The 72089-nt window shown below is 44.2% G+C and overlaps 1 protein-coding gene and 1 long non-coding RNA gene across 2 annotated transcripts; both read right to left on the bottom strand.

Moving 5' to 3' along the window:
• Window positions 1-34440: 34440 nt before the first annotated feature.
• Window positions 34441-35508, bottom strand: LOC135050807 (uncharacterized). The gene is made up of 5 exons (XR_010241834.1): window positions 35352-35508; window positions 35085-35275; window positions 34835-34996; window positions 34568-34758; window positions 34441-34479 (listed from the first exon to the last, which is right to left on the bottom strand). It is a non-coding gene; the product is annotated as an uncharacterized LOC135050807 (long non-coding RNA).
• Window positions 35509-35606: 98 nt separating this feature from the next.
• LOC134991989 (E3 SUMO-protein ligase KIAA1586-like) lies at window positions 35607-38393 on the bottom strand. The gene is made up of 2 exons (XM_063950757.1): window positions 36171-38393; window positions 35607-35788 (listed from the first exon to the last, which is right to left on the bottom strand). Exon 1 carries the CDS (start codon window positions 38391-38393, stop codon window positions 36171-36173), a length of 2223 nt encoding a protein of 740 aa, XP_063806827.1. The 3' UTR covers window positions 35607-35788.
• Window positions 38394-72089: the final 33696 nt, after the last annotated feature.

The following is a 72089-nucleotide window of genomic DNA, read 5'->3' as shown; positions in this document are numbered from 1 at the left end:
TATGGGGGCATATCAGGCATTGTGGGGACATACATATTTGTATCTGGCACTTTAGGAGCATTTCTGGTACTATCAGTACATATGTGTATCTGGCATGGTGGGGGCGTATCTGGCACTGTGGGAGCATATCTGTATCTGGCACTGTGGGGGCGTATGAGTGTGTTGCTTTAATCATAGGACTTTTGGGGGCCAATGGGTGAGTTTCTCAGACACTATGGTCCTACTATACTAAAAGACGCACTTCGGTTGGTTTAGAAAATATCAGACATTTTCTAGTCTATATACCGTGATAACTCAGATCCGATACACAGAAGCTGGAAAATAATAGTGATGTGCACCGGACATTTTTTGGGTTTTGGGTTTTGGTTTTGGATTAGCTTCCGCGGCCGTGTTTTGGATTCGGACGCGTTTTGGCAAAACCTCACCGAAGATTTTTTGTCGGATTCGGGTGTGTTTTGGATTCGGGTGTTTTTTTCAAAAAACCCTAAAAAACAGCTTAAATCATAGAATTTGGGGGTCATTTTGATCCCATAGTATTATTAACCTCAATTACCATAATTTCCACTCATTTCCAGTCTATTCTGTACACCTCACACCTCACAATATTATTTTTAGTCCTACAATTTGCACCGAGGTCACTGGATGGCTAAGCTAAGCGACACAAGTGGCCGACACAAACACCTGGCCCATCTAGGAGTGGCACTGCAGTGTCAGGCAGGATGGCACTTCAAAAAAATTGTCCCGAAAAAAAGAGGCGCACCAAGGTCGCTGTGTGACTAAGCTAAGCGACCCAAGTGGCCGACACAAACACCTGGCCCATCTAGGAGTGGCACTGCAGTGTCAAGACAGGATGGCACTTCAAAAAAATTGTCCCCAAACAGCACATGATGCAAAGAAAAAATAGAGGCGCACCAAGGTCGCTGTGTGACTAAGCTAAGCGACACAAGTGGCCGACACAAACACCTGGCCCATCTAGGAGTGGCACTGCAGTGTCAAGACAGGATGGCACTTCAAAAAAATTGTCCCCAAACAGCACATGATGCAAAGAAAAAAAGAGGCGCACCACAGGTATAGAATGTAGATGGATATTATACTTAATGACGACACAGAGGTAGGCACAGCAGTGGCCTTCTGTATCGTACTGCTATATATAGTATACTGGTGGTCACTGTGTCAGCAAACTGCAAAACTAAAATGCACCACAGGTATAGAATGTAGATGGATAGTATACTTAATGACGACACAGAGGTAGGCACAGCAGTGGCCTTCCGTATCGTACTGCTATATATAGTATACTGGTGGTCACTGTGTCAGCAAACTGCAAAACTAAAATGCACCACAGGTATAGAATGTAGATGGATAGTATACTTAATGACGACACAGAGGTAGGCACAGCAGTGGCCTTCCGTATCGTACTGCTATATATAGTATACTGGTGGTCACTGTGTCAGCAAACTGCAAAACTAAAATGCACCACAGGTATAGAATGTAGATGGATAGTATACTTAATGATGACACAGAGGTAGGCACAGCAGTGGCCTTCCGTATCGTACTGCTATATATAGTATACTGGTGGTCACTGGTCAGCAAAACTCTGCACTGTACTCCTCCTATATAATATTAATTATACTGGTGGTCCCCAGTCCCCACAATAAAGCAGCACACTGAGCACAGATATGGAGTGTTTTTCAGGCAGACAACGTATACTGGTGGTCACTGTCAGCAAAACTCTGCACTGTACTCCTGCTATATAATACAGCTGCTCCCCAGTCCCTACAATTAAGCAGTGTGAGCACAGATATATTATGCAGCACACTGTGAGCACAGATATGAAGCGTTTTTTTCAGGCAGAGAACGGATAAAACTGGTGGTCACTTATCAGCAAAACTCTGCACTGTACTCCTCCTAACAGCTGCTCCCCAGTCCTCCCCACAATTAAACAATAAAGCAATCAACTTCAACAATAAACGGAAGGACGCCAGCCACGTCCTCTCCCTATCTTCTCCAATGCACGAGTGAAAATGGCGGCGAGGCGCGGCTGCTTATATAGAATCCGAATCTCGCGAGAATCCGACAGCGGGATGATGACGTTCGGGTGCGCTCGGGTTAGCCGAACAAGGCAGGAAGGTTCGAACCTGCCTCGGACCCGTGTAAAATGGGTGAAGTTCGGGGGGGTTCGGTTTCCGAGAAACCGAACCCGCTCATCACTAGAAAATAAACGAATGCCATTACATTGGCCGAGTATCGGGAAATAGACGTACATTTGTAATGTCCGATGTGGTGCGATAATTTCCTGGGTGGCATTATCGGCTCACTTTACATCCCAGCCCATGTGTGCCTATGCCCACATACAAAAACATAAAATAAATATGAAATAAATAATAAATCAGTTTTCACTACTTTATTGAATGAAAAACTTTTTATGTACTTCCTTGATCCATTGTAGCTGAGAAAAAAAAGAACCTAAAAATCTTCATAAAATATGACCCATCCATACACTTTGAACTACATGCAGAATGATCTAAGCTGGAAATCCTTGTGACTAGTTTTCACAGCCTCAGAACCCAAACATTTGTTCACTCTGGGTGCTTTTTATTAAGATAAGGTGAAGGGGAATCCTGATTTTTCCTGTGTATAGTCATTATGCATTTGTTGTTCATAGCGAGTGGAAGATCTGTTTATTTACTGATTTTTTTTTCTTCAGATTTCCTCTTCCATTTGAACTACCACAGATCATATATTTTGTAATTTTATTTAATATAGTGGTATGTTTTGTTCCCTTTACTAAAATACAGTCTACTGTACATAAGGAGTCGCATAGTAGTTAGGATGCTGATCATAAATTAAAACTACAGATGTGCTTGTACCCTCTATTTTTGGTTTTGCCAAAAACACCATGGGGTATATGCAATTGCCGGCGAATCGCGGCAATTTTTCGCCCGTTTTTTAATTCGACACAATTCAACCATCGAATTCTGGCAGGTGGGTGCCAGAATTCAACATATTCAATAAAAAAACGGATTCGACAGTCCCGCTGTCGAAAAACGGCCGATTTGACGGATTTTGATTAGATTTTAAAAAATGTTAAAAAAACGGGGAAAAACTGTAAAAAACCCGAAAAAAAATTGCGTGGGCTCCCCCCTCCTAAGCATAACCAGCCTCGGGCTCTTCGAGCCGGTCCTGGTTCTAAAAATCCGGGGGAAAAACTGACAGGGGATCCCCCGTATTTTTAAAACCAGCACCGGGCTCTGCGCCTGGTGCTGGTGCAAAAAATACGGGGGACAAAAAGAGTATGGGTCCCCCGTATTTTTTACACCAACATCGTGCTCCACTAGCTGGGTAGATAATGCCACAGCCGGGGGTCACTTTTATACAGCGCCCTGCAGCCGTGGCATTTAATACGCAACTAGTCACCCCTGGCCGGGGTACCCTGGAGGAGTGGGGACCCCTTCAATCAAGGGTCCCCCCCTCCAGCCACCCAAGGGCCAGGGGTGAAGCCCGAGGCTGTCCCCCCCATCCAAGGGCTGCGGATGGGGGGCTGATAGCCTTTGGAAAAATGAAAGAATATTGTTTTTTCCAGTAGTACTAAAAGTCCCAGCAAGCCTCCCCCACAAGCTGGTACTTGGAGAACCACAAGTACCAGCATGCGGGAGAAAAACGGGCCCGCTGGTACCTGTAGTTCTACTGGGAAAAAAATACCCAAATTAAAACAGGACACAGACACCGTGAAAGTAAAAGTTTATTTCATACATGCACACCTACATTCACACATACTTACCTATGTTGACCCGCCGAATGCCACGTCTCCAATGTCGCCGACGATCCGGGGTACCTGTGAATAAAATTATACTCACCTGATCCAGTGTCCTATGGTCTTTTATTATAATCCACGTACTTGGCAAAAAAAAAAAACGAACACCCGGACCAGGCGGACTGAAAAGGGACCCATGTTTACACATGGGACCCCTTTCCCCGAATGCTGAGACCCCCCGTGACTCCTGTCACAGAAAGGTCCCTTCAGCCAATCAGGAAGCGCCACTTCGTGGCACTCACCTGATTGGCTCTGCGCGTCTAAGCTCAGACGCGCATTGCACAGCCCCCTCCATTACTTTCAATGGTGGGAACTTTGCGGTCAGCGGTGAGGTCACCCGCGGTCAGCGGCTGACCACGGGTAACCCCACCGCTGACCGCAAAGTTCCCACCATTGAAACTAATGGAGGGAGCTGTGCGATGCGCTGTCTGCCAGCTCAGACGCGCATACAGCCAATCAGGAGAGTGCCAAGAAGTGGCGCTTCCTGATTGGCTGAAGGGACCTTTCTGTGACAGGAGTCACGGGGGGTCTCTGCATTCGGGGAAAGGGGTCCCATGTGTAAACATGGGACCCCTTTCAGTCTGTGTGGTCCGGGTATTCGTTTTTTTGTTTTACCAAGTACGTGGATTACAAATCACAGGAAACTGGATTGAGGTGAGTATAATTTTATTTTCAGGTACATCGTGGATTCTACTTGGACAAGTGGACAGAGGTCGGCGTGTGAACATAGGTAAGTATGTGTGTGTCGACATGTGTGAAATAAAGTTTTACTCTCACGGTGTGCGTGTCCTGTTTTTATTTGGGTATTTTTTTCCCAGTAGAACTACAGGTACCAGCGGGTCCGTTTTTCTCCCGCATGCTGGTACTTGTGGTTCTCCAAGTACAAGCTTGCAGGGGAGGCTTGCTGGGACTTGTAGTACTACTGGAAAAAACAATATTCTTTCATTTTTCCAAAGACTATCAGCCCCCCATCCGCAGCCCTTGGATGGGGGGGACAGCCTCGGGCTTCACCCCTGGCCCTTGGGTGGCTGGAGGGGGGGGTCCCCTTGATTGAAGGGGTCCCCACTCCTCCAGGGTACCCCGGCCAGGGGTGACTAGTTGCGTATTTAATGCCACGGCCGCAGGGCGCTGTATAAAAGTGACCCCCGGCTGTGGCATTATCTACCCAGCTAGTGGAGCCCGATGTTGGTGTAAAAAATACGGGGGACCCATACGCTTTTTGTCCCCCACATTTTTAGCACCAGCACCAGGTGCAGAGCCCGGTGCTGGTTTTAAAAATACGGGGGATCCCATGTCAGTTTTTCCCCCAGATTTTTAGAACCAGGACCGGCTCGAAGAACCCGAGGATGGTTATGCTTAGGAGGGGGGACCCCACGCATTTTTCCCCCCAGATTTTTACCATTCCATAAAAAAAAAAATATTTTTAAAAATATATAAATAATACTTGTGCCTCCAAAATAGACAAACCAAGTACCTAATCCCTTCTAATATAAATAGATATGCTATTACCAATTAAAAAAACATAAAAAAAAACATGTTTTTAAATTTTTTTATTAGATTCCGCCAGCAAAGTGTGGCGGATTGAAAATGACGAATTTACTGTCTAAAAGCACTGTTGTCGAATTTACAATCTTCAATTGAATATACTATTGTCGAATTGCCGCATTTGTACCATTGCAGAAATGTCGAATTTGACAAATGTCGAATTTCAAAAAGTCGAATTTGGAAAGTCCGTTTTTTTTGGCGAAAAGTACTGAATTGCATTGTCGGGAAAATTGGCGAAAATGTCCCGTTTTTCGACATTTTCGGGAATTCGACCGCAATTGCATATACCCCCATGTGTTTTGTTTTTGTTTTTCAGTTTTGGCAAACTAATCTCAAAAGATACGGATTTGGTTTTGTATTTCTTGAATATTTATAAAAACAGCTAAAATAATGTAATTTGGACCTATTTTTGTTCATACAGTATCAATAACATTAATTTCCAGTAATTTCCAGTCAATTTTAACCACACTCTCCTGTGGGAAGTGGCACCTGAAATCATGAGGGAGGGACTTAAAACAATCCAAAACCCATGATTTGGTTCTTAAATACTGTACCAGGTCCGAATGAGGAAAGCTCCATATCGGGATTCAGTTTAACTCGGATCCCCTAATTTCGGTTGAGTTCGGATTTCTAAAAAAACTTGGGAGTCTTGCTGAAGACCCCAACATTACTGTAGACACTAACAACTACTGTACATTGCAAGGCTAACTGAGCAGGGACTGTGCTTGCACAATTCTGTATAGAGGGGGTCATTCCGAGTTGATTGCTCGCTAGCTATTTATTGCAGTGCTGCGACCAGATAGTCACCGCCTATAGGGGAGTGTATTTTTGCTTTGCAAGTGTGCGATCACATGTGCAGCCGAGCACTATCAAAAAGTTTTGTGCAGTTTCTGCAAAGTTTTGTGCAGTTTTCATTTTTCGGGTTTTGTGTTTTGGTTTTGGATTCGGTTCCGCGGCCGTGTTTTGGATTCGGACGCGCTTTGGCAAAACCTCCCTGAAAATTTTTTGTCGGATTCGGGTGTGTTTTGGATTCGTTTCTTTTTTTTACAAAAAACCCTCAAAAACAGCTTAAATCATCGAATTTGGGGGTCATTTTGATCCCATAGTTTTATTAACCTCAATAACCATAATTTCCACTCATTTTCAGTCTATTCTGAACACCTCACAGCTCACAATATTATTTTTAGTCCTAAAATTTGCACCGAGGTCGCTGGATGGCTAAGCTAAGCGACCCAAGTGGCACTGCAGTGTCAGGCAGGATGGCACTTCAAAAAAATTGTCCCCAAACAGCACATGATGCAAAGAAAAAAATAGGCGCACCAAGGTCGCTGTGTGACTAAGCTAAGCGACACAAGTGGCCGACACAAACACCTGGCCCATCTAGGAGTGGCACTGCAGAGTCAGGCAGGATGGCACTTCAAAAAAATTGTCCCCAAACAGCACATGATGCAAAGAAAAAAATAGGCGCACCAAGGTCGCTGTGTGACTAAGCTAAGCGACCCAAGTGGCCGACACAAACACCTGGCCCATCTAGGAGTGGAACTGCAGTGTCAGGCAGGATGGCACTTCAAAAAAATTGTCCCCAAACAGCACATGATGCAAAGAAAAAAAGTGGCGCACCAAGGTCGCTGTGTGACTAAGCTAAGCGACCCAAGTGGCCGACACAAACACCTGGCCCATCTAGGAGTGGCACTGCAGTGTCAGGCAGGATGGTACTTCAAAAAAATTGTCCCCAAACAGCACATGATGCAAAGAAAAAAAGAGGCGCACCAAGGTCGCTGTGTGACTAAGCTAAGCGACACAAGTGGCCGACACAAACACCTGGCCCATCTAGGAGTGGCACTGCAGTGTCAGGCAGGATGGCACTTCAAAAAAATTGTCCCCAAACAGCACATGATGCAAAGAAAAATGAAAGAAAAAAGAGGTGCAAGATGGAATTGTCCTTGGGCCCTCCCACCCACCCTTATGTTGTATAAACAGGACATGCACACTTTAACGAACCCATCATTTCAGCGACAGGGTCTGCCACACGACTGTGACTGAAATGACTGGTTGGTTTGGGCCCCCACCAAAAAAAGAAGCAATAAATCTCTCCTTGCACAAACTGGCTCTACAGAGGCAAGATGTCCACCTCATCATCATCCTCCGATTCCTCACCCCTTTCACTGTGTACATCCCCCTCCTCACAGATTATTAATTCATCCCCACTGGAACCCACCATCTGAGGTCCCTGTGTACTTTCTGGAGGCAATTGCTGCTGGTGAATGTCTCCACGGAGGAATTGATTATAATTCATTTTGATGAACATCATCTTCTCCACATTTTCTGGAAGTAACCTTGTACGCCGATTGCTGACAAGGTGAGCGGCTGCACTAAACACTCTTTCGGAGTACACACTGGAGGGAGGGCAACTTAGGTAGAATAAAGCCAGTTTGTGCAAGGGCCTCCAAATTGCCTCTTTTTCCTGCCAGTATACGTACGGACTGTCTGACGTGCCTACTTGGATGTGGTCACTCATATAATCCTCCACCATTCTTTCAATGGTGAGAGAATCATATGCAGTGACAGTAGACGACATGTCAGTAATCGTTGGCAGGTCCTTCAGTCCGGACCAGATGTCAGCACTCGCTCCAGACTGCCCTGCATCACCGCCAGCGGGTGGGCTCGGAATTCTTAGCCTTTTCCTCGCACCCCCAGTTGCGGGAGAATGTGAAGGAGGAGATGTTGACGGGTCACGTTCCGCTTGACTTGACAATTTTCTCACCAGCAGGTCTTTGAACCTCTGCAGACTTGTGTCTGCCGGAAAGAGAGATACAACGTAGGTTTTAAATCTAGGATCGAGCATGGTGGCCAAAATGTAGTGCTCTGATTTCAACAGATTGACCACCCGTGAATCCTGATTAAGCGAATTAAGGGCTCCATCCACAAGTCCCACATGCCTAGCGGAATCGCTCTGTTTTAGCTTCTCCTTCAATGTCTCCAGATTCTTCTGCAAAAGCCAGATGAGGGTAATGACCTGACTCAGGCTGGCAGTGTCTGAACTGACTTCACGTGTGGCAAGTTCAAAGGGTTGCAGAACCTTGCACAACGTTGAAATCATTCTCCACTGCGCTTGAGTCAGGTGCATTCCCCCTCCTTTGCCTATATCGTGGGCAGATGTATAGGCTTGAATGGCCTTTTGCTGCTCCTCCATCCTCTGAATCATATAGAGGGTTGAATTCCACCTCGTTACCACCTCTTGCTTCAGATGATGGCAGGGCAGGTTCAGGAATGTTTGGTGGTGCTCCAGTCTTCGGCACGCGGTGGCTGAATGCCGAAAGTGGCCCGCAATTCTTCGGGCCACCGACAGCATCTCTTACACGCACCTGTCATTTTTTAAATAATTCTGCACCACCAAATTCAATGTATGTGCAAAACATGGGACGTGCTGGAATTTGCCCACATGTAATGCACGCACAATATTGCTGGCGTTGTCCGATGTCACAAATCCCCAGGAGAGTCCAATTGGGGTAAGCCATTCTGCGATGATCTTCCTCAGTTTCCGTAAGAGGTTGTCAGCTGTGTGCCTCTTCTGGAAAGCGGTGATACAAAGCGTAGCCTGCCTAGTAACGAGTTGGCGTTTGCGAGATGCTGCTACTGGTGGCGCCGCTGCTGTTCTTGCTGCAGGAGGCAATACATCTACCCAGTGGGCTGTCACAGTCATATAGTCCTGAGTCTGCCCTGCTCCACTTGTCTACATGTCCATGGTTAAGTGGACATTGGGTACAACTGCATTTTTTAGGACACTGGTGACTCTTTTTCTGAGGTCTGTGTACATTTTCGGTATCGCCTGCCTAGAGAAATGTAACCTAGATGGTATTTTGTACCGGGGACACAGTACCTCAATCAAGTCCCTAGTTGCCTCTGAATTAACGGTGGACACCGGAACCACGTTTCTCACCGCCCAGGCTGCCAAGGCCTGAGTTATCTGCTTTGCAGCAGGATGACTGCTGTGATATTTCATCTTTCTCGCAAAGCACTGTTGGACAGTCAATTGCTTACTGGAAGTAGTACAAGTGGTCTTCCGACTTCCCCTATGGGATGACGATCGACTCCCAGCAGCAACAACAGCAGCGCCAGCAGCAGTAGGCGTTAAACTCAAGGATGCATCGGAGGAATCCCAGGCAGGAGAGGACTCGTCAGACTTGACAGTGACATGGCCTGCAGGACTATTGGCTTTCCTGGGTAAGGAGGAAATTGACACTGAGGGAGTTGGTGGAGTGGTTTGCAGGAGCTTGGTTACAAGAGGAAGGGATTTAGTTGTCAGTGGACTCCTTCCGCTGTCACCCAAAGTTTTTGAACTTGTCACTGACTTCTGATGAATGCGGTCCAGGTGACGTATAAGGGAGGATGTTCCTAGGTGGTTAACGTCCTTGCCCCTACTTATTACAGCTTGACAAAGGCAACACATGGCTTGACACCTGTTGTCCGCATTTGTGTTGAAATAATTCCACACCGAAGAGCTGATTTTTTTTTGTATTTTGACCAGGCATGTCAATGGCCATATTCGTACCACGAACAACAGGTGTCTCCCCAGGTGCCTGACTTAAACAAACCACCTCACCATCAGAATCCTACTTGTCAATTTACTCCCCAGCGCCAGCAACACCCATATCCTCATCCTGGTGTACCTCAACAGTGACATCTTCAATTTGACTATCAGGAACTGGACTGCGGGTGCTCCTTCCAGCACTTGGGGGGGGCGTGCAAATGGTGGAAGGCGCAAGCTCTTCCCGTCCAGTGTTGGGAAGGTCAGGCATCGCAACCGACACAATTGGACTCTCCTTGGGGATTTGTGATTTAGAAGAGCGCACAGTTCTTTGCTGTGCTTTTGCCAGCTTAAGTCTTTTCATTTTTCTAGCGAGAGGATGAGTGCTTCCATCCTCATGTGAATCTGAGCCACTAGCCATGAACATAGGCCAGGGCCTCAGCCGTTCCTTGCCACTCCGTGTCGTAAATGGCATATTGGCAAGTTTACGCTTCTCATCAGACGCTTTCAATTTTGATTTTTGGGTCATTTTACTGAACTTTTGTTTTTGGGATTTTACATGCTTTCTACTATGACATTGGGCATCGGCCTTGGCATTTCATCGTCTCGGCCATGACTAGTGGCAGCAGCTTCAGCACGAGGTGGAAGTGGATCTTGATCTTTCCCTATTTTAACCTATTTTAACCTCCACATTTTTGTTCTCCATTTTTTAATGTGTGGAATTATATGCCAGTATCAATAGCAATGGCCTACTACTATATATACTGTGCACAACTGAAATGCACCACAGGTATGGATGGATAGTATACTTGACGACACAGAGGTAGGTAGAGCAGTGGCCTACTGTACCGTACTGCTATATATTATATACTGGTGGTCAGCAAACTGTGCAAAAATGAAATGCACCACAGGTATGGATGGATAGTATACTTGACGACACAGAGGTAGGTACAGCAGCGGCCTACTGTACCGTACTGCTATATATATTATATACTGGTGGTCAGCAAACTGTGCAAAAATGAAATGCACCACAGGTATGGATGGATAGTATACTTGACGACACAGAGGTAGGTACAGCAGTGGCCTACTGTACCGTACTGCTATATATATTATATACTGGTGGTCAGCAAACTGTGCAAAACTGAAATGCACCACAGGTATGGATGGATAGTATACTTGACAACACAGAGGTAGGTAGAGCAGTGGCCTACTGTACCGTACTGCTATATATTATATACTGGTGGTCAGCAAACTGTGCAAAACTGAAATGCACCACAGGTATGGATGGATAGTATACTTGACGACACAGAGGTAGGTACAGCAGTAGCCTACTGTACCATACTGCTATATATATTATATACTGGTGGTCAGCAAACTGTGCAAAACTGAAATCCACCACAGGTATGGATGGATAGTATACTTGACGACACAGAGGTAGGTACAGCAGTGGCATACTGTACCGTACTGCTATATATATTATATACTGGTGGTCAGCAAACTGTGCAAAACTGAAATGCACCACAGATATGGATGGATAGTATACTTGACGACACAGAGGTAGGTACAGCAGTGGCCTTCTGTACCGTACTCCTATTTATTATATACTGGTGGTCAGCAAAATTATGCACTGTACTCCTACTATATACTACAATGCAGCACAGATATGGAGTGTTTTTCAGGCATACAACGTATACTGGTGGTCACTGGTCAGCAAAACTCTGCACTGTACTCCTCCTATATAATATACTGGTTGTCCCCAGTGCCCACAATAAAGCAGTGTGAGCACAGATATATGCAGCACACTGAGCACAGATATGGAGTGTTTTTCAGGCAGACAACGTATACTGGTGGTCACTGTCAGCAAAACTCTGCACTGTACTCCTCCTATATAATACAGCTGCTCCCCAGTCCCCACAATTAAGCAGTGTGAGCACAGATACATGCAGCACACTGAGCACAGATAAGGAGCGTTTTTTTTCAGGCAGACAACGTATACTGGTGGTCACTGTCAGCAAAACTCTGCACTGTACTCCTCCTATATAATACAGCTGCTCCCCAGTCCCCACAATTAGGCAGTGTGAGCACAGATATATGCAGCACACTGAGCACAGATAAGGAGCGTTTTTTTCAGGCAGAGAACGGATAAAACTGGTGGTCACTGATCAGCAAAACTCTGCACTGTACTCCTCCTATATTATACAGCTGCTCCCCAGTCCTCCCCACAATTAAGCAATAAAGCACAATCAAGTTCAACAATAAACGGAGAGGACGCCAGCCACGTCCTCTCCCTAACATTTCCAATGCACGAGTGAAAATGGCGGCGACGCGCGGCTGCTTATATAGAATCCGAATCTCGCGAGAATCCGACAGCGGGATGATGACGTTCAGGCGCGCTCGGGTTAACCGAGCCATACGGGAGAATCCGAGTATGCCTCGGACCCGTGTAAAATGGGTGAAGTTCGGGGGGGTTCGGTTTCCGAGGAACCGAACCCACTCATCACTAGTTTCTGAGTAGCTCACAACTTACTCAGCCGCTGCGATCACTTCAGCCTGTCTGGTCCCGGAATTGACGTCAGACACCCGCCCTGCAAATGCTTGGACACTTCTGCGTTTTTCCAACCACTCCCAGAAAACGGTCAGTTGACATCCACTAATGCTCTCTTCCTGTCAATCTCCTTGCAATTGGATGTGTGAGTGGATTCTTTGTAAAATCCATCGCTCAGCAACGATCTGCTTTGTACCCGTATGACGCGCCTGTGCATTGCGGTGCATACGCATGTGCAGTTCTGACCTGATCGCAGCACAGCAAAAAATCCTAGCATGCGATCAGGTCGGAATGACCCCCAGAGTGCTGTACATTATCATATAGTCTATGATTTTTACAGGAAAAGACAGAATTCCATTCCATAAAACTACAGAAACATAAAAGTTGTTAAATTTCTTATGAGCAAAAGTAGATAAAATATAAGTAAGAACTAGCAGGTGTTCATGAGAGAGGAAAAGGCTATGGACTCTGGGCCTAATTTAGACCTGATTGCAGCAGCAAATTTGTTAGCTAATGGGCAAAACCATGGGGGTAATTCCAAGTTGATCGCAGCAGGAAATTTTTTAGCAGTTGGGCAAAACCATGTGCACTGCAGGGGAGGCAGATTTAACATGTGCAGAGAGAGTTAGATTTGGGTGTGGTGTGTTCAATCTGCAATCGAATTTGCAGTGTAAAAATAAAGCAGCCAGTATTTACCCTGCACAGAAATAAAATAACCCACCCAAATCTAACTCTCTCTGCACATGTTATATCTGCCTCCCCTGCAGTGCACATGGTTTTGCCCAACTGCTAAAAAATTTCCTGCTGCGATCAACTTGGAATTACCCCCCATGTGAATCGCAGGTGGAGCAGATATAACATTTGCAGAGAGAGATAGATTTGGGTGGGTTATATTGTTTCTGTACAGGGTTAATACTGGCTGCTTTATTTTTACCCTGCAATTTAGATTTCAGTTTGAACACACCCCACCAAATTCTAAAGGGCCATACACACTAGAAGACTAGACCAATGTGAAAGATGAACAATGTGGACGATTACCAATTTCCCTTGAACTTCCCAGAGCCCTGACAAACAAAATTGAGTGTACACACTAAGCAATTTTTCAAACAATTTAAAAAATGAAAGATATCTTTGGAATTGGCACCTTATTTACATATTTTAATGTTGGGGAGGCATTTCTGGGTGTGTGGGCAGGGCTGTAGAAGGGGGAACCAATTAAGTTTTTTTCACCCACTGCCCCACCAATTTCCACTGTGCCACCAACTTAATTAAAAAATCATTATAATGGGTTCAATATATATAAAATATATACAGACCAGAGTGCCCGGCCCTCCCATTAGTCTTACTGCGCCGGGTGCCTCCACAAATTATAATCACATAAAGTCCAAAGGTGCGGCACTCCTAGCGGCTTGAATAAAGGACAACAGCAGGGCATGCATGTAGACAATGTTTCAATGCCTTTATTGCGGCATAATAGACCTGATGACAATGCCGCAATAAAGGCATTGAAACGTTGTCTACACGCATGCCCTGCTGTTGTCCTTTATTCAAGCCGCTTGGAGTGCTGCACCTAGCTGAGCCGCTGACAGGAGCCGCTGACCGCTCAGCATCTCTGTCCACTGCCCCACCAATGAAGTTAAAAACCCACTGTGCCACCAACCCACTGTACCATCAACTTAATATAAAATTAATATATTACATATTTATAACTTCATTGGTGGGGCAGTGGATGGAGACGCTGAGCGGTCAGCGGCTCCTGTCAGCGACTCAGCTAGAATGAAGCCACTGGCTGGGAGGGAGCTGCTGGTGGGGAGGGAGCCGCTGCCGGGGAGGGAGCCACTGGAAGGTAGGTGAGCAATGTCACATTGTGCACATCGCTCATCGCGGCTCTGTACACACATGCCATGATGAGCGATGTCACAGGTGACATTGCTCATATTGAGCAGGCAACACAGCCAACCGCCGACTTCCAATCAATGAGCACGGCTGCTTGCATCGTTGATTGGAGGTCCATACACACTAGACGATGTGAACGATAGATCTTTGAAAAATATCTTCTAGTGTGTATGGCCCTTAACTCTCTCTGCACATGTTACATCTGCCCCCTGCAGTGCACATGGTTTTGCCCATTAGCTAACAAATTTGCTGCTGTGATCAGGTCTGAATTAGGTCCTCTGTTGCATGGACGCATACGTCATGAACATGTTTCCATTGTGGACAGATCTATACTTCCTCATTCCCTCATGTCTCATATGTAGAGTATCCGTACTGTGATGTGATAAGTGCATACTGTACTATTCCTAATCCTTCATGCTCAGAATAAATAAATCATTTTTAATTGTATGGTATACAAGTATGATACCTAATTTTGTTATTACAATACATTTTAAATAGAGATGTGTGTTGTGTTTGGTCTTGGATCTGGATCCCCGCTCTTGTTTTGGATCTGTATTGGCTTTGCTAATACCACCCTTTCGGGTTTTGGTTATGGATCTGGATGATTTTTGAAAAAAAAACCCACAAAAACAGCTAAAATCACAGAATTTGGGGGTAATTTTGAACCTACGGTATTATTAACCTCAATAACATTCATTTCCACTCATTTCCAGTCTATTCTAATCACCTCACAATATTGTTTCTAGGCCAAAAGGTTGCACCGAGGTAGCTGGATGACTAAGCTAAATGACACTAGTGGGTGGCACAAACATCTGGCCAATCTAGGAGTGGCACTGCAGTGGCAGACAGGATGGCAGTTTTCAAAACTAGGCACTAATTAGCACATAATGCAAAGAAAAAAAGAGGTGCAACAAGGTAGCTGGATGATTAAGCTAAGCAGCACAAGCGGGCGGCACAAACACCTGTCCCATCTAGGAGTGGCACTGCAGTGGCAGACATGATAGCAGTATTAAAAACTAGGCCCCAAAGAGCGCATAATGCAAAGAAAAAAAAAAGAAGTGCAAGATGGAATTGTCTTGGGTCCTCCCACCCACCCATATGTTGTTTAAACAGGACATGCACAGTTTAATAAACCAATCATTTCAGTGACAGGTGGTCCCCTGGAAAAAGCTTGCCAAGTTCTCCAAATCATAGCTAGCTACAAACATACAACCTCCATATTTGATGACTTTTCACATTATGAGACGAGGCAAGAGGAAGAGGACAGTGTCAAGAAGGTGATTAAAAATTAGAGAGGCACACGCAATCAGGAACAATACACAGGCTTTCACCCCCACTCCTATATTGGTGTGGAACAGAATGGACTTCAACCACACAAATATTTAACTATTAATTACCACATTACTGGACAAACTGAAAAACTAGGGGCCAAAGCCTCAAAAATTGTACCCTCTGCTCCATTTTCAGGGATTAAGATAATCTCTGATTTAATGCTGGGATGCAAATAAACAGGTATATACCACAGGATCTAGATTGGATATTTTCCCCTCCATGGATTCTGGAGACTTGTTTTGTGAAAATCTCATGGGTTTCTTTTTTTCCATTTTTGTTATTGCATTTTTATTTACATATTTTGTTGCAGATGCCTTATTTTTGTTTTTCACAGCTCCCAGTTACATGCATGTGAGCATACCTGTGTGTCTTGATTATTTTATTCATATTAAGTACTAAGCATGACTATGCAGTAAATAGTTTTGTTATTGAGCCCCTGCCCTAGTGGAGCTTATCACTCTACAGTCCAAACTCATTTCATACTATAAGTAGGACTGTGGGAGGAAGCAGTGCTAACCTCCGTGCCCACAGCATGCCTCAGCCTGGCAAGCTATCTTCCTGGCTGTAAACCACCATGAGACTCCATACTGGGCCTTATTCAGTAACTGCGCCTCACATGAGCTCCTGGCCCATCTAGTGCTGCAGTGCAATGGAAAGATGATGCAATGCAAGATCACTGAAACTCCGTTCTTCTTACACCGCAAGGTCTTGCAATAACCCTATGCAGCCCTTAGGAAAAGAAGATACCTGTACAACAAATGCGCATTTTTAAAATAAATAATCCCAAAATGTGGAACATCAATAATAAATCAAACTTAAGGTTGACTAATTGGAACCATTTATTTGAGTGAGTCCCTAACATGAAATAATTGAGAAGAACCTCTCTCTAATGCTCTGGCAGAAAACATCACGTTTACCTCTCCAGCAGTTGCTCTGGATTATGATTCAGTCTCTTGTGAGTCACACTGACTTTGGCTACAAATGTGGTCTCTCACCACTTTACTTAAAAACACTTTCCATTTCCATTTCCACCATTGCAGCTAGTTTTCACAAATCTGTTTGTGATGTTGAAGCTTGTTTCATATCTGCTCTAGGCTTTCATTTAAACCTAGGATCAAGTACAGCAGCACACCTGGATTTATACAGCATAGGCAGCACCCCTGGAATGATGTGATAGACCAAGAAAAGACATGCTAGATGGAATTATCCTTGGTTCCTCCCACCCACCCTTATGTTGTATAAACAGGACATGCTGTTATGGTTGTCAGTACCCAGATGACCAAAGTTACCTGTATGGAGAGAGACATGGGCAAAGTGATAATACAATAAGAAATGGTGACTTTATTGTCACAAAAGAACCTGGACACAAATAATAATTACTCAGAGTCCAAAGCAGGAGAGACGGCTGAATGCTGATGATGCGACTGATAGTCACTCAGAGTTCAAAGCAGGAGAGACGGCTGAACACAGATGATGCGGCTGAACGCCAGTGATGATAAATGAAACGTAGAGTGACTATTGAGCTGTGGAAGTGGTTAGTGAGTCTATATTATGGCTAGGGAGCCAGTATAATAGTTTGTAATCAAACAGTGTGGCAGTTCTGCCGATGTTGTGGCTAGTGAGCCGATCTAGTAGTAATTTTACGGATGGTGCGGCGATTGCACCGATGTTGTTCCTAGTGAGCCAGTATTGTAGTTTGTTGAAGATGCGGTGATTGCGCTGAAGTTGCAGCTAATGCCGATATTGTAATCCGTTAGTTGAAGGTGCGTCGATTGTGCCGATGTTGTGGCTAGTGAGCCAGTATTGTTGTTTGTTTGCAGGCGATGTAACGATTGCACCGCTGTTGTGACTAGTGAGCCGATATTGTAGTTTGCTTGTTGAAGGTGCAGTGATTGTGCCGATGTTGCGGCTAATGCCGATATTGTAATCAGTTAGTTGAAGTTTCGGCGATTGCGCCGATGTTGTGGCTAGTTAGCCAATATTGTTGTTTGTCTGCAGATGATGCGGCGATTGCGCCGTTGTTGTAGCTAGTGAGCTGATACTGTTGTTTGCTTGCTGAAGGTGCGACCGGAGGCCGGAATTGCAGGATCCAGATGACCGCCAGGCAGATCAGGAAGATGCAGGTACACAATCTGGAGAAAACGATGTGGAGCTCACTGCAGGTAAAGTCTATGGTTTTACCAACCTTCAGATGAAAAAGGTGGCACTCCAGCAGAGCTGACTACTGGAAGGATTCAGCAATAATCTCATTAAAACTTGCAAGCTGAAAAGCATCTGGAAAGTCTGTGTTTGGAGACAGTATAATCAGCTCTGAGCACAGGGCTGTCAGTGACTTAAATAAGGCAGGGCCCAATCAGACAGCTCCTGGAGAGTAATTCTAAATCAAAAGCATGTGTGTACCTGCTCTGTAGACAGACAGCTAATTACTTAGTGAACACATTATGTGAACACACAGGGAGGCAGGAAAGACCAGCTAATCTGTATGAAAACAGAACCATGTTCGAAGCTATAACCCATAGCACCAAATTACCGAGACCTGCCAGCAAACTGATCCGCTACCTGTGGATCCTAACACATGCACATTTAAACAATCCAATCATTTCAGCGACAGGGTTTGCCACATGACTGTGGCTGAAATGATTGGTTTGTTTGGGCCCCACCAAAAAAGAAGCAATTCATTTCTCCTTGCACAAACTGGCTCTACAGTGGCAAGATGTCATCCTCACCCTCAAATCCCCCCCCACCCACCTATTTTGCCCAGGCATGACAATGGGCTATTTCATCTCATTGCCAATAACTGTCTCCATTGGTGCCTTATTTAAACAAACCACATCACCATCAGAATCCTCATCATCAGCTTCCTCCGCAGCACCAGTTATACCCATATTCTTCTCATCCTGGTGTACTTCTACAGTGACATCCTCAATCTCAATATCAGCAACTGGACTGGCGGTGTTTCTCTCAGCACTTGCAGGGGGTGTGCAAATGGTGGTAGGGGCCTCCTCTTCCCATACAGTGTTGTGAAGGTCAGGCCTAGACATCGCAACCACAGACAGTGCCAGCACCCCTGTATTTTCACAACACCCCTGTAATTTTACAGCATACAAGACAAGGCCAGTGTGCATTGATTTTCACTGCACCCTAGAATTATTACAGCATACAAGACAGGGCCAGTGTCAGGGTCGGATTGGGCCACCAGGACACCATAACAGATTCTGATGGGCCGGGCCCATATCTTCCTCAGCCATGCCTATTCACACTCAGGCTGGGCTGGCTCACACTGCTTCCAGTACTTGTGGTTCATTAGAATGCAATACGGAAGTTAGGCTAGCAGGCACTTCCAGGTGCCGCTAGCCATGAAAAATGGTAAAGCAGTACTACCAATGGGGGACCTGGAGAAAGTTAACCAGCCCAGTAGCATCCTCTCTCAGGCCATGGCCAAAGGTCTCTTCAACTAACCCGGCCCAGAAGCAGCAGCATAGCGATGGTCGGAGTCGGGTTTACTATACCCGCCGCCACCCTAGCTTCTCATTGAACTGGCCAGAGTGGTTATTTTTAGTTATATTATTTGCATTATCATGATGTTATAAGGGTCAGGGCATCCCCGGACACAATGTATGGTTTGGGGACTGGAAAGGAGCAGGACGTACCCTGTTCTCAGGATGCCAGCTGATCAGGCAGCACTCACAGCCAGCCCTGGGACAATCTCTAATGCAAAGTCCTTCAGCCCTATAGCTGCCCAATGTCTGTCCATGATGATGGGCCTATTTATGTAATGCGGTGGCTACGAATGTAATGTGGTGGCTACCTAAATGTAATGGGGTGGCTACATATGTAATGTGGTGGCTATGTATTTAATGTGGTGCTATTTGTGTAATGAGGTGCTATACATGTAATGTGGTACTAGTCGTATAAAGTGGTGTTATAAGTGTAGTGTGGTGCTATAACTGTAATGTAGTGCTATTTGTGTTATGTGGTGCTATTTGTGTAATGCGATGAGCACTGTGCTATTCATGTAATGTGGTGCTATTTGTGTAATAATGTGGTGGCTATGTAGGTAATCAGGGGCGGATTGGCCACTGGGACAGATTCCACTGCGCTGGCTCCCTGTGTCTGTGTTTCACTACTTGTGTGTGCTCCCCCTCCCTGTACTGTACTGTGCTGTATGTAGTGTGTGCTCCCTCCCTGTACAGTGCTGTATGTAGTGTGTGCTCCCTCCCTGTACTGTGCTATATGTAGTGTGTGCTCCCCCTCCCTGTACTGTGCTGTATGTAGTGTATGCTCCCTCCCTGTACTGTGTTGTATGTAATGTGTGCTCCCTCCCTGTACTGTGCTGTATGTAGTGTGTGTGCTCCTCCTCCCTGTACTGTGCTGTATGTAGTGTGTGCTCCATCCCTGTACTGTGCTGTATGTAATGTGTGCTCCCTCCCTGTACTGTGCTGTATGTAGTGTGTGCTCCCCCTCCCTGTACTGTGCTGTATGTAGTGTGTGCTCCCTCCCTGTACTGTGCTGTATGTAGTGTGTGCTCCCCCTCCCTGTACTGTGCTGTATGTAGTGTGTGCTCCCCCTCCCTGTACTGTGCTGTATGTAGTGTGTGCTCGCTCCCTGTGCTGTGCTGTATGTTGTGTGTGCTCCCTCCCTGTACTGTGCTGTATGTAGTGTGTGCTCCCTCCCTGTACTGTACTGTATGTTGTGTGTGCTCCCTCCCTGTACCATGCTGTATGTAGTGTGTGCTCCCTCCCTGTACTGTGCTATATGTAGTGTATGCTCCCCCTCCCTGTACTGTGCTGTATGTAGTGGATGCACCCTCCCTGTTCTGTGTTGTATGTAATGTGTGCTGCCTCCCTGTACTGTGCTGTATGTAGTGTGTGCTCCCTCCCTGTACTGTGCTGTATGTAGTGTGTGCTCCCTCCCTGTACTGTGCTGTATGTAATGTGTGCTCCCTCCCTGTACTGTACTGTATGTTGTGTGTGCTCCCTCCCTGTACCATGCTGTATGTTGTGTGTGCTCCCTCCCTGTACTGTGCTATATGTAGTGTATGCTCCCCCTCCCTGTACTGTGCTGTATGTAGTGTATGCTACCTCCCTGTACTGTGTTGTATGTAATGTGTGCTCCCTCCCTGTACTGTGCTGTATGTAGTGTGTGCTCCCTCCCTGTACTGTGCTGTATGTAATGTGCACCCCCTCCCGGTTCTGTGCTGTATGTAGTGTGTGCTGCCCCTCCCTGTACTGTGCTGTATGTAGTGTGTGCTGCCCCTCCCTCTACTGTGCTGTATGTAGTGTGTGCTCCTTCCCGGTACTGTGCTGTATGTAGTGTGTACTCACCCTTCCTGTACTGTACTGTATGTAGTGTGTGCTCCCCCTCCCTGTACTGTGATGTATGCAGTGTGTGCACCCCCTCCCGGTACTGTGCTGTATGTAGTGTGTGCTCCCTTCCTGTACTGTGCTGTATATAGTGTGTGCTTCCTTCCTGTACTGTGCTGTATATAGTGTGTGCGCCCTTCCTGTAGTGTGCTGTATGTAGTGTGTACTTTGAAACATATAAGGTTAAAAAAGGGTTTGAGGAATGAAAAATCAATAAAACCAGAAGTAGATTAAAGCATGACAGCAGTGTCAGTAGATACTGAAAGTGGGCATATCAGTCACTGTATATTCATTGTAGCAGCATATGCATAAAGTCGCAGGTAAACATAAGCATAATGTAAAGCAAAGGAGGCCCCAACTGTGTGTATCTCAGAATTAGGACCTCTGAGGAGTGACCCCGCCCTCTTGACAGGTAACAGATTCCGTCCCAATTAGGGCTGCTTCCATACATTTCCCGGGCTGGTGTTCGATCCCAATCCGCCCCTGGCCAGTGTACATTGATTTTTACTTCACCCTAGAATAATTACAACATACAAGACAGGGCCAGTGCACATTGATTTTCACTGCACCCTAGAATTATTACAGCATACAAGACAGGGCCAGTGTACATTGATTTTCACTGCACAATAGAATAATTACAGGATACAAGACAGGGCCACCCCTGAATTTTTACAACATACAGGGCCAGTGTTATGTTATTTGAACAGCAACACTCCTATATTTTCCAGCATACAGCAGTGTGCTTTTATTTTTTAACAACTACACCCCTGAATTTTTACAACATGCAGGGTCAGCAGTACCCCTATATTTTAAAGCATACAGGAGCAGTGTGCTTTTAATTTTTAGCAACTGCACCCCTGAATTTTTATAGCATACAGGGACAGTGTAATATTATTTGAACAGCAACACCCCTATATTTTACAGCATACAGGACCAGTGTGCTTTTCATTTTTAACAACTGCATCCCTGAACTTTTTACAACATACAGGGGCAGTGTAATGTTATATGAACAGCAACACCCCTATATTTTACAGCATACAGGAGCAGTGTGCTTTTAATCTTTAACAACTGCACCCCTGAATTATTATAGCATACAGGGCCAGTGTAATGTTATTTGATCAGCAACACCCCAACATTTTACAGCATACAGGAGCAGTATGCTTTTAATTCTAAACAACTGCACCCCTGAATTTTTATAGCATACAGGGCCAGTGTAATGTTATTTGAACAGCAACACCGCTGTATTTTACAGCATACAGCAGTGTGCTCTTAATTTTTAACAACTGCACCCCTGAAGTTTTTCAACATACAGGGCCAGCAGCACCCCTATATTTTAAAGCATACAGAAGCAGTGTGTTTTTAATTTTTAACAACTGCACCCCTGAATTTTTTCAACATACAGGGCCAGCAGCACCCCTATATTTTCCAGCATACAGGAGGACAGTGCCTCTGCACCCTGTACAACACAATGACAGCCAGGACAGCAACACCCATGTACAGCTGCAGTACATGAAACACCAGTGGCAGCCAGGACAGCCAGGACAGCACCCCTAACACAGCACTGGTACACCACAGTGACTGCAGCAGCACCCCTACAGAGCACACACTAATCCCACCCGACACCACCACCAACAGAGAGAGACAGAGGTCTGTCTCCCTCACTCTCCAAGTCCGGAGTAAAAATGGCAGCGATGCGCGGCTCTTTATATGGGATCCAAAACCCACAAGAATCTGTCAGCGGGTTGATGACGTTTTGCCTTGTTCTGGTTTCTGGGTCTGGCAGGAAGTCCCAAACCGGACTCGGATCCGGGCTCAGTATGTGATGTTCGCGGAAACCGAACCTGCTCATCTCTACTTTTAAATTACTACTATGTGATTATTTTTTTCCAATTAGTTGTCTACAAAGATAACCAGTAACTTTATACGTTCAAAACTTAAAGATCCAACTGCCAATATGTACTGTACTAGATATATGACCCATCGTATGTGTCACTGTGTTCCTGGGAGCTACGGAACTTACAGACATGAACGTTTTCAGAGTCTATTAATCATTAGAGATAAATGTTCTACTCAGCATGATATTCAAATACCTTGCTGAGCAGGGGAAAATAATTACATTTGGAATTTCTCAACTACCAAATTTATTGTGTATTACTTCAAAAGAAATACAGGGACAGTATAATCTGGCCATACTTGCTATTGAGTATTGAATTGAAGTATGCACATGCACACACAAGCACAAACACACACACTCAGAAAAATGAAACCTAATTAATTATTTCAAAAAAAGCAGCTCTGGGTTTAACTCCTGGGTGGCTAGCACAGCATGCTTTCCCGTTTGAGATCGAGATGTAGCAGTGACCTTGTATCCTTTATTTCTTAAGCCTGCTGAGAGTTGGAGAGGATGTTCTCTACACAGAGAAGATAATAATTTCTTTCATTTGGGAAAGACATATTTAGGATTTTGGGAAAAAGCTAAATTGAAAAAGCAGATGCTGTGTAGTTCATAATATAATGTAGTTAGTTTTTCCCTAAGAATTTGATTGATAAAATTATTATAACTATTATTTATAAAGTTTTTAGCAGTTCCATCTCCAAAATAGCTGTACAAAGTGAATGTCCTGTACTGATGATCTGTTGATCAGTTTACTGTAAATTAACACATTATTATCTCTTATTTCTAAATTGCTGACATGTTATGTAACGCTGTATATAGAAATGATCATGTCTACATATATTTATGCTTTTTTATATATATATATATATATATATATATATATACACACACACTGTATATTTTATATATATATATATATATATATATATATAAATAACACGAATAGTCCTGCACTCGCATCAATGATGTTAGCAACAGTGCGGTGCTCCTAGTGGGGATCTCCCTAAACGGGTAGACCCACAGTATTTAGAAAGAGTACAACAATGTGGAGGTGCACTCGTCCAGTCAAAAAGTCTCCAGCAGCTTCAATTTTCACAATAACTTTATTTCAGTTGATATCAGGCTTATTGTGGTTGACGTTTCGATCCTCAATTTAGGATCTTTATCAAGACAAGCTTCCGTATACAAAATAATTTGAAAGCATCACATATTGATTACTACAAAAAACACAAACATAAAAATAAGTATACATACAGACAAAAACAAAAACATAAATTGACTACCAGGTCCCAAAAGCTTATAACAACAAAACTCAATTCACCCCCGTGAGGGTCAGATAGATCGGGACCACATCTCTGTCAGAGTTCACCGTGAATTGAAAACGACACCATGTGCGTGAAACACCATGGACTGAGTACGAATGTTCAAAACATGCAGTACAGTGCAACTACCTAACAACACCAGTGTGTCAATGAATAATAGTATCATGCACTTACTCAGAAAAAATCAATGTGTCGTTTTCAGACAATATAATGGCTGTATGGCTTAAAATTCAAATGCCAGGAGGAGATTCTGTAGTGATGAGTCAGAAAAAAAATAAAATATATATATATGTATATACATATATATACATACACATGCATATACATATAACCATATACATATGTATAGAAAGGCCACCAATGGGTATACCCAAACAGTAATACTCACATATGCAGTTACTTAAACTCTCAGTCATACAGCACATCAGACAACCGAGGTAATCACTGTTGAGACAGTACCATAAACTCATATAACAATCACATGAGAACCTGTGTGGATACTCTTCCAAGCCAGAAAGATCATTCAGTACTCACCTCAGAGAATCAAATCTAACCCACAAGACCTCTACAGCCACACCTCCAGAAAGCTAGTGTGATGACCTTATATACCCCATAGCCGGAAGTGTACTGTGTGCATAAAAAACGGGACCTACCCCATACTCAAAGGTGTTTCAATGAAGGTACCAAGCACACCCGAACATATGCAACATCCTAAATAGCCATATAAACCAGGGAGCGTATAGATTAGAGTGTCAAAAACACAACAAGCCAGTCAAACAGCTCGTCGCGGTATCCGTGGAACGCATTGCGTTCCAACTTCCGGAAACCGGAAGTTCAGTGCGCTCCAGTATCAACTCAAACGGAGGCTGTTTAGGCTCAAAAAAACTCACATACAGCGCTGACAAGCAGCGCAAAGCTAGCAACACTCACACCATAATAAGGTGAACATTCAAGACATGCGTGCCCCATAGACATGGGTGCATCATTCAGTATGCATTCCAGAGCCGGGATACCAAGGGTCACCAACATACCACTCGGCTACTAGAGAAAACTACACTCTGGGATAGTAATAAATGAAAAAATAATAAAAGAAATGAAAAGACGATCATGTGTAAAACGTGCTAATAGACTTATAGATGCTGCACATTGTCACATACAAACTAACAGTTGATACTGAGACCATATAAGATCTAATCATACTCAAGGTGACTGTGGTCAGAGATGGATACTACCAATTGATAATAAATATTTGGGACCTAGAAGTCAAAGAGTACAGACAAAAAAATTAATTAAGAAAAACACACAAAAAAATATATATAATTTATATAAAATATAAGGCAAAGCACAATATATTCAACATAAACTTCTAATGTTAATTGTACATAAGTGGGACACCTATCTGTCCTACTAATCTATCAGAAGATATATATGTGTTAGATACATAATCATTGGTTTTATTTAAATATAACCTGTGCTGTGCCACCAGTGGCTAAAAAATATATACATGGTCAGTATAATACACCAAATTATCTCCAGATACCAGAACATCACCCCTTAATTCAGTCATTACAAATGAATCACTCGTAGGGATATAATTCATAGGAAAGTGTTCATGGCCGAATGCTCATTTAAGCCTTTGGGAGAGACTGTATTCAGGTGCGAGATCCAGAAACTCTCATGTATATGCAAAGCTAGAGTGCGGTCCCCCCCATAAGGTAGAGGTGGAACCCAGTCAATTAACCTACATTTCAAGTTCGCAACTTGATGTCCTCTTTGTAGGTAATGTCGAGCTACAGGCTTATCAGTAGTACCTGTTTGGATTGCCGTTCTAATAGACAAACAATGGTTTGCCATTCGTTCTCTAAAACAACGGGTAGTGAGTCCTACATAACACAGTCCACAAGGACATATAAGGGTATAAACCACAAAATCGAGCTTGCAATGTAGATGAAACCTGATTTTTATGTTCCTACCAGAGTGTGGATGTGGAATTGTAGGACCAGTGAGTATCTACAGGTGGTGCACTTTCCACATGAAAAACATCCCGGTTTACTACTAATAATCTGGAGGAAGTACAATTTGGTCTCAGGTACCAACGTCGGCCTCATCAACATCTGTCTTAAATTGGGTCCTCACTTATACGCCATCATAGGTGGATCCATATGCGTAAAGGGTAACCCCTGGTCGGACTTTAGAATGGGCCAGTGTTTACGCAATGTTTTTCTCGTGAAATGTGCATAGTTATCAAACTTAGTCGTGAAAACCATGCGGTTATCTTTGGCGGCAACCCTCGGTACATTACTACTAAAAATATTTCTAGCTTTGCGTAAACAATTACTGATCACCTTAGATGAGTAACCCCTTTCTCTAAACCTCAGCTTCATTTCATCCAACTGTTATCCCTTATTAATCCATCATTGTTAATACGCATTACTCGCAAAAATTGCGAGATGGGTAAGTTGTCCTTTAACGAGGGAGGATGGAAGTTGCTAGTCAGTAAAGTGGTATTTCTATTGGTGGACTTTCTATATAATGATGTGACAAATACACCATCCTTGATGGATACCGTCACATCAAGAAAGTGAATCGAATGGTTCGAGCTTTCACACGTGAATTTAACAGGACTATTGAGTGTATTGATGTTACTAACCATCTCAATAAAGGATTCATGCGTGTCCTCCCAACTCAGGAAGACATCGTCTATGAATCATTTATAAAAATAAATTTTAGAGCCATATATGGGCAAGATGTGTGTCTCTTCAAAGCTGGACATATAAAGATTGGCATATGCGGGCGCCAGGTTCGAACCCATAGCAGTACCTGATTGTTGCAGGAAATACGAGTCTTTATATTTAAAATGGTTAAGGCCCAAAACGAGCTTGGTCAGTTCTAACACATATTCAGTGGGTACATTACCGACTGGATTTCTAGTAAGTACCTCCTTGATAGCTTCCAATCCATCACTGTGTGATATAATCATGTACAATGATTGTACATCCATGGTGGCCAGAAGGCAGTTACCACTGGGTACATCAATCGATCCCAATTGGTTAAGAAAATCACTAGTATCGCATATGTAGCTATGACATTTACTCACGTGTGGCTGTAATATAGAATCCACCCACCTGGCTATAGGTTGTAACAATGAGCCTTCGGCTGCGATTATTGGTCGCCCTGGTGGCTTGGTCAAAGTTTTGTGAATTTTTGGAAGTGTATAGATGGTAGAACATTTAGGCTCTTCTACACTCAAAAAATCAAAGGTGTCTTGATCAATCCAACAACAGTCCAATCCTCTCTTTAGACTCAGATAAATGGTCTTTTTAATCGAAGGAATAGGGTTGATCATGACCCTACAGTAAGTATTAGTGTCTACCAACTGGCGACAAATCTCCAAGTTGTAGTCCGTCCAATCTTGGACTACCATGGCACCCCCCTTGTCGGCAGGTCGTATTACAATAGAGGTGTCATCCCTCAATTTCTTAATTGCCGTTCTTTCACCAGGAGTAAGATTGTCGAAGAGGTGTGATGGCTTAAAGTGCTGCACATCGTTGTTGACTAGTCTGAGGAAAGTCTTCATGCTCGGATTGTGCGAAATAGGATCAAATTTGGAACTTTTTAAAAAAAGTTTCTTATCAGCAGGTTTGGACTGACCCGCAAAATGTTCCTTCAGTCTAAGGTTTCTCCCAAACCGATATTGATCGACGGTTCCCTGAAATGCTTGATGTGGAAACTTCGGAATAAAAGACAATCCTCTAGCAAGAAGACTTAATTCAGACTGGTCAAGTGTTCGTTTGGATAAATTAAATATTGAATCTAATTTTGCTTCCTGCGACCCCTTCTTTTTATAATGGCCGCCCCTCCTTGTGTGCGTTCGGTGTTTCGCGAGTCCCCGTGGGCCGGTGGAAGGCCTGTGGGTGCCGTGGCCGTATCTAAAAAATGAGAGGAATTGCCCCGATGTGTGTCAGATAAATCCGTATCTGAGGTGGATATGGATGAGGCAATCTCACGCGGAAAAAGGGCCTGTCTACGTTTCCTGTATATATATAACAGTTTTGGCACTATGCCAGTGTATATCACAGATAATATAAGATTATAGGTCGATGAGAATTATTTTACTCAGAAGGATGAGCCCAGGAAGATCCACTAGTAAGGACCGACCAAGCTCCTTGTTAAATTGATTTTAACCAATATAAAAACTGAATTTATATGTTAGCGCAGTTGGTATTTCTTGTTTTGTTCATATTTATGCCATTGGGGTGAACGACTATCGCCCCCTCCCTAACAGCAGCTTAGAAAACCAGCCCAGTTACAGCGCCTGTTGTTTTTGCCATTCATGGTAAAAATTACTTTTTCTAAGCTCCTTGTTAAAGTCCACACCAACTCCTCTTAATTCGCAATGTAATTAGAACAAAGAGCGCCTCCTAGTGCAATAATTGGAACAACACCACTTTTGTGCTACATAAAACTATGGGCCTAATTCAGAGCTGATAGCTGCAACGGCAGTGATCACTCCCTGAAGCCCATAGTGTTGTGTGCACGCGCACACAGTGAGATGCAAAAGCATCTCATTGGTGCTATCACCTCTGCCTGATTGACAGGCAGAAGCGGTCACTGGGTGGGAGGGGGCATGCCAGCAGCATTTAGACGCCATTGGGGAGGGTAACGTGTTCCGGACAATGCAGGTGTGTCTGGACCATTGCTGGGTACATCACATGTGGCCGCTGCACCCCAAAACATGTCGAGTAGCCGCCTGCCTCCTCAGCTAGGCTGTGTAGGCGGGGAGCTACTCGCCGGGTGCGAAAGCATTGCTGCCTTGCGATGAATTTGCACCTCTGCGGGGGAAGGGGGAGATAGGGCTTGGCATGCGGGGCGGTCTAGCCATGTGCTGGGCGTCCCCTCGCATGTCAGAGATTGTGATCGTAGATGTGCTATTTTCAGCACATCTATGATCAGCTCTGAATTTGGCCCTATGTGTGCACTCGTACCGTAGTGAAATTTTTCAAACACTTATCTCATATCTTTTGCTAGTCCACACAGGATCACCGACAGCATGAAGGGTTTTTCACAAGTTTTGAAAAATTTCTCTTTGGTATGCGTTCACACATAGGGCCTAATTTAGACCTGATAGCAGCAGCAAAATCTTTCTCTAATGGGCAAAACCATGTGCACTGCAGATGGGGCAGATATAACACAGTTCAATTTGGGTGGGCTATTTTGTTTCTGTGCAAAGTATATACTGGCTACTTTATTTTTATACTGCAATTTAGATTTCAGTTTGAACACACCCCACCCAAAACTCTCTCTGCACATGTTATATCTGCCCCACCTGCAAAGTTTGCGATCAGGTCTGAATTATGGCCATAGTTTTATTCAGCACAAAAGTGGTGTTGCTCCAATTATTGCACTAGGAGGCGCTCTTTGTACTTATTACATTGTGTATGTATGTATATATATATATATATATATATATATATATATATATATAGACAAACGATACTGGTGGCACTCAGAATGAAATAACAGACGACAACCAAACTGGTTCCAGTCGACGTTTCGGGGACTGCTCCCCTTTATCAAGACACAACCAGTACCAATGAAAACAACATGTATAAATACATAACAGTAACTCACCAAACACCAATTGCGCCATTGGTGTTTGGTGAGTTACTGTTATGTATTTATACATGTTGTTTTCATTGGTACTGGTTGTGTCTTGATAAAGGGGAGCAGTCCCTGAAACGTCGACTGGAACCAGTTTGGTTGTCGTCTGTTATTTCATTCTGAGTGCCACCAGTATCGTTTGTCTACATGCTCCATGGAGAGGTTGTGCACCAGACCAGCATACAGCTGATAAGCGTGAGTGCCGGACATTTGTTTGTTCTTTTATATATATATATATATATATATACCCCCTGATGGAGTCCTTTGATGAAACGCATTGGACATAGCTTGGAGGACGCTGGAAGTGGTGATGTCATCGTCCGTGTTCCGGGCGCGGGAGATCCGAGTACTCTAGCCACCGCTAATTGCTGAGACTGGCCCTGGATCGCGAGGCTGAACATTACTTTCTTTGAATGTACGTTAGCTTGTATGTTTTAGTAAAAATCATTAGACCTTTACTCATTGCGTGCGCCCGCCATGTGTATCTCTTACATATTGCAAATCTAAGCCCGTGGTTGGGCCGAATCAGAGGTGGTTGCAAGTACATTTAAAAACTGACATTGGAAACTGACTTTTATACTGCATCAGGACGTTTGCGCAATTAGATCTATTGTGTATATGTTATTGCCTATAAGTAATGTAGATCGGGCCTCTGGGCAAGGGAGCAAGACCACCAAACTGGGTACTTCCACTTTAAAGGAAGGTTTTCTGTTTTTGGTTTTAATTAATTTTTTAAATTATATTTCTTGGGAATATGTGTATGATCGAGGCAAGAGTCAACATAAGCCGAATGCATGTTTTTATTGTACAAAATAATTTTTGTTAACTTTTGTAAAAAAATATATACAGGCTGAGTATCCTATATCCAAATATTCCAAAACACTGAATTTTTTGAGTGAGACAGATAGTGAAACCTTTGTTTTCTGATGGCTCAATGTACACAAACTTTGTTTAATCCACAAAGTTATTAAAAATATTGTATTAAATAACCTTCAAACTGTGTGTATAAGGTGTATGTGAAACATAAAGGAATTGTGTGTATGTACACAAACTTAGTTTAATGCACAAAGTTATTAAAAATATTGGCTAAAATGACCTTCAGGCTGTGTGTTTAAGGTGTATATGAAACATAAATGAATTCTGTGCTTAGACTTGGGCCCCATCTCCATGATATCTCATTATGGTATGCAATTATTACAAAACATGGAAAAATCTGATATCCAAAATATTTCTGGTCCCAAGTATTTTGGAAATGGGATACTCAACCTGTATATATTTCTACTGCTAAAGTTAGAAACTGTTGATATCACTGCGAATACCGTATATGGTCAAGTAAAGTAATATGTTGTAACCCCACAAAAAAGTCCATCATTCTTCTCCATCCTTCAGATCCCTAGGTTTAAACTTTGAACTTGTGTAGCAAATTATTAAATTCTTCTGGGATGTAATTGTAAAAACATATTTAAAAAATACATGAAATGCACCCAGACTATTTGTAAAGCATTGTTAATGAGATGCCTTTTATTGAAACATTCTTTCTACACGGGTAACTACTGTAAACTGTTTCAAAAAGAACTTCTACATTTGGAAAGAAAAAGAAAACATACCAAAAATAGGCAGATAGGCTCCATAAAAGTGTTCACCACTTTAAGGGAAGAGGCTTCATTACAGAATAAATAAGAAATTATTATGACATTTTTCCCCCCATATTCTATGGGTTAAAGGGCCTAATACAGACCTGATTACAGCAGCAAATTTGTTGAAGTCAGAGGCGATTTCCCTTGAACACTCATGGGAGCTACCCGGGACTGGTTCCATACGATTCCATACATTTTGGTACATTTTGCATGCGATATATCTTATGTGATACCAGCCATGCCTGCGGGAACCGACATATCATAAGTGCAGCACTAGGGGAGCACTCTAGGGGAGCCAATCTGACCCTCACGGGAACGTGCATCAGATCGGATCGGAAACACATCCAAAATGACCGATTTCACCCGATTTATCAGCCCGAATGCCCTAAATTGGGTAAAATCGGGCATTATCGTTCTAGTGTATGGGGCCCTTTACATTTGGGTGGGGTGTGTTCAAACTGAAATCTAAATTGCAGTGTAAAAATCAAGCAGACAATATTTACCCTGCACAGAAATCTAACTCTCTCTGCACATGTTATATCCGCACATGGTTTTGCCCATAAGAGAACAAATTTTCTGCTGCGATCAAGTCTGAATTAGACCCAAAGTGCAGTAACACAGAAATTTACTAGAGATGCACGGCGGACACTTTTCGTGTTATGGGGTTCATTCCGACCCGTTCGCACACAGTGGTTCTTCGCTGTAGTGCGAACGGATCAGGACTGCGGCTGCATGGCGCCCACAATGCGCATGCGCATCATTGCCCAGCGACGGTCGTCACCGGGCAGCGACGCCGCAAGTGCAGAAATTGGTCGCAGCGGCAATTGCAGGAAGATTGACAGGCGGGAGGCGTCCCGGGGCATCAACTAACTGTTTCCAAGGCGTGGTGAGGTGAACGCTGGTGTGTCCAGGCGTTTGGAGGGCAGATGTCTGACGTCAATCCTGGGACCTTCTTCGCTGGATCCGTCGCACAGGGTAAGTAACTCTTGTGTGTGACTGCGGCTCTATCTGCATACGAAATGCATTACTAATGTGCGTCATTATGTGTATAAGGTGTACTACAGTACTTGGTGGCAAAACGTATAGAAAGGGCACTACTGTGTGGTCTAATGTGAATAAATAGCAATTTGGTGTGGTGTAATGTGAATAACGGGCACTACTGTGAGGAGTAACGTGGTACTACTGCGTGATGAATAAGAGACACTATTGCATGATATAATGTGAATAAAGTTGCAGTCAGTGCTTAAAGTGGTCCTAGAGAGGTGGTGGAACTCACCCCCCCTTGTCCTATCCTTGGTTGCCACACCCCCGACCCCTCCCACCTGGCAGATACCACACCCCCAACTCCTCCCACCTGTCAGATGCCACACACCCCTGCCCCTCCCCTTCAAGTATATCCATTGTTTTTGCATTTGATGTTGGACTTTAAATTATAAAGCCATACAGTATATGTTAATCAGCTGTTCTTTTATTTTTTAATTTTACAAATCACAAGATTTTTTTATCCTTAAAAGATATAATATAGAAAATCATTGTAATTTCACAAAATTTGTATTTACAAACACACCCATTGCAGCGTTACTAGAACATTTTTCTCATCAGTATATTTGATCCTGTGCTAAACAGGATCTTATGAACTTTTAATAGGTCACATTCTGGTGTTAGTGTATTTTTAATGTAATGATATAAAATAAAGGTTTAATGCAAATCACAATTAGTCTAATTACCAGGTGACAGAGTCCTCTTATGGTGGTCGTTGCCATTGCCAGTTGACAAAATCTTTTGATGGTGGTCGTTGCCATTGCCAGGTGATGGAGTCTTAATACAGTGGTCGTCTTTGGAAAGTTCACCCCGCAGAGGAAGTAGGGGATGAGTGGTCAGGCTGTTATGTTGGCACTGTGGATGGAGCTGAACATGAAGAGAATACTGTGTTTTATATAAACTTTTAAGGCTTGGTGGGGGAAGTTACACACAGAACACCACTAGTGATACTTACCACATTGAGTCTGTGATTCCCTGGTGACGAAGTCTTTTGATGGTGGTCATTGCCATTCCCAGGTGACTGAATCCTAACAAGGTGGTGGTCTTTGGAAGGTTCATCCTGCAGAGGAAGTAGGAGATGAGGGGTCAATTTGTTAAGTCTGGATTTTCCACAATTCTACGTAAGGAGTTTCAAAACCTTATGAGCTGAAAATGGAGAATATGGTATTTTAGAAAAACTTTTAAAGGAAGTTACACACAGAACACCACTAGTGATACTTACCACATTGAGTCTTTGATTCCCTGGAGACGAAGTCTTTTGATGGTGGTCGTTGCCATTGCCAGGTGACGGAGTCTTAATACAGTGGTCGTCTTTGGAAAGTTCACCCCACAGAGGAAGTAGGAGATGAGTGGTCAGGCTGTTATGTTGGCACTGTGGATGGAACTGAACATGAAGAGAATAGTGTGTTTTATATAAACTTTTAAAGCTTGGTGGGGGAAGTTACACACAGAACACCACTAGTGATACTTACCACATTGAGTCTGTGATTCCCTGGTGACGAAGTCTTTTGATGGTGGTCATTGCCATTCCCAGGTGACTGAATCCTAACAAGGTGGTGGTCTTTGGAAGGTTCATCCCGCAGAGGAAGTAGGAGATGAGGGGTCAATTTGTTAAGTCTGGATTTTCCACAATTCTACGTAAGGAGTTTCAAAACCTTATGAGCTGAAAATGGAGAATATGGTATTTTAGAAAAACTTTTAAAGGAAGTTACGCACAGAACACCACTAGTGATACTTACCACATTGAGTCTTTGATTCCCTGGAGACGAAGTCTTTTGATGGTGGTCGTTGCCATTGCCAGGTGACGGAGTCTTAATACAGTGGTCATCTTTGGAAAGTTCACCCCACAGAGGAAGTAGGAGATGAGTGGTCAGGCTGTTATGTTGGCACTGTGGATGGAGCTGAACATGAAGAGAATAGTGTGTTTTATATAAACTTTTAAAGCTTGGTGGGGGAAGTTACACACAGAACACCACTAGTGATACTTACCACATTGAGTCTGTGATTCCCTGGTGACGAAGTCTTTTGATGGTGGTCATTGCCATTCCCAGGTGACTGAATCCTAACAAGGTGGTGGTCTTTGGAAGGTTCATCCCGCAGAGGAAGTAGGAGATGAGGGGTCAATTTGTTAAGTCTGGATTTTCCACAATTCTACGTAAGGAGTTTCAAAACCTTATGAGCTGAAAATGGAGAATATGGTATTTTAGAAAAACTTTTAAAGGAAGTTACGCACAGAACACCACTAGTGATACTTACCACATTGAGTCTTTGATTCCCTGGAGACGAAGTCTTTTGATGGTGGTCGTTGCCATTGCCAGGTGACGGAGTCTTAATACAGTGGTCGTCTTTGGAAAGTTCACCCCGCAGAGGAAGTAGGAGATGAGTGGTCAGGCTGTTATGTTGGCACTGTGGATGGAGCTGAACATGAAGAGAATAGTGTGTTTTATATAAACTTTTAAAGCTTGGTGGGGGAAGTTACACACAGAACACCACTAGTGATACTTACCACATTGAGTCTGTGATTTCCTGGTGACGAAGTCTTTTGATGGTGGTCATTGCCATTCCCAGGTGACTGAATCCTAACAAGGTGGTGGTCTTTGGAAGGTTCATCCCGCAGAGGAAGTAGGAGATGAGGGGTCAATTTGTTAAGTCTGGATTTTCCACAATTCTACGTAAGGAGTTTCAAAACCTTATGAGCTGAAAATGGAGAATATGGTATTTTAGAAAAACTTTTAAAGGAAGTTACGCACAGAACACCACTAGTGATACTTACCACATTGAGTCTTTGATTCCCTGGAGACGAAGTCTTTTGATGGTGGTCGTTGCCATTGCCAGGTGACGGAGTCTTAATACAGTGGTCGTCTTTGGAAAGTTCACCCCACAGAGGAAGTAGGAGATGAGTGGTCAGGCTGTTATGTTGGCACTGTGGATGGAGCTGAACATGAAGAGAATAGTGTGTTTTATATAAACTTTAAAGCTTGGTGGGGGAAGTTACACACAGAACACCACTAGTGATACTTACCACATTGAGTCTGTGATTCCCTGGTGACGAAGTCTTTTGATGGTGGTCATTGCCATTCCCAGGTGACTGAGTCCTAACAAGGTGGTGGTCTTTGGAAGGTTCATCCCGCAGAGGAAGTAGGAGATGAGGTGTCAATTCGGGTTGCAGGGATTTGCCTGCCCCAGTGCTTTTATAACATTGTCCTGTTCCTAAAGGAGAGTAAACATTAGGGAGGATTGTACATGTCATACAATTACATATTATTTGAAAATAATAAAACCATGGCATCAGATCTACCCACAGAACCCTAAAATATTAATCTGATTCCCCTCATTAAATGCCCCTTAAATATGGATGGTATAAGAAAGGTGCCTTAGCCTCTTCTCTTAAACTGAGCAACCTGAAGACCAAGCCATTCTATATGAAGATACTGTATGGCAGCTATTGGTCCAGTCATTACACTGCCTAACCCTAATGGAAACAACCGCATTCAGGGGACCCTATAGCATGTAAAAGATGCACTTTAGTGAGTGAGATCAATGTATATAATGATTAGGACAAAGCAAGAATTAGCAATAATGTTTGACTCACCTATAACAAACGCCACAAGTGCTGGAAACTGGAGCTATCCTCTTTTCTCCGTCGTGTTAGGCAGACATCTTGAAGAGCACTTCGTCTGCCTTTTGCTAACCAAGATTTCACATAAGGCACTGGATTCCATAAGTGAAGTGGAGGACCACATATGCTAATCATCATAAGTTCTGCTAGGTGAGGAATGGAAAGAGAACTCCTTATCTTGGTAGCTATTATGTTCATCACACTGAAACCTCTTTCACATTCTGCATTGCTAACTGGCACCGTTTGTATGCAGTGGAGAAGTGGCAACAAATCTGATGGTACACTTTTGCCTCCGTTGTGTTTGAAGTCTCGGAAAGCCATCTTTGTTTTTCCAAAATTAATTTGGAAACGGTCACATAAGGTTTTCAACTCTTTTTCACCAAACTCCATTGGCAAGACATCAGGCCAGAAGTCTTTGTAAATAACTTTAACAACTTCGTAAAACTTTTTGTCTTCTGATGACAGACAGCGATTTTCAATATTAGATTTTAGGCTAGCATAAAACTGTCCACGTCTGATGGTTTTTACTTTCGAATTTTTAATAAGTTCTACTCCTTTGAAATGTCCTGTCGAGATAGATTCAGAAGCCTCATTTGAGAACATTCCTGTTACATTGTCAATGCGTGACTCAAAAACATGAACCTGCCTCACTAATAGCCTTTGAGCTTTTACTAAGTGAATATTTCGGTCTTGTAAAGCTAATGAAAGGTCACGAAGTTCTGACAGAGCATCACACATTAAGGCTAAATTCATAAGGAACTCCTCACTTTGCAATTGCCTACTCAATGAGTAAAACTTTGTGCTTTCTTTACCTTTGCATTGCACCTGTTCTTGAAAATGCTTGAACAACACAGGATATGAACGCCATATAGCATATACTGTTCTGAAACTTGAGGCAACCCATCTGGTATCAAGTACACGACCTATACTTAAAACAATGTCATGGAGTTCTGCTGAACACTTCTGTAACTCTCTCAAATTCTTTGGACAACGGCTGTATAGTGTATACAGACTATCTACAAAAGACTGAAAGTGAAATATCTCTGTGAGATCCTTCACTGTATCTGAAACAGCTAGCTCTAGGCGGTGGTTTAGGCAGTGCCAACTGATGAGGTTTGGAAACTCCTTACGTAGAATTGTGGCAACTCCAGACTTAGAACCAAGCATTACTGCTGCTCCGTCACTTCCAAAACCAATTAGAATTTCTGACAAAAGACTTTTTGATAAGCCATGTTTGCTCAGAGTGGCTAGTATGGAATCATAAATGCCCTGGGCTGTTGTACTTTCAAGCTCAACTAAATCAAGAAAAAAAGTTGTGGGTTGGCAATCTTCAGAACTTTCACCTGCCATTGCCACCATAATTGCTCGCACATATAAGATCAGTGTGGTTTTTTTAGAGACACTTGTGCTTTCATCAACTTGAATGCTGACTTTTGGTTTTAAGGTTACTATATTCTGAATGAGTCGCTTTCTCATTTCTGATGAAATATGAGTAACTATATCTGTGCATACAACGTTGCTCTGCAATATTTTTCCTAGATCACATCCATTGGCTTCCTGTAGGTCAATTAACTGTGGATGATCTGTGAATGGACGGTTATTTTTAGCAACATGGTAAGCAGTTCTGAAAACTCTTACAGTTGTTTGAATATGTTCGTTGTATTGTTGGGCAACTAACTGTGGTAAAACATTATTGTTTTTTTCCTGTAACATCTTAACTGCTGCCTCATGTGCTTTTGAATAACGGTGGTCATGAATTTTTTTACGCAGCGATAATTGCTGCTTTGATTTTGTGTCACCATACGGACCTACATTGCTTGTTGCCCATTCTACGGATAATGTTTTACTACATCCACGTAATGTTTCAGCCCCAGATCCTAGTGTCTGAACTCTAGCACAAATATCACACCCAATTTTTCCTTTGGATATTTTTAGCCAGGCATATTTATCTTTAAACTGGGATGCCTGTTCATCTGTCCAGCAGTCGGGTATGGAACTCTCATTTTCATCTCGTACTCTTTTCTTACGCTGTTCACAATCTGCATTTATCTGTTCAACACTTGGGTCTATGGTACTCCCACTCGCATCCTCTGAAGCACCATGATGGGACTCGTCACTGTCACTAATTTCAACACTTTCTATTTCGATGACTTCCTTATTTTTTGGCTTGAAATAACTTAGCAAATTTCTTTTCATTATGTATCTGTGAATTAGCTTGCGATTACTTATTATTCCAAAGACTGTCTTTATTGTACACAGGTCCTAGCCTGGGACAAAAATATATAGTTTTATTACCACTTTGTATATTACAATTACTTAAAAAAAAAAAAAAAAAAAACATTTCTTCAGGAGTGTGACTTACTGTGCTTCCATCCATAAACGGCAAGCAAATGGGCAGCGAGTTCCACTGTATGGAGATGCAAAGATCGGCAGGTGTGATGTCCTTTCTGTACACGGGTCCTATGAAAAAGAATAGACATTTTTACTACCACCTTGTACACTAATTGCACATTTAAAAAAAACAAAAAACAAAAAGGATCTTTAGGAGAGTGATTTACCGTGCTTCAGTCTGTGAACGGCAGGCAAATGGGTAGCGAGTTCCACTCTACGGTGACGCAAAGATCTGCTTCCATCCAACGGCAGGCAAATGGGCAGCGAGTTCCACTGTATGGAGATGCAAAGATCGGCAGGTGTGATGTCCTTTCTGTACACGGGTCCTATGAAAAAGAATAGACATTTTTACTACCACCTTGTACACTAATTGCACATTTAAAAAAAACAAAAAACAAAAAGGATCTTTAGGAGAGTGATTTACCGTGCTTCAGTCTGTGAACGGCAGGCAAATGGGTAGCGAGTTCCACTCTACGGTGACGCAAAGATCTGCTTCCATCCAACGGCAGGCAAATGGGCAGCGAGTTCCACTGTATGGAGATGCAAAGATCGGCAGGTGTGATGTCCTTTCTGTACACGGGTCCTATGAAAAAGAATAGACATTTTTACTACCACCTTGTACACTAATTGCACATTTAAAAAAAACAAAAAACAAAAAGGATCTTTAGGAGAGTGATTTACTGTGCTTCAGTCTGTGAACGGCAGGCAAATGGGTAGCGAGTTCCACTCTACGGTGACGCAAAGATCTGCTTCCATCCAACGGCAGGCAAATGGGCAGCGAGTTCCACTGTATGGAGATGCAAAGATCGGCAGGTGTGATGTCCTTTCTGTACACGGGTCCTATGAAAAAGAATAGACATTTTTACTACCACCTTGTACACTAATTGCACATTTAAAAAAAACAAAAAACAAAAAGGATCTTTAGGAGAGTGATTTACCGTGCTTCAGTCTGTGAACGGCAGGCAAATGGGTAGCGAGTTCCACTCTACGGTGACGCAAAGATCTGCTTCCATCCAACGGCAGGCAAATGGGCATCGAGTTCCACTGTATGGAGATGCAAAGATCGGCAGGTGTGATGTCCTTTCTGTACACGGGTCCTATGAAAAAGAATAGACATTTTTACTACCACCTTGTACACTAATTGCACATTTAAAAAAAACAAAAAACAAAAAGGATCTTTAGGAGAGTGATTTACCGTGCTTCAGTCTGTGAACGGCAGGCAAATGGGTAGCGAGTTCCACTCTACGGTGACGCAAAGATCTGCTTCCATCCAACGGCAGGCAAATGGGCAGCGAGTTCCACTGTATGGAGATGCAAAGATCGGCAGGTGTGATGTCCTTTCTGTACACGGGTCATATGAAAAAGAATATACATTTTTACTACCACCTTGTACACTAATTGCACATTTAAAAAAAACAAAAAACAAAAAGGATCTTTAGGAGAGTGATTTACCGTGCTTCAGTTTGTGAACGGCAGGCAAATGGGTAGCGAGTTCTACTCTACGGTGACGCAAAGATCTGCTTCCATCCAACGGCAGGCAAATGGGCAGCGAGTTCCACTGTATGGAGATGCAAAGATCGGCAGGTGTGATGTCCTTTCTGTACACGGGTCCTATGAAAAAGAATAGACATTTTTACTACCACCTTGTACACTAATTACACATTTAAAAAAAAAACAAAAAAAGGATCTTTAGGAGTGACTTACCGTGCTTAAGTCTGTGAACGGCAGGCAAATGGGTAGCGAGTTCCACTCTACGGTGACGCAAAGATCTGCTTCCATCCAACGGCAGGCAAATGGGCAGTCAGTTCCACTGTATGGAGAAGCAGAGATCACCTAATGTGATGTTTTTTATGGAAAAACTTACCTTTGTTATCTCTTTCTTCGAGGTCCATAAATATACAGTTTTATTACCACTTTGTACACTATAATTACAGATTTTAAAAAAATATCGAAGAGTGACATAAATCAAGAGTAAACAATTTGCTCATAGAAAAAACTAAGCCATAAGCACAAGAAAATATAGAGAAAATTGCATTTGCAATTCAGTGATAGTTAAATATAAAAAGCAGATATAAAATGAAAAAATAGAAAGTGGTCAATAATGCAAATTTGCTAAAGCAAATCTGCATTTTTTAATACATTGCAAAAATGCGTGCACCTAAAAACTGCAAGCTATTAGAATACATGTTTTGTGACACTGGCTGAGTACACATGACTTTTCTTCAATACACGACATAGAAGTGTATGAGAAAGTGGGTAAATTATACTGAACCCCTAAGAAGAAGCAATTGAGATACTGTTGCAGGACCATATGGTAGTATGTTAGTGGCCATAAAGAAAGTACTGGAGGTTATTAAAATGGTATTAAAAATGGTATTAAAAATATATTTTTTAATGTTGGAAATGACAACTAGAAAGTTTTTTATCAAGCAAATTAATAACCTTTTCAGCAATTTGCAGTACAGAAAAATGTTACTAAAGTGATTTTTCAGTGATTGCAGATTAATTCCATATCCCTTACACCAGGCATGCCCAAACTGCGGCTCTCCAGCTGTTGTGAAACTACATATCCCAGCATGCCCTGACACAGTTTTGCTGTCAGAGAATACTAAAGCTGTGTCAGGGCATGCTGGGATGTGTAGTTTCTTAACAGCTGGAGGGCCGCAGTTTGGACATGCCTGCCTTACACTATCCACGCTAGTATAAAATTCACCCCACATGCGCCTTAAACAAGACAAATGGAGGTGAGACAAGAGCTCTCTCTACCAGCAGGCAGCCTAAGCTTACACACACACACACACACACACACACACACACAGGGGTAAATTTACTAAGATGGAAGTTCTATTTAAGATGTGATGTTGCTCATAGCAACCAATCCGATTCTACTTCTCATTTATCTAGCACCTTCTAGAAGATAATATCTGAAATCTGATTGGTTGCTATGGGCAACATGCCATCTTAAATAGAACTCCCATCTTAGTAAATTTACCACATGCTCTGTTCCTGTGACCTCTCTACCAGCAGACAGCCCAATGCTTCTTTCACTCAGTGCCAGAAAGCCCCATTTATCAAACAATATTTATTTTTATTATTATCTTTTATTTATATGGCACAACAGGGGATCTGCAGCGCCCATTACAGGGTACATAAATGAGTAAAACAAGAAAAAAGCACTTTCAGTTTGAGACAATATAGGAAAACTACAAGGTATGGCCCTCATTCCGAGTTGTTCGCTCGGTATTTTTCATCGCATCGCAATGAAAATCCGCTTAGTACGCATGCGCAATGTTCGCACTGCGACTGCGCCAAGTAACTTTGCTATGTAGAAAGTAATTTTACTCACGGCTTTTTCATCGCTCCGGCGATCGTAATGTGATTGACAGGAAATGGGTGTTACTGGGCGGAAACACGGCGTTTCAGGGGCGTGTGGCTGAAAACGCTACCGTTTCCGGAAAAAACGCAGGAGTGGCCGGAGAAACGGTGGGAGTGCCTGGGCGAACGCTGGGTGTGTTTGTGACGTCAAACAGGAACGACAAGCACTGAACTGATCGCACAGGCAGAGTAAGTCTGGAGCTACTCTGAAACTGCTAAGTAGTTAGTAATCGCAATATTGCGAATACATCGGTCGCAATTTTAAGAAGCTAAGATTCACTCCCAGTAGGCGGCGGCTTAGCGTGTGTAACTCTGCTAAATTCGCCTTGCGACCGATCAACTCGGAATGAGGGCCTATATACAGAAAACCTGATGTTTGGTGCACTCAAAGGCAGTACTGAGTAAAAGATACTGTAGTGTATGGAAGAGAAGGAAAGGCACATGAGGGGAGAAGGCCCTGTTCTTATGAGCTTACAATCTAAAAAATATTTGCAGCTAAGCCCCCCAAAACACCCATTTTTGGGGATTAGCCGTAAATTTTAAGTATCCTCCGTATGTCAGACAGAGGAATTGCAGCAGGTATATCAGATCCCTGCTGCAATCTAATTTCCTGCCGGCATCCGCATCCCCCATAGGTTTCTATTGGAGATACGATGCTGCCAGATGTATAGATAACAGGAATGAGAAGCATTCCTGTTATTGATCTCTGCTGCTACTACAATCTTCAGACTGTGGTAGTCCATTGTAGCTTATGGCCTACACTTAGGGCATGTAGTTCCAGCAGGATTCCCCGATTACCACACATGCAGTAACCCCAGCAGCACACTCAGCACATTGCTGGCTCCCTTCGGAGCCCCTGTATCTGTGGGGGTCAATCAGAGTTGATCGCTAGCTGCTTTGGTTCGCTGTGCAGCGATCAGGCAAAAAAACGGCACTTTTGCGCATGCGGCGCAATGCACACGCGCATCTTACTGTTACAACGAACTATGTAGTTTCACACAAGGTCTAGCGAAGCATTTCAGTCGCACTGCTGACCGCAGAGTGATTGACAGGAAGAGGGCGTTTCTGGGTGTCAACTGACCGTTTTCAGGGAGTGTTCGTAAAAATGCAGGGCGTGCCAGGAAAAACACAGGGCGTGTTTGTGACATCAAAACAGGAACTGAACAGTCTGAAGTGATTGCAAGCGCTGAGTAGGTCTGAAGCTACTCTGAACCTGCACAAAAATATTTTGTATCCGCTCTGTGATCCTTTCATTCGCACTTCTGCTAAGCTAAAATACACTCCCATAGGGCGGCGGCATAGCGTTTGCACAGCTGCTAAAAACTGCTAGCGAGTGAACAACTCAGAATGACCCCCTGTATGCATTGGATGATACATTTGACCGATGTGATAGCATTCCACAGTGCGATCCTGGGTGCTATTGTCACACCCAGATTGCATTAAAAATGCAAACAGTGGTAAATGGGCCCCCCTTGAGCCATTTAACATTTATGTCCCCGTGAGCTCTCGAAGGTGGTCATTCCGAGTTGATCGCTCGTTGACGTTTTTCGCAGCGCATCGATTAGGTAAAAAAATCGGCATTTATGTGCATGGTACGCAGCGCGCATGCGCTAAGTACTTTCACACAAAAGTTTGTATTTTTACCCAAGCTCGAGCGATGTTTTTCAGTCGCTCAAGTGTATGATTGACAGGAAGTGGGTGTTTCTGGGCAGCAACACGGCGTTTTCAGGGAGTGTGCTGAAAAACGCAGGCTTGCCAGGGCAAAACGCAGGAGCGGCTGGAGAAACGGGGGAGTGTCTGGCCGAACGCAGGGCGTGTTTGTGACGTCAAACCAGGAACTAAACTGACTGCAGTGATCGCAAGGAAGGAGTAGGTCTGGAACGTTCACATTCACTAACTGGATACAGAGTGTACTGTCTGTCCACAATTCCCCTTATATACAAGTGGACACAGAGGCAGTGCAGCTGTTACAAGGAGTTCACTTATAAGGGGACAGCCTGAGGCAACAGAAGGGGGGGGGGGGGTACACTGGTAGCAGCAGAGCAATGTAATAATATAATACTCATAGGGGACAGAGTAGACTGAGGCAGCATAAGGTGGAGGGGAGATACACTGGAAGCAGAGCAGGGTAATTTAGTATAATAATATGCAGTGGAGGTGGGAAGGGGAACGTTATAATAAATTATTATAGCACATTCCTATTTTTTTTATATTTGGACTCCATGATATAGCTGAAATAGCTAGGAAGGAGAAAGTTACTCAGTTTTAACTTTTACCAGTCTCTCTCCCAGTCAGTCTCCCTTCTATCAGCATCCGCATGGGCACTCTGTCAGAGCGGTGGCTTTTCTCCCGCCTCACATCAGAAGACAAGGACACGTGAGGAGGAGGTGATGTGACGACATCACTCTTTCCCGCCGCCAGAAATGGGCGGGTTAATCTTTAGCACTGCCCACCCCCCTCTCACTACGTCCAGTGACACAGCACAGCCATAGCAGTAGAGAAGAAGCCAGTCTCAGCCTGACAGCCTGCACAAAGATAAACACTCTAAAACACTATATACAGCTAAGCTGCTGTGTCAGCCTGACACAGTGAGCTGAGTAGTCACAGTCACTCTGTCAGGGCTGCAGTGCTCACCATCACGAATGCGATTCACTGACCTGAGCCTCATTACCCAGGCGGCCGCCCCCCGTCTTACTGGCTGCCGAAGTGCCCGACTCTGCCCCCCTCCGTATTACTCCGCCCCCCATCCGCATTACTGGCTGCCGAAGTGCACGACTCTGCCCCCCTCCGTATTACTCCGCCCCCCATCCGCATTACTGGCTGCCGAAGTGCACGACTCTGCCCCCCTCCGTATTACTCCGCCCCCCATCCGCATTACTGGCTGCCGAAGTGACCGACTCCGCCCCCATATCTCTGTGCTTATGACCGAGACTCAGACTATACATCTGCGATCTGCTTATGGCTGCAGTGCTATCAGCGCCTCCAGCAACACAGTAAGCAGCGAGAGAAGGGGGCGGAGTCGAGCACGTTGTCAGCCAGTAAGACGGTGACAGGGGGCGGGTGCTAGACGCCGGGTCAGTGAATCGCTTCCGTGACTACGGTGACTTCAATGCTGTTCATTGCTCACTCTGTGTGGGCTGGGGGCGCGGCAGAACATTGACTCATTGACTGTACATGTACAGACAGACAATAGTGCTGTGCTGTAGATATCCTAACTAACAACTTGAAAAAAGTGGGCGGGACGGCGGCGGAACTGCGTTCCGCCTCCAATTGCAAGTGCCGGAACGCAGTTCCGCCCCGTTCCGGCCCACTTTAACCCCTGGTTGCAGTACTGTGTGGTGTAATTGCAACTGGGGTTATTATTATGTGGCCATGCCCCTTCCCAGCAAAAACACACACCATTTTGGGCTGTGCACTGAATGTGCGCACTGTTCCTATGTAAAATATAGGAGGTAGGAGCACCAAAATGAGGACTGCTATGGGTGAGGGGTAATGGTGCTGGGAAAGGGGTTCAGGGTGAGAGGCAGAACTAGCATCTTTACAAGGGGCACCAGCCAAAATCTTGCCTAGGGCATCATATTGGTTAGGGCCGGCTCTGGCCACCAGCATAGATGTGTATGAAAGCAGCACAGCGGAAGGCTTTCATAGCCCTCCCTGCACCGCATACTCTCTGAGCCCCGGAGCCTCCTCGGCGCATGATGTCACAGAAATGCCTCCCCGCCACAGCCGTTCCCACCACAGCCGAGGCCCTGACGCCACAACACAGCACCTGGGCTGCCGGCCTGGAAGCCCCGAGATGGCTAAAGTAATGGATAGAGTGGGTGATATCGCGGAGGGTAATGTTTGGACGCTGAATCAATGTAAAAGGTGACAGTGCTGTGCAGTGCAGTGGTTGTGCAGTGTCACTGACACTGCACAGCACTCTCACCTTTTACATTAATTCAGTGAGTCAGTCAGTTCTGCCAGCCAGTCACTATTGTTAGCGCTGGTGTCCCAACGTGCCACACTACAGGGAAGTAGACACACTAAATAAACTACAGCTCCCAGCAGCCCTTAGTGCCGAAGAATACTGGCACTAAGGCCTGCTGGGAGCTGTAATTTATTGAGTGCATCTTCTTCCCTGTAATGCAGCGCGTTGGGACACCGGCGCTAACAATAGTGACTGGCTGCTTGGCTGCTGTGCGAGTCTCCGGGAGTGCCACTGCCAAAGGGAGGACAGCAGTTTAGCTGCTTCCAGGAGGAGAAGCAGGAGAAGCATTACCCGCCTCTCCCCCACACGCAGTACCTCCGGGCCCCATCCACAGCACCCCCACACACCCTCCTCCACCACCTGTGGTGGCTACGGACCCCCTCCCCAACCCGCAGCACCCCAGCACCTGCCCCTCCACGACCCACTGCACCCCCGCAACCACTCCTCCCTCACCCGCAGTGGCTCCGGACCCCCACCCGCAGCACCCGCCCCTCCCCCACCAGCGGCACCACTGCACCAGCCTCTCCCCTACCCGCGGAACTCCCGTAACCACCCCTCCCCCACCCGCAGCACCCCGGACCCCCTCCCCCATCTGCGTATCCCCCGCACCCACCACTCCCCAAACCAAAGCTCCTACTAGGTTATTCATCAGGCCCTGCATGCACTGTTCACGCCGTAGCAAGGGGCTATGACCCCTTAACCATTGCACGCCCTTTGTCCGTGCAATATTTAACCACTTACACAATTATGATTGGAGGTAAAACTCCATATAATACAAATATTGCATGCCACAAGGGCGTGCATGGGCTAAGGGGGCGTAGAAGAGCGCCCGTAGGGCGCGATGAAACACCTAGTGCTATAATAATTTAAGGCATACAAGAGCTGGCAAAACTAGCCAAAAAAGTCACAATATTACACACTGTATATTATTATGTGTTTTAAAATCCTGATTTTTTTTAAGTTACTAACCAGGCGTACATTAAAAAAAAACACAATAAGGGCAATTTAGGATAGAATTTGAATTTGAAGAGGGACTGACACTTACCTTTCAACATCCTTGCATGCCAGGAGTGTGCAAGAAGGTTCAGTTATTGGTGAAGGGTTCCTGTGTCCCCTATTTCTGTGATATCATCTGGTCTCTGATATCTCTTGTGGAAGACCTGCACCTATATCAGGAGGATGGCGATCCACAGACTCAAACCATATGTTTCTCCTATTGCATTCTGTATTAGATCAATTCGGAAGGGTTAGAACGGAGGTAGTTATAGTTTTGCTACCAATGAGTCAGCTAAAGGTTTATACCACTGGCATGTGAAAAGGGTGCGCAGTGCTTTATATGCCGTACAAATGGTTCATTCTGCTTCATAAGACAAAAACTATATAAAGAAGTTAGTAATCATCCTCATATTTCAAATTACACAGTGACTGATACTGTGTGCTTTGAGTAATAGGCCTATGGCTTAATATAACTTCTTTGCATAGGTGTTGGAACATTATCGGCACAAGAGGCGGCTCCCCCCAAAAAAAAGAAAAAATTCTGAGAGGTGTCAAAGTACTGGGTCGAGGAAAGCAATGTGGTTGCCATCTATAGTTAATATGGGCAGTGTCAAGAGGGAAATAATCCTTTTTCCACCTGTTCCACCTCCTCCCTCCCCACAGCCCTTCTCTGCCTGCCTCCAGGGCCTTCTGTCCTTTTGCACCCAGCTCCAGTCCCTACTGTGTGTGGATAGTTACTGTGGGCTGGCCCCTCCTCTGTGACCATCCATGCACCCTTCTCACTTCCCACTTTATTGGTTCCTCACCTCTGCCACCTCCCCTTTGTCATTTCCTCTTTGTCCTCCCACCCCCTTCCCTCATGACACCCTCTGACCTTACCCCATTTCTGACTGGGTTCAGCTGAAAATGTACCTTGTAAAGTCTGCACAATGTACTCACCTGTGATCCATAGGATTGTATGGCTTTATAAACTCCTTTGAATGGGTCGCATGCGAGTGCAGCTAGTTACCATCACAATGTGACCACACATGCAACCTATCTGCAGGTAAACTTATGGTGGCCACATCTGTAGATAGACAGATATCTCTGTCATCAGGTAGGTGATAGGGTAGGTAAGTCCAGGTGCCCATAGGGGCAACATTCATCGATTTAGAGGCGCCAAAATGAAATTATATGTTTCAGACACAGTTATCTCTCTAGACGATATCATAGTCACCTCTTCTGCTCACCAACCAACATTAATCAATAGTATGCATGACTCTTATTGCCCCCCCATTGCTCTCATTGCCCCACCATAACTCTCTCATTACCCATTTACTTCATATATCTACCTGCCCCTACACACCAGTGCCTTTTCAATGACCCTCTCATTGCTTACTCTTAGGTCTCCCACTGCCCTTTCCTAGCTCTCTCACTGCCCCTCCACAGACTTCTCTATTGCTGCTGCTCCTCTGCACATTTCTGTAAGGCAGATCAGAGAAGTCACATTAGCAAACAGTATCTCGGTGCAACCGATGGCATACCTTATCCACCCACATACAGTGCCCACAATCTTCTCCAGCCCCAGACTAGCTGCATCCTTGGTGCAGGTGTAAAATATGCAGTGCATACAAGGCGAACTTACGTCTTTATTTAGATTTGCACATATTTTACACATGAGACACGTTTTAAGCTTATCAACATACACTTTCAGCACTTTATGATACTGCCGCATACTTGGGCCAATGGCATTAAAGTGTTAATCAAAGCTTTCACATAAGTTAACAACAGAGTTAGCCCCCCCACCCCCCCAGACAGGCCGGATTTAACAGCTAAAAATGGCTATAGCTAACCAAAGTGCTGGGTCACTTTTCACACATTTCAGCTCACCAGCACAGGGGGGCTATGAGTAGAAATGTGGCTCTCCGCTGCTCATCACGCCTGAACAGAGAAACCATTGAATTGCTCAGTTGGTGCCATCTAGTGGTGGCTGCAGGGAGAAACAATTGAATTACCTCCAAAGTGTCTTCAAAGCGCTAATGCGAGTTTCCATAGGGCTAATGCAAGGATCCATGTGGCTTCAAGCAGGAAACTGCTCTGCCCACTGTTTTTTGTCCACAGCTGTCACCTTCATCATTACAAATGGCACTTGCACGTGCCCCATGCTACGTTTAAGAGATCCATCTTAAAGAGGATTCCCTACTCCATATGCATGACTCAGAATTGCATGAAACTCAGGCTACCCTCCCATGACCCACCTATGACACTCCCACAAGACAAAACAGTTCTATTTATTAACATTGTTGCCACCCACTTTCCATCCTGAAATGCACATTTCAAAGAAAGAGAAATCCAGCAAATATCTTTCTGATAAACAAAAATGCATACATTTGCTTCTGCATAAGTACTGTATTCCAAAATTCACCATTTGTGTCCATGCAAAGAGATTTGTCTGACTCAAAACCATCTCCTAAAACAGCATTACCCTTGCTATAATGTGACAGCCTGAGCCTGTTCTGCATTTCAGAATTACTGTACCTAGGTGAATAGAGGGGATATGATCGATGCTGGCATACTGACCCCACTCAGGACACTGGCGCCGGAACACTCACAGCCGACATCCTAAATGTGAGTATCGGGGTATGGGTTAGCATTAGGGCCCGGGGAGAGGGGTTAGGGTTAGACACTAGGGGGGTTAGGCACTAGGGAGATGGTTAGCCATAGCCATAGCCGCCACCCCCCAAGGGTTAGCCGAAGCTGTCACCCCCGGAGGGTTAGCCATACCAGTCACACCCGGAGCATTATGGTTAGGGTAGGGGAGGTAAAAAAAACCCAATCCACAGTTGGGATCTTCAGTGTCGCGATGTATCCCGACCGCTGGAATTAAATACCGAACCCGAATAGACCCCCATAGGATAAAAACAGTATTAAAACCATGTAGATTAAACATACTGCTCACATTTTCTCTGATTGGTCAGGACATGAGAAAGCTGCTTTGATTGCACCATGTGCAATATGATAGCTGGAATGATCTACACTAATACAATACAGTTTACTAGTACATGTAGCTGATATTTTATTAATGAACTATAGTATATTGTCCTGAGCTCCTCATCGCTGCGGCGGTGGGCGGCTCCTCCTGTTCTTCAGTCACAGCGCACGGACGTCATGACATCGTGCGCTGTGCCCAAAAGGAAAAAAAAAACCTTTATTGTGCTGGTGACGGCGATGCCGGGAGAGCTGAGAGCATCCATCCCTCCTCCTCACGCAGCGCAGCGACAGAGCACTGATGCCAGTGGCAGCACAGTGTTAGCTGCTGGCGGGACTGCAGCGCCCTTGCTAAAGGCAGGCGCCTGGAGCATGAGCTCCACCGGCACCGCCCTTGCTCGCCTCTGCATCCGCACACATGCAGAGTGGATCCTGCGCATGCGCAAAGTACCAAACATTGGTACTTTGCGCATTAGGGCGTACATCCAACCACATCTGAATCAGGCACGCAGTGCATAATAGAACAAGAATGCAGAAAAAATATCTATACACATGTTTTACACAAAAATCTTTAAACTGCACTGTCTTGAAACATTAAATCTAAATAGCCCTGGAACCCATTAACAGGCATGCCATGCATAGTACATACAGGGATACCTTAACCCCCCCCATAAATACTGCATCCATTACTGTATAATTTAAAGATATGAATCTTTTAATATAATGATGGCACACCCCATGGCTGCAGAAATGGCAGCTCTGTAATGTTTGGAAGTGGTATTATGTAGTGTTTGAGCAGACCAGTATACATGTACACTGGGAAGAGAAGCAGCTGACACCGTCTTCCGCTTGCCAGGATGACAAAGTTGTCAAGACAACCAAAAGCCCTAAAGAGGATGTTACCAGTAGCATTACACTGAAGCTTTCAATTAATTCACCATAGCGTTTTCTACCCTCTATAGTTAATTTTAATAATAGGCATGCCCTTCTGTGTACATTCAGAGCACCTGCCTTATTAAAATAGTATGTGCTATTTACTTAAGTACACTTATCTGTCAGACAAACACAATGTGAAATGAGGGAAAAATGGAAGACACTTATTATTGCTGCTATTTAGTAGCTTCATGTTAAAACTCCAGGGTTATCTTCCTGGATATATGTTGCTGAAAAAAATGATTTTTATTATTATTAATTTGGACCTTAACATTTTGTATTGTAACAGAATCTGTATCACTTTAATATGAAGCAGTTGGGAGATTTTTCTACTTTGATGTTCTATGTAACACTGAGCGTTATCTTTGAAATAGACAGCAGACAGGACATGTTCAAGGCCATTTGTCTGTAACAATGTTGCCTATTATTTTGTTATACAGTAGACGTTGTACATGGCATGCTATTTGAGTTGTATTGTAAGTTGAAAAAAATAAACCAACACAAAATACTGTTAAGCAGTAAATTAAAAACATTAAATAATAATAATAATATTTATAATAATAATAATAATAATAATAATAATAATAATAATAATAATACCAATGCACTTCAGTTCTTCTGCAGTAAGATCAGAAATATGAAACAAAAGCCTGACCATTTTCTGGAGCATTTCCTATAAGCAGAGGGAATGACCTTGCTCTCATGTATGTGCAAGAGAAAACATTGTAGCATTTGCAAGTGATGATTTATATTTGGCATCAGCATTTGTGTACTTTAATTTATTACTTTTATACTCTTGTGTTTGTTTCTTATTGGCATCATATTTTTGCTCAAAAGTGTAGGCAACTTTGTAATAACATAGGTGTATAAATTAAGTTACTTTATTCGGGTGAGTTCTACAATTTGTACAAATTGTTCCCCCAAAACCAAGTAGTACCCATCTTTGTTATAAATTGAACCTCATTATCCTTGCATATAACAAGCAGGACTGTAACAACTGTCTAGACTGTCGCTTTCAGTTGCTACAAACTGACTCAGGGGTCTATTCAGACCAGTGATGTGCGGTTAGGTGAGACAGGTGAGACAGAGCCTTTCCTGTCATCCTAACGTTTGCGCCAAAGTTTTGACTATATAAAGTATATGAAAAATACAAAGAATATATAAGAAATATCTTCTTTGTATTATTGGCACATATATTGTGTGTAAATCTGGCTCTGCTACTACACAGTGCCTCCTGAGCCATTTAGCTCACCGCATGTCCCTGATTCAGACCCAGCTGCAGCCACGCATCTGTACTCAGCAGCTGCATCCAGAGGGTCTGCGCAAGCATACCGGCCACAGTGCATGTGTGCGACCATTCTCTATTATTATTATTATTGCATTTTATTTATAAGGCGCCACAAGTGTTTTGCAGTGCCATACAAAGGGCATACACAATAGAACAGCTCCATACACAATAGAATACACAACACAGCACCATACACAATAGAACAGTACAGGGAGACAGAACTTAACATTACAGTAAAAAATAACATAAATTGAGTACAGGTAACGAGCACCACAATTCTCAATACACAATACAGCTTAGATGTAAGTAGCAAGGAAATAATCGGTGTACTACTAGGGGCTGGTGGCCATAGATAGAGATGAGTCTTTACCAGCAGAAGAATATGCAGGCAAAGATGGTCACTGAGTAGGAGAGAGCTGTAAGTGAAATATGAGGAGAAGAGGGCTTTGACAACAAGAGGGAAGAGGGACCTGCGACCAGGGCCAAATTTAGGGATCAGGCCACCCCCTAGGCCAGGCATTCCCAACCACAGTCCTCAAGGCACACCAACAGTGCAGGTTTTAGTGATAGCCAGCTTTCAGCACAGATGGTTTAATCAAAATAACTGAGCTACTAATTAAGTCACCTGTGCTGAAGCCTGGATATCACTAAAACCTGCACTGTTAGTGTGCCTTGAGGACTGTGGTTGGGAATGCCTGCCATAGGCACATCATTGCCCCCTTAATTTTGGGTGCCAGTCTGGATGCCTTTCCACACCCTACTACCAACTCCTGGACCACAATTTGCTGTCCATTGTCTTACCCCCATCATTTGTTAAATAATTATATATATATATATATATATAAGAGATGGACACCGGAAATTTTTCGGGTTTTGGATTCGGTTCCGCGGCCGTGTTTCGGATTCGGGCGCGTTTTGGCAAAACCTCCCTGAAATTTTTTTGTCGGATTCGGGTGTGTTTTGGATTCAGGTGTTTTTTTTACAAAAAAACCCTCAAAAACAGCTTAAATCATAGAATTTGGGGGTCATTTTGATCCCATAGTATTATTAACCTCAATAACCATAATTTCCACTCATTTCCAGTCTATTCTGAACACCTCACATCTCACAATATTATTTTTAGTCCTAAAATTTGCACCGAGGTCGCTGGATGACTAAGCTAAGCGACCCAAGTGGCCAACACAAAAACCTGGCCCATCTAGGAGTGGCACTGCAGTGTCAGAAAGGATGGCAGATTTAAAAAATAGTCCCCAAACAGCACATGATGCAAAGAAAAAAAAGGGTGCAATGAGGTAGCTGTGTGACTAAGCTAAGCGACCCAAGTGGCCGACACAAACACCTGGCCCATCTAGGAGTGGCACTGCAGTGTCAGACAGGATGGCAGATTTAAAAAATAGTCCCCAAACAGCACATGATGCAAAGATAAATTAAAGAAAAAAGAGGTGCAAGATGGAATTTTTCTTGGGCCCTCCCACCCACCCTTATGTTGTATAAACAGGACATGCACACTTTAACAAATCCATCATTTCAGCGACAGGGTCTGCCACATGACTGTGACTGAAATGACTGGTTGGTTTGGGCCCCCACCAAAAAAGAAGCAATCAATCTCTCCTTGCACAAACTGGCTCTACAGAGGCAAGATGTCCACCTCCTCCTCATCGTCCGATTCCTCACCCCTTTCACTGTGTACATCCTCCTCTTCACAGATTATTAATTCGTCCCCACTGGAATCCACCATCTCAGGTCCCTGTGTACTTTCTGGAGGCAATTGCTGCTGGTGAATGTCTCCACGGAGGAATTGATTATAATTAATTTTGATGAACATCATCTTCTCCACATTTTGTGGTAGTAAGCTCGTACGCCGATTGCTGACAAGGTGAGCGGCTGCACTAAACACTCTTTCGGAGTACACACTGGAGGTGGGGGGGGGCAACTTAGGAAAAATAAAGCCAGTTTGTGCAAGGGCCTCCAAATTGCCTCTTTTTCCTTCCAGTATACGTACGGACTGTCTGACGTGCCTACTTGGATGCGGTCACTCATATAATACTCCACCATTCTTTCAATGGTGACAGAATCATATGCAGTGACAGTAGACGACATGTCAGTAATCGTTGGCAGGTCCTTCAGTCCGGACCAGATGTCAGCACTCGCTCCAGCCCTGCATCACCGCCAGCGGGTGGGCTCGGACTTCTTAGCCTTTTCCTCGCAGCCCCAGTTGCGGGAGAATGTGAAGGAGGAGCTGTTGACGGGTCACGTTCCGCTTGACTTGACAATTTTCTCACCAGCAGGTCTTTGAACCTCTGCAGACTTGTGTCTGCCGGAAAGAGAGATACAACGTAGGTTTTAAATCTAGAATCGAGCATGGTGGCTAAAATGTAGTGCTCTGATTTCAACAGATTGACCACCCGTGAATCCTGGTTAAGCAAATTAAGGGCTCCATCCACAAGTCCCACATGCCTAGCAGGTTCGCTCCATTTTAGCTCCTCCTTCAATCTTTCCAGCTTCTTCTGCAAAAGCCTGATGAGGGGAATGACCTGACTCAGGCTGGCAGTGTCTGAACTGACTTCACGTGTGGCAAGTTCAAAGGGTTGCAGAACCTTGCACAACGTTGAAATCATTCTCCACTGCGCTTGAGTCAGGTGCATTACCCCTCCTTTGCCTATATCGTAAGTAGCTGTATAGGCTTGAATGGCCTTTTGCTGCTCCTCCATCCTCTGAAACATATAGAGGGTTGAATTCCACCTCGTTACCACCTCTTGCTTCAGATGATGGCGGGGCAGGTTCAGGAGTGTTTGCTGGTGCTCCAGTCTTCAGCACACGGTGGCTGAATGCCGAAAGTGGCCCGCAATTCTTCGGGCCACTGACAGCATCTCTTGCATGCCCCTGTCGTTTTTTAAATAATTCTGCACCACCAAATTCAATGTATGTGCAAAACATGGGACGTGCTGGAATTTGCCCACATGTAATGCACGCACAATATTGGTGGCGTTGTCCGATGTCACAAATCCCCAGGAGAGTCCAATTGGGGTAAGCCATTCTGCGATGATGTTCCTCAGTTTCCGTAAGAAGTTGTCAGCTGTGTGCCTCTTCTGGAAAGCGGTGATACAAAGCGTAGCCTGCCTAGGAACGAGTTGGCGTTTGCGAGATGCTGCTACTGGTGCCGCCACTGCTGTTCTTGCTGCGGGAGGCAATACATCTACCCAGTGGGCTGTCACAGTCATATAGTCCTTAGTCTGCCATGCTCCACTTGTCCACATGTCCGTGGTTAAGTGGACATTGGGTAAAACTGCATTTTTTAGGTCACTGGTGACTCTTTTTCTGACATTTGTGTACATTCTCGGTATTGCCTGCCTAGAGAAATGGAACCTAGATGTTATTTGGTACCAGGGACACACTACCTCAAGCAATTCTCTAGTTCCCTGTGAATTAACGCTGGATACCGGAACCACGTTTAACACCACCGAAGCTGCCAAGACCTGAGGAATTTATTTGTCAGTGGACTGCTTCCGCTGTCACCCAAAGTTTTTGAACTTGTCAATGACTTCTGATGAATGCGCTGCAGGTGACGTATAAGGGAGGATGTTCCTAGGTGGTTAACGTCCTTACCCCTACTTATTACAGCTTGACAAAGGCAACACACGGCTTGACACCTGTTGTCCGCATTTCTGTTAAAATAATTCCACACCTAAGAGGTGATTTTTTTTGTAATATGACCAGGCATGTCAATAGCCATATTCGTCCCACGGACAACAGGTGTCACCCCGGGTGCCTGACTTAAACAAACCACCTCACCATCAGAATCCTCCTTGTCAATTTCCTCCTCAGCGCCAGCAACACCCATATCCTCATCCTGGTGTACTTCAACAGTGACATCTTCAATTTGACTATCAGGAACTAGACTGCAGGTGCTCCTTCCAGCACTTGCAGGGGGTGTGCAAATGGTGGAAGGTGCCTCCGCTTCCCGTCCAGTGTTGGGAAGGTCAGGCATTGCAACCAACACAATTGTACTCTCCTTGGGGATTTGTGATTTAGAAGGGTGGTCTTCTGTATGCCGAATGTCGGGATCCCGGCACACAGTATACCGGTGCCGGAATCCCGACACCCGGCATACCGACAACTATTCTCCCTCATGGGGGTCCACGACCCCCCTGGAGGGAGAATAAAATAGTGTGGCTCCTTTGTGCTCACCACGCTGTCGGTATGCTGGCGGTCGGGCTCCCGGCGCCAGTATGCTGGTCGCCGGGAGTCCGAGCGCCGACATACCGTACGACACCCATTTAGAAGAACGCACAGTTCTTTGCTGTGCTTTTGCCAGCTTAAGTCTTTTCATTTTTCTAGCGAGAGGATGAGTGCTTCCATCCTCATGTGAAGCTGAACCACTAGCCATGAACATAGGACAGGGCCTCAGCCGTTCCTTGCCACTCCGTGTCGTAAATGGCATATTGGCAAGTTTATGCTTCTCATCAGACGCTTTTAATTTTGATTTTTGGGTCATTTTACTGAACTTTTGTTTTTTGCATTTTACATGCTCTCTACTATGACATTGGGCATCGGCCTTGGCAGACGACGTTGATGTCATTTCATCATCTCGGCCGTGACTAGTGTCAGCAGCTTCAGCACGAGGTGGAAGTGGCTCTTGATCTTTCCCTATTTTACCCTCCACATTTTTGTTCTCCATTTTTTCATGTGTGGAATTATATGCCAGTAATATATCAATAGCAATGGCCTACTGTACCGTACTGCTATATATTATATACTTGTGGTCAGCAAAATTATGCACTGTCCTCCTAATATATATACTGCGCACAACTAAAATGCACCACAGGTATGGATGGATAGTATACTTGACGACACAGAGGTAGGTAGAGCAGTGGCCTACTGTACCGTACTGCGATATATTATATACTGGTGGTCAGCAAAATTATGCACTATCCTCCTACTACTGCGCACAACAACTAAAATGCACCACAGGTATGGATGGATAGTATACTTGACGACACAGAGGTAGGCAGAGCAGTGGCCTACTGTACCGTACTGCTATATATTATATACTGGTGGTCAGCAAAATTATGCACTGTACTCCTACTACTGTGCACAACAACTAAAATGCACCAGAGGTATGGATGGATAGTATACTTGACGACACAGAGGTAGGTAGAGCGGTGGCCTACTGTACCGTACTGCTATATATTATATACTGGTGGTCAGCAAAATTATGCACTGTACTCCTACTATATATACTGCGCACAACTAAAATGCACCACACGTATGGATGGATAGTATATTTGACGACACAGAGGTAGGTAGAGCATTGGACTACTGTAACGTACTGCTATATATTATATACTGGTGGACAGCAAAATTATGCACTGTCCTCCTACTATATATACTGCGCACAACAACTAAAATGCACCACAGGTATGGATGGATAGTATACTTGATGACACAGATGTAGGTAGAGCAGTGGACTACTGTACTGATATAATACTGGTGGTCACTGGTCAGCAAAATTCTGCACTGTCCTCCTACTATATACTACAATGCAGCACAGATATGGAGCGTTTTTCAGGCAGAGAACGTATAATACTGGTGGTCACTGGTCAGCAAAACTCTGCACTGTCCTCCTACTATATAATACTGGTGGTCCCCAGTCCCCACAATATAGCACACTGAGCACAGAGATTTGCAGCACACTGAGCACAGATATGGAGCGTTTTTCAGGCAGAGTACGTAGATATTTTCAGCACACTGAGCACAGATATTTGCAAGCACACTGAGCACAGATATTTGCAGCACACTGAACACAACTGAGAGAACGCTGCATGTCCTCTCCCTATCATCTCCAATGCACGAGTGAAAATGGCGGCGACGCGCGGCTCCTTATATAGAATATGAATCTCGTGAGAATACGACAGGGGGATGATGACGTTCGGGCGCGCTCGTGTTAAACGAGCAAGGCAGGAAGATTCGAGTCTGCCTCGGAACCGTGTAAAATGTGTGAAGTTCGGGGGGGCTTCGGATTCTGAGGAACCGAACCCGCTCATCTCTAATATATATATATATATATATATATATATATAGATCCCACAAAATGGAGGCACTCGGCGAAATAATAACTGACACCACCACAGCCGGTACAGTCAACGTTTCAGGGACCTCTCCCTTTTATCAAGACACAGTGTATAATATATAATCATCTGGCCCTTATCAGCCAGGTGTGCCAACCCCCAACAAGTGCCGCCCCTAGGCACGTGCCTCACGTGCCTAGTGGGAAATCCGCTACAGTCTGCAGCCATATCCCAGAAGGATGCAAGTGCATAGTGATTGACAGCGGTGGCCATTCTGGGGGTGGCATTTCGGTGGCATGGGGGCATGTTGGGAGCATTTTCAGGATGGCTGCAGGCAGGTGGTAACCTCTAATCAATGCATTCATAATTAAATTGAAAATGCATCACGGGGCGGCACCACACAAACGCTGGGCAACCTTGCCCTGTGCCGGGCGTCCCCAGCATGTGAGTAGATGGATGCAGATCTTGCTGCAGGAAGCAAGAACCGCATCCATCTCTGAATAAGCTCCTCAGTGATATATTACTGCTAATTAAAAGCAAAACAGTGAAACAGCAAAACCTTAACATTGATAAAATCAGAACAATTGGGAAATATACCTTGGTGTATGGAAAAAAGAATAAATACAAGTTTAAGGTTTAAAATATTATATTATTTATGTAATGTACTGTAACTAAATAACATTAAGCCATCTATCAATTTATGTACTATTTCATATTAATAAAGGGAACAATACACATTTCACATATGTAATATCAGTTTGAAATGCTTGACAGTAAATGAGCCACTTGTCAAATATCAATTTGATGTGAATAACTGAAACTAAACCTATGATATATATACTATACAATAATTATAAATCATATACTATACAAGTAATATATACTATATTCAACATCATTTACAATTGTTACATTTTTTTTTATTTACAATCAATCAATCAATCAATCAATCAATCAATCAATCACATTGGTTAAGCAAGTGGTAGAATAAATGAGCAAAACACCTGATATGATTTTAATTATTTGAGTTATCATACTTTTACTGTTTAGGAAATTATCCACTTCTACAATAAGAATTTCTGTATGATCATGTTATATTTCTTATATTTCTATTTCAGAGTAGTCTATAAAAGATAAATAAATCAAGCCTTCATTCAGTCTGACTTGGCTTAAGCTTTTAAATATAAAGGTCCACATGACCTTCTGTCTTAAAAAAATGGCTACATTTTATTTATTTGGTATTTACAAAAATTGGAATGCTTCTGCGTGCCTATTTTGTTGCCAGAGATCGCAGAACTCTCCTGTGTTACAGCAAAGTACATATGAATACTAACATTCCTGTACAAAAGTGCGGGATAGTAAATGAGGCAAAAGTTGTAAAACACACAGAAAAACAAAAAACAAAAACATTTTTTTTGTGACTGACTTTTGACCCTGTCTAACTTTTGACCCTGTATGACTTTTGACCCTGTCTGGCTTTTGACTTTTAGACTTTTGACCCTGTATGACTTTTGACTGTCTGATTTTTGACCCTGTCTCACTTTTGACCCTGTCTGACTTTTGACTGTCGACCATATAGTGTCTAACTAATGACTATCTTTTAACTGTCTGTCTATAGACAGGAACCTGTCCTACAGTATTTGTGAGGGTGTGGTTCATAGGGTCGACCACACTTAGGTCGACAGTGTCTAGGTTAGGGGTGGGCAACGTGCGGCCCGCGGGCCGGATGCGGCCCGCGAACCGATTCTGCCTGGCCCCGCTGTCTCACACCAGTGTGCAATGACAAGCGGCCCGACTGGATGAGCCGCTTGTCATTGCGCTACATAACTCCCAGACGCGGCGCCGCAGAGGAAATCCCGGTCACGTCACAGGGTCTGCTGACCGGGATTTCCACTGTGACGTCAGTCGCTGGGCGGCACGGGGGGCGGGGCCATGGCGGGAGTGGGCAGCATCCATATCTGCAGCGACTCGGTGCGGGCAGCGGGAATCTGGCAGCAGGCAGCGAGCAGCGGATCATCTCGGCAGTGGATCTGCCACTGTGTAAAAAAGGTAAAGGGATCTGTGGCCAAATTTAAAAGACTGCTTTATTGGTTCGGGAGGGGGGGGGGGGAGGGGGAGGGGTAGGAGATTAGGGACTGCTATACGGGTTCAGGGGAGGGTGGTGAAGAGGGGACCGACCTCTATATGGGTGGGGGGGGGAGTAGAGACTGCTACATGGGTCTGGGGGAAGGGGGGGGGAGCTAGTAACTGTGCCCAGGGAGAGACAGAGCTGTGAATACCAGCATTACACAGGATGCTGTTTGTTTTCAGCACTGTTTTTTATTTATTTATTTATTTATTTCTAATATGTGTTTTTTAGACATTTTGTATTTGCCTGTAAAAAACTGGGTGGTCTTCATGTGACCGCCGGTCAGCTGACCGACAGTCACATGACCTCCTCGGTGAGCCCGACGGCTCACTATCCCGATGGTCGGCATGCCGACCAACAGGGACTATTTCCACTCGTGGGTGTCCACGACACCCATAGAGTGGGAATAGAACCTGTGGCGACCACAGGTCGTCACCGAGCCCGCAAAGGGCTTGCTGCACTCGCCCCTCCCCGCCGGGATCCCGGCGTCGGTATGCTGCCGGCGGTCAGGAGACAGTCGGTCCCCCGTACTACACCCTAAAAAACTATGTATGTAATGTATATTGTGGTGTATGTTTTATATATATATATATATATATATATATATACACTATGTTTTTATAGTTATATACATAACTATGGGCCTAATTCAGACCTGATCGCTAGCAGGCAATTTTTGCACTGCTGCGATCAGGTAGTCGCCGCCTACAGGAGGACGGGGTAATCGCTGTGCAGGGGTGCGATCGCATCTGCAGAGAACTGCACAGCCCAGGACTTACTCTTCCAGTGCGATGATCAGGACCGGAGCTGACGTCAGAAACCCTCCCTCCAAACGCTTGGTCCCTCCTTCATTTTTCCGGACACTCCTCTAAAACGGCCAATTGCCACCCACAAATGTCCTCTTCCTGTCAATCACTGTGCGATCGCTTTGTTCGTACCATCCCGTCGCTGCCCGACGCGTCTGCACTTTGCATACCGACGCGCCTGCACAGTACAGACCCGATTTTACAAGATATTTGGTGTGTGGCCCTCGACTATTCACTGGAAGTGTTAAGCGGCCCCCCAGCTGAAATAATTGCCCACCCCTGGTCTAGGTTGACCACTACTGGTCAACAGTGACTAGGTTGACACCCAAAATAGGTCGATGCAAGCATTAGGTCGACATGAACAAGGTTGACATGAGGGTTTTTTTTAAAAATTTTTATCATTTTCTTTGTAGAGTGACCGGGAACCCCAATTAGTGCACCATGTCACCTTGCATGGCTCGCTTCGCTCGCCATGCTTCGGGCAAGGTGTTCTGGGCCAGGTTACTTTTTCCAATTGTAGTCCACGTGGATCGTAATGTATGAATAAGTTAAAAAAATGAAAAAAGTGAAAAACTCATGTTGACCTTTTGTCATGTCGACCTAGAACATGTCAACCTAGAAACCCTATTGACCTAATGCATGTCCACCAATAGTTGTTGACCTAATGATTCTTGACCTAAGTGTGGTCAACTTAGAGACCGGATACCATATGGAAGTGTATGCATGTGAACACAATTGGGACATGCCTGAAGTGTAATCTTTTGCCATTACAATCAGTGGCGAAAGAGTAGTTTTTACTATTCGTGGAGACAGCTGCTTCTTGGAGCAGCTATGCCAGCATGCCCACAACCTCCCCGCTCGACCCTATCCCCTCCCACCTCCTCCGTTACCTCTCCCCTTCTGCCTGTTCCCATCTTGCCCACCTTCTCAATCTCTCCCTTTCATCAGGCACTGTCCCCTCTGCCTTCAAGCATGCTCTTGTCTCCCCTATTCTTAAAAAACCTACCCTTGATCCTAACACTCTCTCCAACTATCGACCCATCTCTCTCCTCCCCTTTGCCTCCAAACTTCTTGAGCGTATTGTCTATAATCGCCTCACTGCCTTTCTTTCCTCTCACTCACTGCTTGACCCATTCCAGTCTGGTTTCCGTTCTCTCCACTCCACTGAAACTGCCCTCACAAAAGTCTGCAATGACCTCCATGCAGCCAAATCTAAGGGCCACTACTCTCTGCTTATTCTTCTTGACCTCTCTGCTGCTTTTGACACTGTGGACCACCCTCTCCTTCTGCAAATCCTTCACTCTCTTGGTCTGCGTGATACTGCCCTCTCCTGGCTGTCCTCCTACCTCTCTGATCGTTCCTTCTCTGTCTCCTCTCATGATGCTACCTCCCCCCCACTTCCACTAACTGTTGGTGTCCCCCAAGGCTCTGTTCTTGGTCCTCTCCTTTTCTCTCTCTATACGTCCTCTTTAGGTGAACTCATTAGTTCTTTTAACTTCCAATACCACCTCTATGCTGATGACACTCAAATCTACCTCTCCTCCCCTGATCTCTCCACGGCTCTCCTCACTCGTACCTCAAACTGTCTTTCTGCTATCTCTTCCTGGATGTCTCAGCGCTTTCTTAAACTCAACATGTCTAAGACTGAGCTGATCATCTTCCCACCCTCCCGCACAGCCTCACCTCCCACAATCTCATTATCCATTGATGGCACGACTATCTCCCCTAGCCCCCAAGTACGCTGTCTTGGCGTAATCCTTGACTCCTCCCTCTCCTTCAAACCGCAGATTCAGCACCTCTCACAAACCTGTCATTTTCATCTCAAAAACATTTCTAGAATCAGACCTTTTCTCACCCAGGATGCCACTAAGATCATTATTCACTCACTGATTATTTCCAGACTGGACTACTGTAATCTCCTCTTAACTGGCCTCCCTGACAATTACCTCTCTCCACTCCAATCTATCCTCAATGCTGCTGCCCGGCTCATCTTCCTCACCAAACGCACTACGTCTACCTCCCCTCTCCTACAGGCCCTCCACTGGCTTCCCTTCCCTTTCAGAATCCAATTCAAACTTCTCACACTCACTTACAAAGCCCTCACCCACTCCTCTCCCATCTACATCTCTGACCTTATCTCCCTTTATATCCCACCCGTCCTCTTCGCTCTGCTAATGCACGCCGACTCTCCTGTCTTCTGATTACTTCCTCCCACTCCTATCTCCAAGATTTTTCACGTGCTGCTCCCTTTCTCTGGAATTCTTTACCTCTCCCCCTCAGACTCTCCACCTCTCTACAAAACTTCAAACGGTCTCTTAAGACCCATTTCTTTACCAAACCTAGCCAAATCTCAACATAACCCTCTGTTCCACACTCTCTATGTACCCCATCTGTGTCATCCCTGTCTGTTTACCCCTCCCCTTAGAATGTAAGCTTTCACGAGTAGGGCCCTCTTCCCTCATGTGCTTATACTTTTCTTACTTTAATAATCCTCAACTGCCCAGATCCCACAGTTTTTTGACCACCTGGAACTTATCTCTATGTTTACTGGTGTAGTTATGCTTAGTTGCCCTGTACTTGTACTATATTGTATTAAACTGTAAGTCACTGTTTTCCTATTTTTATGTGCATTTGTACTCTGTAATTGGGCGCTGCGGAACCCTTGTGGCGCCATATAAATAAAGGATAATAATAATAATAATAATAATAATAATAATGATACTTCATCTATTATCTTTGCAAATTGAACTAGTTTCTGGGAGACCAGGAGACAATTACTAAGGGTCCTAATTAGGCTCCTTAATATGCATTGAATTTATATACTGTATGATCAATTGCTGAAACTGACAAATACTGTCACCTAAATAAAGCAGTGGGTAGCTAAATTTGGCTACAATAAATAACTCCTACAGAATCACAACTAATAAATTATTTAATGCCACATTTTTGGGCATCCCTAAATTTTTTATGCTTCAATAAACAAATCCTGAAAATTGTAAATACCTCCACCCTTCCCATGCCATCTAGAGGATACTGAATAAGCAGTTTACAATCTACAAGATATCACAGTTTCTGGGTTGCATCGATGGTTTGATAGTAGAGGCCTGCTATAGCCTCCTTTCAATGACCCTCCTTTCCCTGGTCATTCCTCCCAATCCATCTTTCCAACTCTGACTTCTTTTCCTCCTATAAGTGGAGATGAAGTAATGGCCTTCATCAGGTCCCTCCCCCCTCTACCTCCCATCTTGCCCACTGTCACGAGCTATTGTCAGGCGACTGGGATGCTTGCAAACTTCTGCTCCCCATTCGCTGGTCCCATGGCAACCTGGCACTGAGCTGATGCGGCAGTCACGGTTGCTAGGAAAAAAGAGGCACCAGGGAACTTCTGCCTGGATGCTTCTGTGAGTGCCTGGTTACACTGACGCTAGGAGCTCACAGGAAGCTTCTAGACATGCAGTAGGACAGCTATAGGGAGTTCTTCATTAGGGGAGGCTTGGCTGTGTAACTTTTCTGATTGGTTCATGTTCCCTTTATATTCCTTGACTACCTGTCACTCCTTGCTGGTCATAGTTCATGGCAGCAGCAGCTTGTCTTTTGGTTCAAGCACTAGCCTGTGGATTCCTTTGGCTGGTTTCCTTACTATCATTCTCTGCAGAGCTCCTGTGTCAAGCCCTATGTCAGTTGCATAATCTGTCACGTTGTTCAATTGTTATTTCTGCTAATACTACCTCTTGTCTATTACTATTGAGTTACGTGTTTCCTCTGTGTTCTATTTCTCATGCAGTTTTCCAGTACTCCCACTTCCAGTAGCTCGACCTATTGGTTCTGAGCCTTCAGTGTTTTCATGCTCTTATTTCCTCAATACTCTTTAGCTCATATTACACCTGCCTCGTTCTTGTCTGGGTCACTACCATTTTAATACCTCTGGCTCTCCCGATTTTCCCTGACACCATAATGTCATTCTCTTTCTCTTGTCTTATTATCTTTGTGCTGCTCCTCTCTTCTTTTGGGTCTTCCCTACCACCGGCATTGATTCGGGTCACTCGGGGTTAAGTTCATACTGCCAGCAGTGACATAAGTCCTGGTGGCATTCAAGTACCAGTAGGCACATCATGCCTAATGGGAAAAGAGGCTATTACAGGCAAAAAGACCTGCTGGTGAGTTCTACGAGTCTTAACCGGGGGTGTACAAAGGTCACTGCTCAGAAGAGTTCCAGAAACCTCAGTCTCCTCGGAGAGAAATTTCTTCAGTCGTAACACCCACATCCACAATCTCTCTAATACACTCTCTTCAACTATCAACCCATCTCTCTCCTCCCTTTTGCCTCCAAACTCCTTGAATACATTGTCTACTGCCTCCTAACTGCCTATCTTTCCTCCCACTCACTGCTTGACCCATTCCAGTCTGGCTTCTGTCCTCTTCACTATACTGAAACTACCCTCACAAAAGACTGCAATGACTTCCATGCAGCCAATTCCAAGGGACACTACTCTCTGCTTGTTCTCCTTGACCTCTCTGCTGCAATTGACACTGTTGAGACCACCCTAATCTCCTGAAAATCCTTCACTCCATTGGTCTGTGTGATACTGCCCTCTCCTGGCTGACCTCTTACCTCTATGACAGCTACTTCTCTGTCTCCTTTCATGACTCAACCTCCCTCACACTTCCCCTAACAGTAGGTGTCTCCCAAGGTTCTCTCCTTTTCTCTCTCTATATGTCCTCTTTAAGTGAGCTCATTTGCTCTATCAACTTCCAATATCATCTCTATGCTAATGATACACAAATCTACCTTTCCTACCCTGACCTCTCTCCTTCTCTCCCATTCTCTCCTCACTGGTATCTCAAACTGTCTCATAGTAACATAGTTACATAATTATATAGTTAGTGAGTTCAACCTGTATCTGTATTAAGCAGTGCACATTATAATGCACCAACCAAAATAATGGTTTCATACCTATTGACAACTATATTTCGTATTACTCCCATATACATAATGTCAATATATTACATGCTATAGCCTTGGATGCCTTTTTCATCTAGAAAACTGTCCAATCCATTTTTACATGCATTTACAGAGAACGCCATTATTACCAGGGATTTCCAAATCCTTATTGCCCTTACAGTGAAGAACCCTTTCCTACATTGTGTATGGAATTTTCTCTCCTCTAGCCTTAGTGAGTGCCCACGTGTCCTATACAGAGTTTTATTAATAAACAAATCCCCTGCTAACTCTTTGTATTGACCCTTTACATATTTGAAGATATTAATGTCTCCTCTTAGTCTCCTCTTTTCAAGGGAATACAAATTTAACCCAGTAAGCCTTTCCCCCAGTGTCTCTAACCCTTTAATCAGTTCAGTAGCGCGCCTTTGAACTCTTTCGAGCTCCTCGATATCTTTTTTATAATATGGTGCCCAAAATTGAACACAATATTCCAGATGCGGACATACCAATGATTTATACAGAGGCAGGATTACATCCGCGTCCCTTGACTCAACACCCTGTTTTATGCATGCAAGAACTTTACTTGCCTTCTTTGCTGCATGTTGACATTGTATACTGTTATTAAGCCTATTAGCTATGAGCACCCCCAAATCTTTTTCCACCACAGTTACCCCTATCTTTTCCCCATTTAGTGTGTAGGATGCAAGTTTGTTTCTAATCTCAAAGTGCATAACTTTGCATTTATCAATATTTAATTTCATTACCCATTTAGACTCCCAAGTTTCAAGTTTAGATAAGTAATTTTGTAAAGACTCCACATCGATTTCTGAATGAATTACCTTACACAGTTTAGTATCATCTGCAAAGATTGACACTGTGCATTCCAGGTCTATTCCTAGATCATTAATAAATATATTAAACAGGAGCGGGCCAATTACGGACCCTTGTGGTATTCCGCTGACTACTTGTGCCCTTAATTTGATGATCAGTCTCCTGTGAGGCACTGTATCGAAGGCTTTTGCAAAATCTAAAAAGATCACATCCACTGCTTTACCCTGGTCGAGATTATCGCTCACTTCCTCGTAGAAGCTAATTAAGTTAGTTTGACACGATCTGTCCCTCACAAAGCCATGCTGACTATTGCTAATACACTTAGAATTCCGTAGATAATCCTCTATGCTATCCCTCGAAATTTCTTCCAATATTTTACCCACTATAGAGATTATACTAACTGGTCGATAGTTCCCAGGATGATTTTTAGATCCCTTTTTAAATAATGGTACTTCCTCAGCTATACGCCAATCCCTTGGTACCATACCTGATTTAATTGAACTATAGAAAATCAAGTATGAGGGTTTTGCCAGCTGAGCCCTCAGCTCCATAATAACCCTCTGGTGAAAGCCATCTGGGCCCGGTGATTTATTAATCTTTATGTTGATTAGTCTCTCCAGGACTAATTCCTCACTTAAACAAGTATTTAGCCACGAATCATTATCATCTCTGTCGTTATGTATTACTGTCACCGTCTGATCCTCCCTGGTGAATACTGTTGAAAAAACATTGTTCAGTATATCCGCTTTTATTTTGTCATCATTTATCAAGGCTCCCAGTTCATCTTTTAATGGACCTACATTCTCCTTTTTTAACCTTTTACTATTTGTGTATTTATAAAACGTTTTAGGCTTAGCTTTACGCTCTATAGCTATTTGCATTTCGTTTACAATTTTAGCTGCTCTAATTACCTTTTTGCATCTTTTATTGCATTCCTTATAATACTGGAATACCTCCTCCCCTCCAATTGATGTAAATGCTTTGAGAGCACGCCTCTTAATAGGCATTTCTTTTTTGACCTCCTCATTAAGCCACATTGGTCTGTGTTTAGTACTCCTGTGTTTATTACCCATGGGAATGAATTTGTGAATATTGCTATCAAGCAAACCTTTTAAAGCATCCCACATTTCCGAAGTGTCCCTACCCTGAAACAAAACTTCCCAGTCAATGTTGTTTAGTGCCTGCCTCAGCCTATTGAAGTTAGCTTTTCTAAAGTTTAATGTTTTGGTTGATCCCTTATAGCTTTGTTTTTTTAAACTAATGTCGAATGAGATCATATAGTGGTCACTGTTTTCCAAGGTCTTCCCAACTGTAATGTTTGATATAATGTCCACATTATTGGTAATAACTAGGTCCAGAATATTTTTAGCTCTGGTTGGGTCCTCAATTAATTGAGGCAAGTACTGATTCTTTAATGTGTTTAAGGATCAGATAGCTTTTACACATGAATCGTTTCTCCAATTTATATCAGGATAGTCGAGATCCCCAATCACTAGGATGTCCCCCATTCCCGCAGCTTTTTCAATTTGCTGCCAGAGTTGTTCCTTGTACTGTACGCTAATATCCGGTTGTTTGTAGCTTCAATGCCCTCGCTTGCGATCACAACCCATAGTGATTCCACGTTATCTCCAGTCCCCTCGCAAAAAACATCTAATATGCTTGGCTTTAGAGATGGTTTTACAGAGACATATCCCTCCTCCCCTTATGGTAGCCCTATCTCTCCTGAAAATTGTATACCACTCCAAATTTTCAACCCAGTCGTGGGAGTCATCCCACCATGTTTCCGTAATTCCTATAATATCATAATGATTTTTTGATACAAGCCATTCAAATTCCCCCATTTTACCTGATAGGCTTCTTGCGTTTGCAAGCATACATTTTAGCTTAATATTTCCCTTGCCAGTTTGTTTTAATGGAATGTTATCCTTATTTACAAGTGCCTTTCTAGAATTACTCTTACCAGCTGTTATTCTCCTCCCTCCCTTTGCACCCCCATCATACTTAATACAGCCTTCTTAACTACTACTATAAGACATATTAGGTCTTTCAACCCCCCCCCCCTCCCCCTGATGAAGGTATTTTCCCTTATGCTATGGATATCATATTCTATATACCATACTGTAGGGCCATAATCGTCATAAGATAACAAAGTCGGGAAACCATGGGCAATACCTTTGCCTGTAATTTCTGTGTCAATACCCCCAGCTGATCTTTCCCTCCCACCTTCACCACCCCCAATTTGTTCACTACCCCCATCATTACTGTTCTTATTGTTTGACCTGTAACTTCTAGCTAAACCCTCCCCCCAGGCTCCTAGTTTAAAAGCTCCTCCAACCTTCTAACCATCCTGCCCCCCAGCACCGCAACCCCCTCCTCATTCAGGGGCAATCCATCGCGACAAAAAAGATGGTGCCTGACTGAGAAGTCCGCCCAGTGTTCCAAGAACACAAACCCGTATTTCCTACACTAGTCCCTAAGCCACACATTTGCCTCCCTGATCTCCTTCTGTCTCCCTGGACTAGCGCGTGGCACCGGTAATATTTCAGAGAATATTACCCTAGATGTCCTTTCCTTAAGTTTCTTGCCTAATTCCCTATAATCTTTCTTAAGGACATCCCACCTACCACTAACTTTGTCGTTGGTGCCGACATGCACCAAGACCACCGGGACTTTACTAGCCCCTCCCAACAATCTGTCTACCCGGTCTGCGATGTGCCATACCCGAGCACCCGGGAGACAACAGACCATACGGTGATCACGGTCCCGGTAGCAGATTCCCTGTTTGCCTTCCTGATAATAGAATCCCTTACCACCACAACCTGAGTAGGTACTTCACTATCTTTTTTCCCTTCTGTACTGGAGAGACCGCTCCTCTGGTTGCTAGAGGGAACAGTCTCCTCTGGCTCCGTCATTTCCCCACTGCCATCCCCAGAATCCTCATCCATTTGGGCGAATTTATTGGGGTTTGGCAGATCGGAGATGTCCTGTTTCCCCCTCTCCCTCTTCTTCTTCCTTCTATCCATGACCCAGCTGCCTACCTGGTCATCCTCGCCTACCAGTGTTCCCCCCTGCAGCTCCTCCACCGTTCTATCTAAACTTTGCTCGAGATTGTGAATACTCCTCAGTCGCATAACGGTCTGCTCTAGATCAGTCACCTGGGCTTCCAGGGCAGCCGTTCACATCTCGCACAGATGTACCCACACTCGGACTGTTGTTCCAGGTGCGCATACATCATGCACGACACGCACTGAGAGAGATCCTCAATCGCGGCCACCCCCATTTTTGCTAAGTGTTACTCCCTGTTACCTTTAGAAAAACGAAAATCGAGAAGAGGGGGAAAAAAGACAATATATATGTATATAAAGGGAACAATACAATATAGTCACCTAAACAGTAATATAGTTAAGATAAGTCGGAGTATTATGTACACGTATATAAAATGTAAGTACCGGATGGATTCTTGAGATCAGGCCTGTCTGTCTCTCTCTATTCTTGGTGGCTGTTCCCCACTGGTACGGGCTTGGTGTCAGCCACCAAGAATAGAGAGAGACAGACAGGCCTGATCTCAAGAATCCATCCGGTACTTACATTTTATATACGTGTACATAATACTCCGACTTATCTAAAATACTACACCATATGGCGCTTGTTCTTCTCCCCTGCCTCTACAGAATTGCATGACTGAATATACCCAGGTCATATTTTGAAGAACTGAGCAGCCACCAAAGAAGCTTGGGAGGTGTCTATTGACGGAGCATTCACGACCGATTAAGTCCAAACATCTGGACTTTTTGACGACCCCTTCCTTCAAAGGAACATTTGAACGTTAGACTAAGCGCACTGACCTATAAAACTCTTTCCACAGTAATATAGTTAAGCTTATACTTATCTTCCCTTGAGCACCCGCTGATCCTTTTCACTTATGCAGCAGGAGTCCCAGGCCCCGTACAGCAGGGTCCTCTAGCAGCAGCAATGTTTACAGTTGGCCCGGTCGCAGCAGCGTCACCTGGCAGCACTAATGTGGGGGGAGTCAGGACCTCCTGCCGCAGAACCTGCTCACAGGTCCCTGCTTTCCATGGGGTGGCTCTTGTCTCCTACTCCCAAAACTCACAGCTTCACCTCCTGCCAAAAAAGACAGAGAGAAAAAAAAGAACTTCTCTTTCACGTGTAGCCCACTCCTTCCAGTAGCTGCCTCCCTCACACACACACACACACACACACACACACACACACACACACACACACACACACACACACACACACACACCCTCTGGTCCTCTTACATGGAGCGGCTGCCTGCACTACTTAGCAGTGCTCCATCCCACTCACTCAAGTGGCTCCCGGGTCCCGGTAATCAGCCCTCCACCTTACCCCAGTTACGACTCCCGGCTCCTCTCTCATGTGTTCATCCTGCACCCCGGAGCTTCCGGTCCCGGAAAAGCGTCACACACACAGCGTCTCCAACTCCATGATACAAGTCTCCACCTCCATCTCTGTTAACTCTTCTTGGATGCTCCAGCACTATCTTAAACTTCACGGGCCATTTTCAAATGATATATCACGCCCAATCTCCTTTCTAAAGTGATCCCCATTATCACGCATATCGCGCCCATAGTAATCAGGTTTAGCTGTGTAATGTGTTGGGTGCCCTTACTACCGCGGGGGTAGTGAGCTGAAATGATGATACCACGCCCATCAGCAGAAACAGAATGGGACTGGAAAGGGGGGAAAAGAATTGAATACCACCCTACATGTCTATGACTGAGCTAAATTCTTATGGAACTTAACGCAGAGATATCTAGACCCCTATATTTGATTTGCAGTGAGTCAATTGCATCAGGAATGATACCGAAGGACTGGCGTATAGCAGAGGTAGTCCCAATATTTAAAAAGGGTATTAAAACTCATCCCGGCAACTATAGACTGGTAAGTTTGACATCTATAGTGGGGAAAATATTGGAAGGTATATTAAGCAATAGCATACTAGAGTACTTGTATACCTCCAAGGTTATTACTAAGAATCAGTATGGTTTTGTGAAGGACAGGTCATGTCAAACTAACTTAATAAGCTTCTATGAGAAAGTGAGTAATAATATTGATCAGGGTAAAGCAGTGGATGTGATATTTTTGGACTTCGCTAAGGCCTTTGACAAGGTCCCACATAAGCAGGGTCGGCTCCAGGCCTACTAGCACCCTG

Source organism: Pseudophryne corroboree, chromosome 2, assembly GCF_028390025.1.
Source record: "Pseudophryne corroboree isolate aPseCor3 chromosome 2, aPseCor3.hap2, whole genome shotgun sequence".
NCBI lineage: Eukaryota > Metazoa > Chordata > Amphibia > Anura > Myobatrachidae > Pseudophryne > Pseudophryne corroboree.
Note: the sequence above shows the minus strand (reverse complement) of the source record. Positions and strands in the feature narration are given on the sequence as shown.

Excerpts from the sequence above, each read along its gene's own strand:
- LOC134991989 (XM_063950757.1), bottom strand. The coding sequence starts at position 38,393 with ATGAAAAGAAATTTGCTAAGTTATTTCAAGCCAAAAAATAAGGAAGTC.